The following is a 71,013-nucleotide window of genomic DNA, read 5'->3' on the forward strand; positions in this document are numbered from 1 at the left end:
ATTCACCACCACCCATAAACTCAAACTCAAGCCCTGGTGGGGGGAGGCAGGAATGTAAGGGACTGGCTGTCAGGTGCAACTGTCATCCATGGAAGACCCAAGGCAAGTAAGAATGGGGGACTCTGGCGGGGCCTGGAGACCAGGCAGACCCAAGGTCCCAGAGAGCATCAGGGAAGCCCGTCCCCCACACCACCCACCCCTGACCTGCCTCAGATTCTGTATTAAGGCTTCCCTTTGAGGTCCTTGGAGGACATCTCAGTGCTACTGGCCCTTGGTTGGAAATGGTCACAGATAGCATGATTCATCGAGGGGAAGGCCTGGAGGCAGTAGTAGCTGGAGGAGCAGGGGCCACGCACCAGTTCTCAGACAGAGCTCACGTCAGAAATACCTGGGGGGATTGCTTCCTGCCCCCCACCTCACCCCCTTGAGCTTGTTTCAGCGGCTCTAGGGCAGACCTGGGACCTTGAGTTTCTAACACATTCCCAAGTGATGGCTCCAGCTTTGGGGAACCACTGGACTAAAATCGAGCAGAGGGAAAGCCAATAGAGCCACTGTCTGGACTCCCAGGACAGCCGTGGCTGGGTCATCTCCTCTCCCATCCTTTGACTTTGCCAAAGGGAGACAGGTCTGGGATCCCTGGGTGGCACAGCGGTTTGGCGCCTGCCTTTGGCCCAGGGCGCGATCCTGGAGACCCGGGATCGAATCCCACGTCGGGCTCCCGGTACATGGAGCCTGCTTCTCCCTCTGCCTATGTCTCTGCCTCTCTCTCTCTCTCTCTCTCTCTCTCTCTCTCTCTCTCTCTCTCTGTGACTATCATAAATAAATAAAAATAAAAAAAAAAAGGGAGACAGGTCTGCATCATTGACCCACAGACCACCAGGACCTTAGAAATCCCCTGGACAGATCTCAGCAGTTTATGGTAGGGGAAAGTGGGATCCAGAAGGAATGCTAAGGAAGGCAGGAGGGAAATCATGGTGGCACCAGGTAGAATCGGCTCTCCTTGCTCCCAGGTGAGTGCACTGTGCACGGTCCCCCAACTGTCTCAGCACCTGTCACTCTGTGACTTTCCATCTCAGCCCCTCGGAGGTATGTTCCCATCTGACCGATGCCACGGGGAGCTCAGGAAGTAGACCCTAATCCCAATACCCACACGGGAGGAGCACGGGCGGGAACAATATGGGGCTTCAGGTGACCTCTCACCCAGACCTTCAGCCCTGCACCCTCCATCTCTCTGCCCCTGGGGAGCTTCCCAGCCTGATGAAGACAATTATTTCCCTCCCAGGACACAGGGAAACAAGCACAGAAGAGAGATGGGGTTGGCATGAGGAGCGGAGTTGGGAGAAGTGGGTGTGAGGTTCTCATGCCAACTTCACCTTTGACCTGACAAAACTAGTGCCTGTGGTTAAGTTTCTTCTTTTACAAAATGCATATTATAGGAATAATACCTTGATCTGCCACTTTGTGGTCTTTCAAAGCACTCTCGCGATGAGAGTGGCCAAGGTGGGTTACGGATTTGTCCAACTAACATTTAATGAGTGTCTACTCTATCCCAGCACTGTTCTGATCTGGGACACAGAGGTCAACAAAACAACAAAAAATCCTTGGCCTCTGAGTATATACATTCTAGGTAGGGTGAGGGGAGAATAGCAAATAAAATAAATGAGCAAAATGTGAAGTGTAAGGTGGTGATACGTGCTCAGGGGAAAATATGGCAGGAAGGGGTGGGGTGTGACGTCAGCTAGGGGAAGGGAGACACCAAGGGAGCAAGGTGGGGGTCTGGGGGAAGGGGGAGGAGAGGGGTAGCACCCAGGGGAAAGGACAGAGACTGCCATGTTCAAGAGGAAGTTCTGCGCTGAGCTATGTTTTGGGGTTACCGCAGTTGAGACAGGAAGTACCTGAAGAGGAATAGCTTGAGTGACCTCTGTGCTTGATTCTTTGAAGCTGACCACAAGCACCTCTGCTTGAGTCACAGAATGACATGGAGAGGAGTGGCGGCCACCCCCTCAGCTCGGAGTGCACCCCAACAGTCTACACTATCTACGAGAAGGTCCGGCTGAGCCGAGAGCCCCAGGAAGACACCTAGGTCAACGAAGATGTCAGAGCATGAGGGGCCTTGGCAAGATCTGCCCCACCCTACACTCCACCTAAGGCCCCCCAAATCCCTCCTTAGGTGGAACGAGGACAAGCCCCAAGGTCTTCCTGCTGTACCCCCCAAGACAGTAGAACAGCACCACATGTCCCTGGGCTCCTCACAAACTTCTTCTCACTTCACAGGTCTTGAACATTGACCATGCTGCCTGAGCGTCCAGCACGAGAGACTGGTCCTAGGGCGGGCAGTTGGATTTCCGACCTTGACCCACTTATTCCGGTGAGGGAATACCCATAGTCAGGCAAGACCTGCAGAGGCATTTCTGGGAACAGAGATGTTTTCCTGGAATTGGGCGGGCCTTGGATGGAGGACCGCCAGATGTCACTGCCCAGCCCACCCCCATGAACAGAGGAGGGATGGCCCTGGGAAGGTCAAGTCCAGGGTCAGCTTCAGCTCTGCCAGAGGAAGGAAACAGCTCCTGAGCTCCATCACCTGCAGGCTTACTGTAAACACCAGAAACGCACTATCCCAAGGTCTCTTCAAAGTTCAAGCAATTTCTCGACCCTTTTTTAATTACTTAATATATGTGAATTGCAAGAAAGTCAAAGGCATGTCTCCTTGAAATTATATTTCATCAGTTTTGTTGCAAATAGGATCCTGTTCCTATTGTATCTTCTAATTAGTTGTTAAAATAACATATTAAACACATATTGTCACATCGCTGTTTCTCTACTGCTTGAAACAGTTTTTCATTTGATCCCTTTGAATTTCTGGGCAAAGAACCATATTATCGACAAATAATTATAATTTTTCCTTCCTTCTTTCCAATTTTTATGCTTCATTCCTCTCCTGTTGTCTCACTCTGCTGGCAAATACCTCCCAGACCATGTTTAAGAGGAGTGATTCTGAAGCACATCCTTGTTTTGTTCCTAATTTATTGTAAGTGCTCCGAGGGCATCCTTGTTATTAGTAGATTTCCTCCTATTGAATTATTCTTGTGGTATTGGAATAAATCCCAGTTGATGTATTATTCTCTTATTGTGCTACTGTTTGATAATATTTTTATTTGGGATTTTGCATCATTCATAAAAAAAATTCTCCTGTACTTTTTAATGCTTTACTTTGTTTGGTATTTGAATTATGCTTACTAAAGATTCCTTTTATCTCCACTTCTTGTAATAATTCAATAAAAATTTGCTTTCTAATCTAAAAAAAAAGATTCCTTATTAAAAAAAAGAAAAGAAAGAAAAGAAAAGAAAAGAAAGAAAAGAAAAGAAAAGAAAAGAAAAGAAAAGAAAAGAAAAGAAAAGAAAAAAGGAATTCCCAGAGCAGCTGGCTGGCTCAGTTGGCTGGCTGAGTGTCTGCTTTCTGTTCAGGTCACAATTTCAGGGTCCTGGGATGGAGCCCTGCATCAGGCTCCCTGCTCAGTGGAGAGTCTGCTTCTCCTTCTCCCTCTGCCCCTCCCCCTGCTCATGCTCGCTCACTCTCTCGCTCTCTCTCTCTCAAATAAATAAAATCTTTTTGAAAATAAAAAAAAAAGAATTCCCATCACCCAGTGTTCATTTAAATTATTTTTATTGTAAATTCTTAAAGATATAGAAACCTGGAACCATGTAAAAATGTCTTGTGCTTATTGCTTTTATACTATAAATTAAATATATATAAAGTAGATAAAAAGAAAGCAACAAAACAACAAGCAATAGTTTTTCAAACTAGTATTCAAACCGCAACTTTAACGTAAGGCAATGGGGGGCAGCCCTGGGTGGCTCAGCGGTTTAGCGTTGCCTTCACCCCGGGGTAGGATCCTGGAGGCCCCAGCATCGAGTCCCACGTCAGGCTCCCCGCATGGAGCCTGCTTCTCCCTCTGCCTCTGTCTCTGTCTCTCTCTCTCTCTCTCTCTCTCTCTCTCTATGTCTCTCATGAATGAATAAATAAAATCTTGAAAAAAAAAAACATAAGGCAATGTGTGTTTTTGTTTCGCTAAAATGAAATCATTAATGTTGGGATTATAGGAAAACACTGTAGCTTCAACGCTCTTTCTATATTTAATTTTTAAAGCCTTAATGCAAACAATGCTAGTTCATATACAATTGCTATATATCAACTATAACACTTGATTAAAGTCTTTGTTTACCATCCTTAACCATAACTCTGCCAGGTGACAATCGGTAGATCTGTAAAATCGTTTCACTTATCTTAAAAAAAATTACCACCACAGCATTGTTAAAATCCCCACTCCATACATACCTATCTACTTACTGCTGGAATCATAGAATAAAAAAGTTCTTCACTGTGTATTTGTTGCCATTGTGGGTGTTTATTATATTCCTGCTAATGAACGATTGCAAGATGGTGCCACAAAGATAGATTCCCATCGGTCCACTGGCACATCAGATGAGCAAACCCCATCCGATGGGCTGCCCCTGATGGCCACAGAGCAGGAACTTTTGAACTTGACACACCTTTTTGAGAGGTGTGGGGGGCAAAAGTGGGTCAATTCTTCAGGTGCCTATTCAGTGAATGATCAAGTTGCCAAAATGATCAAATCTATCTTTTGACCAGAAACTTCTTTCTTTTAGCTATGTATGAAGCTTAATGCAATTTGTAGTGGATAGAACAGTTTGAACAGCTTTCGAAGATTTCTGTAGTTCTAATTGACAGGTTTGCATTATTTCTCCCTAACAACAGCCTAGGCAAAGGTGGATGTTTCCTTACCTGGCTCCCTGTGGGGTGCTCAAGACGGTCTGGATTGGTGTTCCTTGAACTGGGGGATTCCGGGGGTGACAGGAGGACACCGAGGGCCAGAGCCCTGGAGTCTGGCCCTTGAAGTTCTCACTGCCTCTGTTAATCCATCGGTTCAAATTGTCATAGACTTTATCAGTAATTGATGGAAATAGATATTTTGTAAGTTTAGCAAATTCAGCGACTAGCTTGTCAAGTGATTTGCTCATTTAAGAGATGGGTTCTTCTGTCAATTGTCTTTTAGCAAACTGGTTTGAACCAGTAAGTTAAAGATGAAGTAAGCTTTGGGCAGTTGATGTAAACCTTATAACTTAATGGGGAAGACGTGGTTTGGGGCTGAGCTGCCTGTGTGAAGCCCTCATGCACTTCCTGGCTGTCTACTCTTTAGTAGGCACTTGGCTTCGGCGTGCCTCAGTCTTCCCATGCATAAAAGTGGAGTCATCATAGGCCTTTCCGCATAGACTTGGGGCAAGAGTCACTTGTTAACACCCTCAAGGTACTCAGAGAGCACTGGCATCACAATCATTGCCCCCCCTGCCCTGCCCCCACTCACCTAAGTGAACCAGCCAGTTCCCTTCAGGACCACACTCTACATACTCTACATCCTCATCCAGTCCTCCAGAGGAACCTTCACATTAAAGCAAACCGGGCCCTGAGAGCACACCTGTGTTGTAAGGTAGCTGCCTGCAGGATCCAGAATATGCACATATTCACGTGCAGATTATTATCTGAGTGAAAGCATGAAATACAAATGTTCTAACAGCACCTTTGAGCCCCTGACACTACAAAACAAACCAGTTTGAGATATATCCTCCTAGGAACAACAGACCCAGACAGGTAAGGCAGCAGGACAACAGACCAAGGGGTAGGGGAAGGGAAAGCCCATCATGCCACGTGAGTGGCCCAGGCTGATAGGGAGGAGGGAGAAGGATCAGAAGCCCAAGGAGCCCTCCTCCTGGGACCTCAGGGGCGGGAATACCCTGCTCAGTGGAGACTGCTTCTCTGTGGCTTTCTGGACAGCTGAAGCACCAGGTTCTCTAACTGCTGCTGGCCAACACAGGCTCCCCTCCTACCCTACCAGGCAGCAGTGAGCTAAACACAAACCACAGACCATCCTATCTGGTTCTCCACAATAAGAGCTCCGTGTCTAGAAGGCAACATCACAAGGAATCCCAAACACACATGTGCGCTAAGCAAAGCGAACAGAAAGTTCCCCAAAGACAGGAAAGCAAAAAAAAAGGAAACAATCTAACAGGAGAGCAACACATATACAGGGGTCTTCCCAAATACAGACACAACCGTGTGCAAAAGATTAAATGAGTCCAGAGATGAAGGGTGAACTAGGTCATCAGAATGTGACGGGGAGGGGGGTGCTAAAAAAAGAACTGGGGAGAAAAGTGATTCTCTGGCAGACTTTAAGAATGAGAAGACCAGAATCCGCGAGACAGGGAAGCATATGGTGACGTTGAAGTCGGTTGAGAGAAAAGCACTTACGATAAAGAGCAATAGGGGTTTGAAGTGGAGATGAACAGAAACTTGGTCCCCAGAAAAGAGAGAAGGCATGACCTTGACACCGCCGTCTCCTCCTCCAGAGCCACCGTTGTCACTAACAGAGCCTTCCTGGTACAGCGGCTCAGTGGTCACGGTCAAGGAGAGACAGGCAGCTTGACTCCAAGGTGGGCATGTGACACCCCTCCTGGCCAGAAATACTAAGAGAAGCTCACTGGGGGTTTCAGAGAATGACTTCCACCCCAACAGGAGGAAGGAGGGAGGGGAGAGAGGGGAGAAGCCCCTGCTCCTGCTGCCCACCGGCTCTCACCTCCAAAGGGCTGTATGGCCATGTGAGGCTGGAAACCCACAGAGGCCTGTCCCAGGGAAGGAGAGGCCAGGAGGGCCCCAACACTAAGGCCGGGCACCGAGTGCCGATCCAAATCCAGGGCGGTTGATCTCCCGGCTTAGAAATTACCAGGGAGCAGCAAGGGCGGTGTTAGAGCCCTGGGAAGCAGCAGTGTGTCCGCAGGCTAAGCCATAGGGAGCGGTTGCAGAGTTGGTTCCCTGGCTTGTTTCTTTTTGCTGAATGATGGAGTGTGAAGCATGGTTGGAAAGTAAGTCGCACGTGTGCAATGAGATTAGGGTTGAGACTTTTTGTTCAAGATATTCATAAACCATGTAAATGCAGGCATCTCCTCCCCTTCCCCAGAACCTTAAAACTACAGTAAGTTTAAGCATCTAAATCATGACATCAAAGAGACAGAGTGGCAAGTGCCCAGCAGACCAGAGGTGCCTGGAATCTCAGAGAGAGGGGAGATGGCTGCCTAGGTGGGCAGAGCCCGAGCCCAGACCAGTTACACCAAAATCTCTGGGGTCATGCCCAGGGAACAGTTAATGGCCCATCCTGGGGAGTCCATCATGCAACCGAGTCCGAGAATACCCACCAGGAATACACACGTGGGCGCAGCAGAGGTCGGAGCTGTCTACCCACAGGAACAACAGGGACCCCTAGCTCAGAGGGGCCATAGAGGAGTAGGAGGGGCTCTTGGGGCTAACACAGAGTCAATGCTAGGAGATCTGTGCATGAAACAGCTCCCAACCCACCGCTCAGCTCTAGGCATGGAGCATCCTGGAGCTGGGCATTGGCTTCTCAGACATCAACAAAGGAGCACTCTTCTAAAAAAAAACAAAAAAAAAAAACAAAAAACAAAATAGCACTACAGAGAACTCAGGGCAGCTTGTGTGCACACTGGAACCTTGGGCAAGCTTCTTTATTCTGACACGAAGGGGTTCATGGCATAGTAGCCAGTTCCCACCCCACCCTAAGAAGGATCCTGGTTGCCCACAGGGCGGCTGGGTTCTTTTTAAAATATAAGCGGAAAATCAAGGATCACCACACACGCAAGAAAAGCCAGCAGCATGAAGATCCATTGCAACCATGGGTGGTGGCCAAGGGGGAAGCATCAAGGCGTTAAAGCCCCTTAGCCTAGCAGGGAGTCATTCGGTTATGTCTCAGCTCGAATATGCCAGAAATCACCTTAGAAGCATTACCTAGATACAAAGAAGTAACCATAAGACAACTGAGACGGGAACCAGTAAATGTGGTTGCCTCTGGAAAGAGGAATTGGGGCCCGCAGGAGACTGAGGGCTCTTAGCACATGTGTACCGGCATGTGCACCTGTGATTTGACGCGCTGTGTATCTGTGCTATCATATAACATGCATATTTGATTGTGCACATACTAAAAAGAAAAAAAATCGGGCATAAAGCAGTACTGATGCACCTTGACTGTGCACGCAACTCACTCGGTAATGCGATTCAGAAGCAGATTCTGGTTCGGGAGTTCTGGGCGTCCGGGATCAGCAGACATGGGATAGAGAGACGTGGCTACAGCAGGATCCCGGGCAGAGGATGGGATGTAAGGGCTGACAGCCAGGACTCAGGCTGTGCATTGGAGAGAGCCTGGCCTTTGGAGATCTGGGCGGGACGGGGAACCCTAGCCTGGGCCTGAGTGTGACAGCCTGTGGCTGGTAATTGCAAGAACATATTTGTATCAGTCTCTGCCTCAGCCTCTCAAGACAGAGCTCCTAAGTCTCTTGGAATTTCCTGGGTGACAGGAGTGTCTTTTGTTCTAATGAGGTGACTCCGAGTGGCCTCTTGGGTGGGGGCTGGTCAACAGAAAGGCAGAGCCCTGATGAGAAGCTCAGAATTTTCAGCCCTCCCCTCCTTATTTCTCCAGAGAGGGGAGGGGTCTGGAAATGGAGTTAATGAGCCATCACGCTTATCCAAGGAGGCCTCCATAAAATCCCAAAAGTACGGGGTTCCAGAGCTGCCAGGCTGGCGGACAGGTGGAGGCGGAGGAGAGAGGGGCACCTGCCCAGGGCACGGAAGCTCAGTGCCCCTTCCCACACACCTCCCCCTACTCATCTTTTCCAGTTGGATACTCCTCCGTACACTTTACCATTTCCTTTAATGAGCTGGTGAATAGTAACTGGTTTCTCGGTCTTGTGAGCTGTTCTAGCAAATTAACTGAACCCAAGGAAGGGGTCCTGGGAACCTCTGATTTGCAGGTGATCGGACTTCTGCACAGGAAAAGCCCTAGACTCTGGGTGGCCTGTGGAATGTGGAGGCAGTCTGGTGGGATCAAGCCCCTACCCTGCAGGATCTGCCACCGTGTCCAGGCAGATAGCATCAAAACTGGCATGAATGGGGGGACACCCAGCTGGCATCACAGAGAGTGCTTGGTGCGGGAGAGAACACCCCATACCTGGTGTCGGAGCGCCGAGGGGGGCAGCAAGGAGTTGAAGATAAGGTAGGACAGCGGGCCAGCAGGTCTGAGATGCAGAAGAAACAAGGAAGTGACTCAAAGCCGTGAACCATCCTCCCCTGACGAGCAGCACAGGATGTCCTGTGCAGGGGCCCGGCCCAGGCCTGCATCTGACCCGGTCCGCCTGCTGGAATCACAATGAAGCTACCAGGGCCACCTCTGTCCTCTGTCCCTCTGCATCCTCTGCCTCCATTCTGCGGTCCCAGCTGCACACATAAGAGCCCAGGGCCTGAGGCCGAGCATGACTCTGGCCTCTCCAGAAAGGCCCTAGGAACCCTGGACAGGCCTCATTCTCAGGAGATGTGGGCTCCATTGGAGCTCAGAGCTGCCTTCCTGCGGGGCTGGACTCTGGTGAGCCCAGCAGGGGGATGAGCACAGACCCTGGCACCTTCCATCCCCTGCTCCCCATACCTGGTTACTGAGCACACAAAAAATGCTGAATTCGAGCACAGTCCCAGGATAGTCACTGAGGGGCCGTTCATACATGCACTTTTGTGTGACTTTTTACATCTCTTCTTTATAGGGAACCTTTGAAAAAATCTGTAATATAATTTGCTGTGGGTTCACAAGGAAAATAAAACAGCTGCACGTCTCTGTGTGAGACTATTGAGAACTGTGTCCACTCCGAGATGCTGAGCAGCCTGGGAAGAAAATATTCTGGTAGCTGAGGGCTCTGGCAAGGGGAGGCCCCCACCCAAGGCAGGACACTGACTTCTAGAAATTACTGGAAGAAGGTGAGGAGTAACGGTGAACATCTGGGGAAATCACTTTCCTGGCACAGGTGACAGCCCCTGTCATGGCCCTCAGGTGAGACCCTGCCTGGCCTGTTCCAGGAGTCACAGGTCATGTAGCCAGAGCATCCGTGAGCCCAGGAAAGGCATGTAGGAGACTGAGGTCAGAGAATTAACAGAGCCAGATCAGGTCCATCCTGACCTAGATCCCAGGATGCCAGAGCCAGAAGGGCCTCAGACTCTATCCCATAACCCACCCCCTGCTGGACAGGTGAGAAAACCAGGGGACAGGTGTGAGATACGCCCTGGGGCCCCGGGATGGAACCTGGCCCCTGAACAGCCTCTCTCAGCCCTGACTGTGGCCGCAGCAGAGCTGTCCCGGGCCCGGGGCCGGGCCGTGCTGTCCTCCCTCCAAGTGTCCAGGAAACACCTGCTCCCTGAGGTGCAGGAAGGCGGGGCTGGGACCCCTGGCTGCGGGCGGCTGCCGCTGCTGCTCCGTCCACCAGGGGGCGCTGCCGGCACAGCCTCCCCCGCAGGCCCGGCCCCTGCCCGGGGCTGTGGCTCCTGGGAGCCCCGGACCCGGCGCCCTGCCTGCAGCCCCGCCCATGGGCGCGGCCCCTCCCAGCCTCGCTGCCGGCTCCCGGGGTGTCTCTGTGGCCTGGGCCCCGGCAAGAGCCCTGAGGGCGGCCAGCCTGGTTTGCAGGGTCTGCAGGGAGGCGGGAGGAAGGCCCCCGAGGGCGGCCTGGGCAGGTGCAGTGTGCAGTCACCGTGTCTGCCTCCCTCCCTGGGGCTGGCCCCTGCCTGTCCCTCTTGTGTTTGCTGCTCTGGGTCCCCGGGGGCTCATTTGGAAGCGCGAACTGGGCAGGGAGGTGGGGTGAGGGCAGAGCACAAGCAGGGAGGAGAGGGGGTGACTGGCCGCCCTCCCCCCACCAGAGCCACTGGGAAGGGAGACCGTGCCCCACCCCCACCCCAGGGTTTGTCCCTCTCCAACAGCAACGGCCCAGGGAGGGGAAACTGAGGCAGCAGAGCTCAGGCCGGCTACCAGTCACCCTCCTTTCCTGCCCCTCATTCCGGGGTGTCTCAGGATGGCACCCGATGCAGAACGCCCACCTACCCGCTCTGCTCTAGGGACACATGGGGGTTCTCAGGAGGCTGGAGGGTGGGGCTGCCACACACCCCTTATCAGCTCCCTGGGCCCTGGCCACACCCGCCTGGCACCCAGAGCCTGATGGGAGGGCAGAGGCAGCCCACAGAGCCCCCACACCCTACTGGTCAGCAGAGGGCAGGGTCAGGGGGGTGGGGTCAGCATGAGGTCTCTCCCGCCAGAGCCCCTGCACCTCATGTTAGCTCCTGCCCCACAGCAGACCTTGCTCCCTGGCCTCTGAGGCCTCACCCCCAGACCTGAGAGTAGAGGTCCGTGGGAGTCCCCTGCTGACCAGGGAAACAGGTCCTGGCCTGAACTTTGGTCTGAGTCCCTGGCCTGAGGCCAAGAATAAGGCATTTATCAGCCTCCATGTGTTCTGTATACAGACCATTCAGGTCTGGGGACTTGAGATCCCAGGGCTGGGGGCAGGTGCCCTCCAAGTCTTCCCATCCCCTGCCTGCATCCTCTGTCAGAGTCAGCCTCCCAGCCTCCCTGAAGCTGAAAAGGGAGTGCCCATGGGCCAGCCCCACAGGCAGGTCCTGGGGACACAGCATCTCCAGGCACTGGTCCAGGTTCCACCAAGACCCTGTGGCCATGCACCTGTCTCTGGGGTTCTCCACAGAGAGCCCCTCCCACGGCTGTTCTGTCCCACTGATTCCCTGAGCCCCCCTGGTCACGTCCCGCCCCTGCCAGCCCTTCCCAGCAGGTCCCACTCACCCCTGACCAGACAGATGCTCTGCAGGGGCAAGGTGGCATTCTTCTCCTCCACAGGGTTGCTGACCAAACAGGTGAGGTAGCCATTCACCTGGCTCAGGGGCAGGCTCAGGCTTACATTCCTGGAGCTGGGGGCTGGCCTCAGAGCCCCGCTCTGCTCCAGCTCCCTGGGGAGGCCCTCAGTCAGCCAGGTCACTGTCCAGTTCTCTGTAGATCCTGGGGTCTCACACTCCAGCCTGACCTGGCACCAGCCTGCTGGGTTGATTGGTGAATGAATCACAATCTGGGGGTGGGGGATGGGCTCTGGGGCAGAAGGAGACAAAAGAGAAAGTGAGGTTCAGCATTGGAGGACATGGCAGGGGACCCGCAGGTCCACCAAGTGACTCAGCGGTGGGAGGTTCCTGACTATGGCCCTGGGGAAGGGACCTACTGCCCGGGGGCTCTGACTCCCAGCCCAGGGCAGAGGGCTGAGGCCCTTCCATGCTCAGTTGTGTCAACAGAATTCAGTGATCATGAGTGTGATAATTCTTTTTTAAAAAGGTTTATTGTATTTATGTATTGGAGGGAGAAGGGGAGAGAGAGCTAGGCAAGCAGGGAGAAGGCCGAAGGAGAGGATCTCAAGCAGACTATGCGCTGAGAGCAGAGACCGACGTGGGGCTCGATCTCATCACCTGAGATCATGACCTGAGCAGAAATCAAGAGTCGGAGGCTTAACCCACTGAGCCACCCAGGTGCCCCCCAAATTCTATAATAATATATATACATGGCGATTATACAGGTGATAATAATCGTGTCTATTCTCATATGTGCAATAAACACCACATGAGAGGAGTTGGGGATACAGGGGAAAAACACGCTGAAGTTCTTGTTTTATTTAGAGAAAGAAGAAATACTGATTATCTTTAAATGTTGCAGTAAAAATTTAAGATTCGTGTCCACTAGGATTAAAGTACAAGGTGGTATAACTTCCAGCACACCAGAGACGATTAGATTGACGAGAACGCTATCCATCCGAGTAAGGGCAAGCCAAGGATGCTGACCAATGGTGAACAGAGGCCATGAAAGGTCGGGAGCAGGTCCACCGTGTAAGCCTGAACTGTGTCTGAGGGCAGGACGCCCCCCGATTGCACACAGACCCCGCCTCGATCCTGCAGCCATGTGCTCGGCGCATCACCTAATGACACAGAGAGATTGAAGAGACAGAGACGGAAATCCGTCCACAAGGACAGGTCAACAAGATGCTGGCAGGTGTGACAGTGGTCACTGTGGACAGAATACAGATTCAGGTAGCTGACACGAAGCAGGCCACACGGAGAGAGTTTCTTCCTGTGGCCCTAACAACGGTGCCTGGAGATGGAGAGATGTTAGAAAGTGAACCGGAAAATCCAACCAGACGCTGCTGGAAACCCCAGGGTAAGTGACCTAATACATGCTTCCAGCACGGGAATCGTTCTCTCTGGGGGACAAGCCCACACAGAGGAGAGGGGAGGAAGGAGCCCGGGTCACCACTGATGGGGACAGCCACTGACCAGCCTGGCAGGCGGCTCCCTGCACCCTCAGCCCCATGGCCCTCTGTCCTGGCCTTACCTGCTCAGAGAGCTGGGGGGGGGGGGCAGTCTTCCTTCCAGCTGCCTGGGGTTGACCCCGGAGCTGGGGGACATTGACCCATAAGACATGAGAGTGCCTGTCCCACCCCTGTCATGCACTCAGGACTCTCAATACAAGAGATACAAGTGCGTTAATTTGACAGGCAAATAGGGTGACCAGAATTTTCCATTTGCATATGTGTGTTTTCCTGTGAGGACAACCATCTGTCGTGCTCATGCACCTTATCTGTCTCTTCTCTGCCACCTGTGCTCACGCCCTTGCTCATGTAGCAACGATGGAGGCAGAGGGGTGGGGGGCAGAGGAGAGGGTGCCATCTGTCTCCCACCAGGACCCCCTCTGGCCCCAAAGGAAATCCTGTTCTAATTTTAAACCATTGGATCGTGGGCAAACTGTCAATGATGAAACAAGGAAACCACCCCAGTTTCCTTCTTTTCCTGTGACTACTGGCAGGTTTTTCCTCAGTGAGACATGTGTCACATCACACCCATGAGTGATCTATGTCCCCGTGTCAGGCTCTGGCTGGAGGGGCAGTCTTTCCTTCAATCTGCAAATAACGCCTTGAGTTTCAGATTATTCTATACCCATTTCACAAGTGATGGAAACAAAGCCGAGAAAGGTAAAGCCAGTTTTCCAGGACATGCACAATTTGCCCAGAATCTTCCGGCCAATATGGGACAGAACCAGAACTAGTGACCCAGTGGGTCCGACCGCAGACTCAGCTCCCTCTCCCTCCCCTCCCCCCACCATGTGCCAGTAAGGTGCTGTGGGGACAAGGGCAGGTCCAGGCCACCAAGGTGGAGCCTGGTTCACATGAGGCTGCCTGCAGGACACGCCCTCCACCCACAAGAGCCTAGAAACAGCTTGTAACCCCAGGAAAAGTCGATAAGAAGGGAACTTCCCTTTTCCTGCCCCACCCCACATTTGCAGAGGGTGACACAGCTCAGCTGTCTCTGATGCCAGGGCAACGGAAGGCTGTCCTGGTCCGTCACTCACACGCTTGCCCTCAGCCTGGGAGCCGGGATACAAGCAGGCTGGGGACGTGTAGGGGGTGCACACAGGGCCTGAGTGTGTAGACACAGCTCCGAGGACAGAACAGGACTCTGGGCAGTGAGACTGTGAGCGACTGATGACTCAGCCTGGGGCCCCAGAACACATAAATAACTGCCTTTCCTGAGGGGGGTGACGGTGGTTTCCCCAGCCTGGGGAATTTGAAGGCATCCCAGAAAGGCTCTGGCCCCCCTTCCTTTCCTCAACCCTTGAAGGGTCTGGAGAAATCAGGATGTTGACACCAGCAAGCCCCCGGCTACCCACCCTCCTCGGTCATACCTGCCTCCTGAGCACCCCCGCTCTGGTCACATCTACCCCAGAGCCACCCCTCTGATCTGCCCCCCCACGAAGGGGGAGGCTGTCCTGGGGCGTCTGGGTCTGGAAAGGAAACACTTTGCCCCACAAGGAGTCCACAGTGTGGGACCTTGAGTTTCTCTTCCCCGTTTCATCCCTGTCATGGGCCGGGACAGGTCTCTCCCTCTGCCTCCCCTCACCCTGCACCCCCCACAAGCCCTCCCTCCGCCCTGTACATCCCCTCCCTCAACAGGTGGAGGTTTTGATTTACATTTCCCTGATCATCAGTGAAACTGAGCATCTTTCATGCACCTATCGGCCATCTGCGTGTCTTTAGAAAAATGTCTATTCAGGTCTCCCGCCCATGCTTTAGGCACTCACAAGCGTTCACATATGGTTCCTCTGTGTATGTTTTTCTGTACATTTTAAAATAAAATGAAAACGTTATCTTTATCTTTATCTTTGTAGATAAAGTACTGGTCTCCAAAGTGTGTCAATGTGAGATGATCCACTGCGGTATACAAAGAAAATATGAATATACATCTATTTATATTTTTATTTTGATCAGGAAAAAAGCCCTCTTTGAACATGTAATAGAATTTGCCTGGCACCCTGGTTTGATCTGTTGGTCAGAGTCATGTGTGAGTGAACTACCCCTTGAGTGGCCCTGCTTTCACTGAGTCAATTCCAGATTCCTGCCGTCTAGGAAGTGTGGATGTTTCTTAACTGACCAGGTTGATTTGTTTCTCAACAAATAGTCCCAAACATTCATAGATTGAAGATAACACACATGAGACAAGAACCAAAAAAAAAGATGGAGCAGGCCCTTCTTTGGCGCCTGGCAGAGTTCTTTGTCTGCTAATTATGAGGCAGAACAGATGACCTAATTAAATTAGACAAGAAGCTCACCACAGATTCCCATCTGTTGAAGTCACCAGGATGAGATCTCTCTGACTAGCCCCCACATGTATTTCTAACAGACATGGATGTTTGTGTAACATGGCTTTATATAGAGGAATGATGTAAACATTCTAAATTCCCCTAGCTTTTAGATGTCCCTGCCCTGGATTTTTTTTTTTTAAGATTTTATTTATTTATTCATGAGAGACACAGAGAGAGAGACAGAGAGATACAGGCAGAGGGAGAAGCAGGCTCCATGCAGGGAGCCTGATGTGGGACTCGATCCCGGGTCTCCAGGATCAGGCCCTGGGCTGAAGGCAGGCGCTAAAACGCTAAGCCACCCAGGGATCCCCCTGCCCTGGATTTTTTTATTCAAAAATTCAAACCTGTCAACTAGTCAAGAAGACTGTATGAAATACAGCTTTGCCTCTACTGCTGAGATAGAGCTCTTACTCAAAACACATTCTGAGCCTTGGAGGATGAGCTAATGTTGTATGAAGCCATCACAAACTGCCAGATATTAAAATATTGTTTGTTTCTTGGATATGAATATCTCCTATTTTTACCAGGTTTAATTTGTGGCATCTGCTTTAAAATGTGCAATTCACAAATTAATAAATATGTTATTATGTGTGAGATTGCCCACTTAAAGTATTTTAACTTATCTTTTGCCATTTTGCCATACAATTGATGGACCACTTACACAGACTTTCTTTGCCTCTCCGCCTCCCAGTGATTCTGAAGGTAAACATCCTTTTTCGATTTTACTAGCAGTTTCCTGTAAATAATGAGTTTAGGCCTACTTTGTCCCTACTCAATGCTAGGACCAGATGGCTATTTCTGCTCCTAGTTCAGTGAAAATGGAGCATGTTTGCTCTCTCTCTGACTTCTCAGTTTTTGTTTATATAATTTTGGGTTTTATACACAGCTTATAATTCTTGATTCTGGTTGACTCTATGTCTTCTTTACCAAGAATTTAGAAATAGTTGAATTACACATCTGATTCTCTGGCACTGTGGGAGGAATGTGTGCAAACAGAGCCAAGCTCAAGTTTTGCTATGAGAAAGAGGTTGAGTGTCAGGGTGTTGCCTACTGAGACCAGAGCTGGGAAACCTCAAGAAAGGGGAAACCAGGGATATTTAGACTGCTTATATTATTCTTCTATTTTAAAGCAATGTTCCAACCAGCGTTGTTAAGAATTCAGTAAGGGTCCCTTTCCTGGGAGATACATTCTTAGACCCCCAATGATGCCTGAAAGCTCAGAGTACTGAACCCTATATATACTGTTTTTTCCTATATACACATATATCTGTGATAAATTTTAATCTACAAATTAAGCACAGCTAGGGATTAACAGTGGTAACTAATAAAAACAGAATAATCATAACAATATGCTGTAATAAAAGCAATGTGAATGTGGTCTCTCAAAATTTTGTACTGTCCTACACTCACCCTTCTTCATATGATGTTGTGAGATGATAAAATGCCCATGTGATGAGAGGAAGAGAGGGGAATGACATAGGCACTGTGACACAGCATGGGGCCACCTCCTACTGAGCTTCTGAGCATGCATCAGGAGGGTCATCTACTTCCTGACTGTGGTTGGCTGCCAACTGTGAAACCCTCAAAAAGAGGGGGCTCCTGCACACTTGGCTGCCCTTGAAAGAGATCTAATCATGCTGACCTAAACAAACCATGGGTTTGTTTTTCTCTGGTGTTCAGAAAAAATCTCTAAGCAAGCAGTTCAGGGCAGGAATGAGGTATCGAGGTCCTACACTTCTTGTATTTTTCTGTTCCTTAGTGTGTGGCTTCCTGCCTCAAGGTCACAAAATGGCTGCTATGGCTCTAGCCATCATGCACAAGGTCTAGACACCACAAAAAAGAAAAGAGGGGAAGGGTGAGAGGGCTTTTCCTCAAGTTCCACGCAATGAATTCTTCCTTGCATTTTGTTAGCCCTCTGTCTTGCAAAGGTCTGGGAAATGTCTGTTTCATAACTGACCTAATTACCACCAAATATACAGTTAGAAATGGAAAAAATAGACACTGGGTAGGCAACTAGTGGTTCCAGCAATAGCATCCTTAAACATGTTTCTTTGAGCATTGATAAGGCTTTGCTCCTGTTGCAATGTGTTCCTGTAAGTAGAATTTCAAGGTCAAAATGGTGGCGTCTGGGTGGCTCAGTTGGTGAAGCATTTGTCTTCGGCTCAGGTCATGATTTCAGGGTCCTGGGATTGAGTCCCACATCGGGCTCCCTGCTCAGTGGGGAGCCTGCTTCTCCCTCTGCTCCTTACCTTGCTCATGCTCTTTCACTTCCTCTCTCTCAAATAAATAAATAAATAAAATCTTTTTTTTTTTAATGTCAAGGTCAAAGTGCATCCTACATTTACAACATACTGTCAGCTCACTCCCAGATAGGCTGTGAGTGTTTATATTCCCACCACCATGTACACAAGTTCCCATTCTCCCAGAGCCTCGCCAATGCTGGACATTATTCTCCTGATTGTCAGTTTGATATATGAAGATGGCATCCTGTTTCATTTACTGCCCTGATGACTAGTGCATTCGAGTCCACTTGTTGGCTTTGACAAAAAGGAATTTGTCCAGGGGAAAGACTTTCCCTCTCTCCCGTCCCAATCATCCACCCTAGACTTGGCTTGTAGAGAATAGTCAGAAGCAGAGATGTGTGAAACAGGGCGCAAGCGGTTGCAGACAGCTTCTGTGACACAGCATCGAGGGAGAGACTGAGTTTTCTTCTGGACAGAGTACAAGTCAAACTAAAAAGAAAAGTCCAAGGGAAATGCTCGCTAGTCACGTGGGCTGGGCGAGGTGAGAGAGAGAGAAGTGGTTGTTCAGAATGTTCTGGGAAGTTGTTGATTCATTTCCTTTGTAGGGTTCACAGTGAAGGGCTCTGTCTGGGGTCACAGCCGTGGCGGGGGCGGGGGGGGGGTGGCCCTGGCTCAGAGGAGGAGGAACACCAGCTCAGTTCCTGCGAGAGGCATGACTGATTCGTGTTGCTGCGGGCTCCCTGAAAACCCAATGGCCAGGAGTTCATCTGCTCCTGCAGCTCTTGGAATGTCATCTTTATGTAACTCAGATGGGAACTTCATTAAACTTAGCCTGAACCTCACTTTTGCAGCCCATGATGAACAACCTGACCTCAGGCTTCGGTAATGTTTGAGATCTGCAGCCTCGTGGCCCCCTTTCTGCTTTCTCCATTAGGAACCCAGACGGGCTTCAGATCTGCCCCTTTTGCATCCCGCCTAAATGCTCCACTTGAGCGAATTGCCTGGCCAGCTTGGTGACTCCATCTGGCATCCAAGGTGACCCTAAGGGGGCTGATGCATGGCCTGACCACCTTGCCGGCACCCCTCACTGTGCACCTCCTCACCAAGACAGCCTCCCCTAACAAGTAGACTTCCTTCAAAGGGGAGTACAGTCTCTCCGCTCTGAATACTTGTCCTGTGTCCTCCTTGGACCGGTCTGCCTCCCGAACCTCTGGAATCTTGGTGAATAAAGCTTTCTGTGTCTTATCACATCTTCTTGGAGGAGTACTTGTAGCTCCCTGCACATTCTGTCCCCCAGGGTGGGAAATGAGGAGACAAACCACAATAGTTAGCTGTGACACAGGGCTGTCCTGTCCTGTGAGATCTCACACATTGTCCTTTTCCTAACAGGGTGGGGGAAATAGGTAGAACTTGGGCACTGGCTCACCAAACATGGCTTCACCTGTCCAACCCAGTCAGGCAGGGTCCCCCCTGTACCAGCAGGAGGTGCTGGGATTTCCAGTGGGACATGTGCCACCGTTATTGGATCAAAACCAGCCACATTTGGGCTTTAGAGCAGGTCTGCTCATCCAGCCTGCCCGCTGCAGGTCAGGGTCGACGCTGGAAGACTGCATCCTTTGCTAGATGCCCTTCTGCCAAGGGGAGCAGAAAAGTTTATCTACTCAGGTCTTTTACCTCTCCGTCTCAAACTTCCTATCACCCTGACACCTCTTCATTTCCTGGTTTTAATTCCTGGACTCTCAGGGTGGGATTTGCTTCTGGTGCTCGTGCTGATACTATACTTTCTTGCCTCAACTTGAAACAAGCCACTAGGACTTTCTGCCTTCCAGGATCCAGGCAGCACTTTGATTTGCCTGAATCTACACGACATGCATGAGAACTGCTAGGTACTAAGGGCAGGTGCTCATACCTGTGGCAACTCCTTGCTCCATCCCACGTGCACAGAGATTAATTAGTGGCCTTTGCATCTGACAGTGCTCCCTACATATCTGGGCTGAGGCTGCTTCTGAGGCTAGAGGTGGACACTCCTTGTCTCCCCACCAGAAGGCTGATTTGCACAAATCTAACTTTAGGGGCTTAGCATACCTGCATTTGCCTCCCAATCCCTGTTCCTGACTGATGTGTCCCACCCAACAAGTTGCTGGTGAACTGCCAGCATCTCTACTTCATCCTCAAATCTTCTGTACTGTAATTTGCAGGCTGGACTACTGAAGCCCAGGCCTCACCTGTAAGACTTGCTTAAAGATTCTCCCACAATGCTCTGCAACTTTTTGTCACTCTCTAGTAAATACATCTCTCCAATCCCCATACATCTGCAGAGGCCTCTCCTTCCCTATGGTTGATATGTACTCACAAGCCTCACGTGCAAGTCTCACTTTTCCAAACGCTCGTGGGAATCCCACCAGGCATTGACTTCACAGAGAAAGAGCACTTGTAGCTTTAAACTCATACATGGTCTCTGATAGCAGACCTTGCAGACTTTCTCTACCTGTCACTTCCTCACCTGCTAACCACACTGTGGCCTGTCTTTCATTGTTGGCACTGTGCTTCTGCAAATGTCTGCTGCTCCTGGGACCAGGTGTCCTCCAGGAGCAGAGCCAGAGCAGCCTGGTGGAAGTTCCTCTGTCAGCACCAGGCAGGCTTCAGGAGACTCTGGGCAGCAAGTGGAGCAGGGAGGAGGCCCCCATCAGCCCAGGGTTGGCCACAGGCCTCCTTCCCCAGCCAGCAAGGTTTCTGAATCTTAAGGACAGGTGGATCCATTGGGTGAACACCAATGTCTAGCTCATAGCTTCATGAGTGACTTTTTGGAATGTACTCCCTCAGTATGCTACCAGGACAAGATTTCAAGTTAGGACAATTGAATATGTTTTACTTAGGATTTAACCACGTGCAGATATAGGTTCTGTGGATCTCCATATGTCCTCTCACCCTGTCTCCACCAGCATTAGAGATGGTCTTGGCAGCAAGAGCAGATGCATCGGGATTGTAAGGGGCCCATTGGTGCAACTTCGTAGTGTCACCAGGTCCTGCTGGGCCTAGGCTTGTATGTAACTTCCATGTGATAATGGAAGGGAACAAGACATGATTGATTGTATGATTTCGTGGATCAGGAAATGTGCAGCTGAGGACAATTGGCAGGGGAACACAGTCATTTGGTGTGTCCCAAGGTGCACGGCTGAGTGTCTCCTAGAGCCCAACATCAAGCCTAAAATTATATGAGATAAAAATTACTTTCCAAAGAAGATGTGGTTCTGCTTAATATCAGAGGCTTCTACCAGGCCCCAAGGAGCAATTAAATAGCTCAATATCACTTCAAACACCTGTGGGGCTCCAGGACCATAAGAGTCAAAAGCAGAGCTACTTACCTTGTAGCCCGCACCAGGTAGCAATCTTCTCTTGCTCTTCCAAGTTGGCTGTTGTGTTGATTACTGGTAAATACAGTGACATAGCACACCCAGTTGTGATAAATGTGACTCCAGATACACAAACATGCTTAGAAAACACCATATCTCTTTCCTCATGACAGGGCATATGTGGAAGACAAATTTGCTTTTCAATTTGGAGGGATATCCTGCTCTTCCCTCAAATGCTTGGACCCCTAAAAACTTCACTATGATGTCAAGACCCTTGATTTTCATGGGATTTATAATCCATTTCTGGTACCTTTCTTGGTGCCAGGACAACTAGTGTGCAGCCTACTTCTTTCTCACTTGGTCAGATTGATGTGATGGAGTCCCTTTGGAAGAGCAGCATGAGGGCAGATGGAGTGAAACATGATCCTAGGAGCATATAGTGAGTCACACACTGCTGGGTTCCCCTGGCTGGATGCACACTGCGCAGATCCGTTCATGGGAGACCCTGGAACTTCTCCGGGCAGAAACAGGTGGGCACCTCTGAGTAGGGGGTCAGCAGGGACACTGACACTCAACTTTGTGGATCTGATATGCAGGCTTCATTGGTCTCCCCTAGCAGTCCAGAGAGGGACAATTTATGTCTGAGCAAATGTTTCACATCTTCCAAACCGCAATTGTTAACAGCTACCAGGACACAACTCTGTAGAAGTCATAGGTAATATGACAGAGAACAAGGTGAGGCTTCTACCCTCAGGCTGCCCACAGGCTCCTGAGGGAGAAACACCACTGAGACTAAGGACACCCCTGAGCACGAGCAGCATTGGTGAGCAGCACCGGCAGCAGCTGAGAAGGGGAAGCAAGCAGAGGACAGATCCATCCTCACACACGCTCCATCTGTTCACTTTTGCAAAAGAAGTCAGGAAGCAGGAACTTTAAAGGCTGGAAGAGAGTCGATCGACGAGGACCCAGCATCTGGTCCATCCCACTGATGCCCACGAACGTGGAGGTTCAGAAGGGAGCGACATGGCAGAGGGACTAGAGGTGCCCGAGGCTCCTGGGTCCCCCCACTGCACCTGGATGGGGGCGCAGTGGAAGGACTGATCCACTGAGAGATTTATGGAGCCTCAGGTCTCATCCCCTGGGTTTGTCTGCATCGTGGAGCCATTTAGCTTCCCTTCCTGCAGCCCTCTAAGGTGGATGGTCAGGGCCACAGCTCTTGGGGACCACGGGTCCCGGCCTTCCCGGGGAGTCGGCTCCTCTCGTGTCCTCAAGCCTCCCTCCCCTCCCCCCGGGTGTGGGGCAAGTGAAGAGCCAGGCTGTGGCTGGACTCCGGCTACAGGGCACAATTTTGTCCATGTTTGTCACCCTTTCTCTCCTAGCTGGTCCTTTACTGTTGTAAACAGAATTTACTCAAACTCTTAAAGAAAGAAACTCTGCCTTTAACTGGGTTTTATACTATATATTGCCAAATTGAATTTGAATAAAATATAAAAAAAGAAAGAAATTCTGCTCTGATGAGCAGCACTGATAACATGTGTTACCTTCTTCTTGTCCCAAGAACCTCAGGAGCTGGAAGGACAAGCATGTCCAGGCATCTCTGCCCAGTTCCTCCTCCTCACCTGTTCTTCCTCTGCATCCAGTTCTGGGGAGTGATGTTCATGCCCCGGCTGTGGTCTCACTGGACAGAAGGTCTCCTGGGATCCCCATCAGGCTGGCCAGTCCCCTGTGACCACAAGGGAGCAGGAAACTCACTGGGACAGTCAGTGAGAGTGGGAGAGAAGGTAGGATGAGAAGAGGGTGAGACAGAATCTCGGGAAAATCACCCGAGGGAAAACCACTGCCCTGCACGGAGAGCAGGGTGATGTGGTTTTTGTGGGGCCATTCATTGTGGGCGCTGGGATGGGGCAGGAGCAGGACCAGGAGAGGATGGCCAGGCAGCACCTCAGGTGGAGGAGCACCCAGACAACAGGATACAGAAGGGCCCATGTCACCCTGTAACCACAGCTCCCAGTGTGGCCTGATAGCACTGAGTTAGCAGAGAAACGATGGGAAAGCTGGGCTGTGGATAGGAGTCAGGATTCTCCAGGGAAACAGAGTCATAGGATCTTGATAAGCATGGAGACATTTACTGTCAGGAGGGTCTCACATGACTAGAGAGGCTGACGGGTCTAGAGCCTGCACCAGGTGAGCCAGGCTGAGACCCAGGGAAGATCCGCTGCTGGGGTTCAAGTCCAAGGTGGTCAGGCTGGAGACAGAAGGAAGAGCCTGTGCTGCAGTGCCTGTCCCATGGCCACCTGCTGTCGAATTCTTTCTTGCTGAGGGGGGTCAGTCTTTCCTCCTGCTCAGGCCTTCCACTGATTGGATGAGGCCCACCCACACTGTGGAGGGCAGTCTGCTTTACTCAACATTCATCCCTGTAAGTGTATTTCATCCAAAATCTCCTCAAATAAACATCCAGAATAATGCTTGACCGTGACTCGTAGCACTGGAATCTAGCCAAGTTGATACACATAATAAATTATCACACTACAAAATCACTAATCCAAAGAAATCTAGAAGGGCCAATTAACATTAGAGAGAGAAGACTTCAGAGCAAGGAACATTTCTGGGGATGAAGAAGAAAAGTACATAATAAGGAAAGGTCAAGTATGCAACAAGGGAGAAGAAACCGACGTGTGTGAGCGCCTAACAGCAAAGCACCGAACACATGAAGCAAAGCTGACAGATCTGAAGGAGAAGCACATGGATCCACTGTCACAGTCAGAGAGCAGAGCATCCTCCCCCGAGAGTGGCCCGAGGGAATGGAAAATCACCAAGAACACACACAATAAATACGACCATGACTCAACTCAAACTCATTGATATTTAGAGAATATTCAACCCTAACACCAGACAACACATTCCTTTTAGGTGCACCTGGAGAACTCCCCAAAGTATTGTCTTATCCTGGGTACTAACACAAACCGTGAGTATTTTTATATATTTGAAATAACATATTTCTCTGACCATAATAGAAATAGAGTAGAAATTTTTGTAAATATTTTATTCATTAGAGAAAGAGAGCATGAGCAAGGGGAAGGGAGAAGCAGACACCTGCCGAGCAGGGATTCTGACGCAAGGCTTAATTCCAGGACCCTAGGATCATGACCTTGGTCAAGGGCAGGCACTGAACCCACTAAGCTATGCAGGTGCCTCTTGAGTAGAATTTAATAACAGGAAAATTTGCAAACATGCAGAAATTAAACAAATCACTTCTTAATAACTCATGACTCAAAGAGGAAGTCTCGAGGGAAATTTTAAATATTTGAAGTGAATGGATATAAAAAGACAAGTATTCAAAATGAGTGAAAACAAGATAACCCAGTGCTTTAGGGAAATATATATGATGACAGGTGGATGTTGCAAAAGAAGAAATGCTTGAAGTTAATAATTTAAGCATTTACCTTATGAATCTACAAAAATAAGAGCAAATTAAACCCAGAGCAAGTGGAAGAAAGGAAATAAGAAAGAAAAGAGCAGAGAGAGTGAAAGTGATAAATCTAATAAAGCATATTGACAAAAATCCCTGAAGTTAATATCACTAATAAGTGGTGAAAAACTGAAAGCTTTCCCCTTAAGATTAGGAAGGAGGCAAGGCTGTTTGCTCTCCCCACTGCTTTTCAGCATTCACCTGCAAGTCTGAGCAGTGCAATAACAAGAAAAAGAAATAAAATAAAATATAGATTAAAATGGTAAAGAGAAAACTTGTGTTTATCATAGACACTATTTATATGTTTGTCTGCACAGAAAGTCCCGTGGACTCTACAGAAAAATCCCTGGACTAAAACATGAGTTCAGCAAGGCAGCAGGACAGAAGGCTCACAGGGAGGGAAGGGACCCACCCTCACACTAGTCAGGAATGGAACACAGATTTAGAAGTGTGTACTCCCAGTCGAGGGGAGTGCACCAGGGTCTTGAGTGTTCTGCAGAGATGGGGAGGCATCTAGTGGAGCTCAACAGAATGGGTGACAGGGGCAGGGCCCCGGTGCTGGGGGGGGGGGCCCTGAGGCTCTGTGGGAGGTGCTGTGGCTTCGAGCCCTCACCTCCATCCTCACACCCTTACTGTCTGGTCTAAACTGAACACAGGAACCATGCAAACATGAAGTTGGGGCACTTCTGTCACAGACTGTGTGCGGTGTGGCTACTGAGGCAGTGAGCACCCGCTGTGGTTACTACTCCCACGGACCAGAAATGGTGTTTACTGCTCCCCACCAGCACCAAGGGGGAGCCCTAGGGATCCTGCAGGGAAGGGAGCTGAGCTCAGAAATGTATGCAGATTCAGACACCGACCTGCTCTGCCACCTTCCAGATGTTGACAATGTCCTCAGATACTCAGAGTCCTGCTGACACTGTGATCTAGGTGTCTGTGGGACAGCCCTCGTCCTGAGGCACATGCAGCTGTGTGGCTGGAAGGTGGTGGTGGTGGTGGTGTGTGTGTGTGTGTGTGTGTGTGTGTGTGTGCATGCCTGCGGGCTCCTGTGTGGAAGAGGAGGTTTGGGGATGACAAGCCTCTCTGCTTTCCTCTGTTTTCAGGGGATCTACCTGCTTCCAGTGCAATCTGAGGCTCAGCTGGGAGACGGAGAGGAAGGGACATTTGAGACTCAGTTTGTCCTGCTTGAATTACTAATCCAGGTGAATAGCAGGGAGCTGTGTCACCTGGGGGAATGGTGGAAGAGCACATAAGGAGAGAAAAGTCGTCCCATACCAAGAGGTGACCTTACCATTATTTCTTGGGTTCAGGTAAACTGCTCCCACCTCTCCCATGAACAAAACAGGTACATTTACTGTGTAATTGTAATTACTTCTGCATTCCTTCCTGTGGGAGGGGAGCTCCTGCTCTTTCTCACCAGATCCCAGGTGTTACAGAAAGGGCAGCTGGGCTGTGACCCTGGGAGGAGAGGATGGGGGAGGACACAGGGGCAGGGATGAGGACAAGGGGCTGCAGTGCAAGGGCTGGGACTTAGCAGAAGGCATCGGCTGCGGAGGCAGGCCTAGGCATCTCTGCTGGGATGGGACACTGAGCCCTGGGAGCAAGGGGCCCAGAAGTAAAGGACACAGGAGATGGGAAGGAGGCTGTCTCAAATCCTGAGGAGCACCACCAGTGAGGGAAGAGGGGCCCTGGAGGGGCAGCTGAGGAGCCTGGGAGGGTGGCAGGTGGGTGTGTGGGGGGTCCAGGAGAGTGGCCAGTAAGGACCCAAGGGCACAGGGTGTGGAACATGAAAGGGTACCACCAGGGTCACCTCCTGGTGATCTAGGGGCCCTGTGAGGTGAGGCCTAGGAGCAGGCTCAGGTGTTGAGCCGGGGGGCAGGGAGATGGGGTGAGGGCTGCAGGGAAGGGGCACAGGTCAGAGAGACAACCAGGGAGAGTAATGCACACAGGACACGACCCAGAGAAGGCCCCTACAGTGGGGGGGGGAATCCTCACTGAGACCCCAGGACCTCAGCATCCTCCGCAGAGAGAGAAGGAGGGAGGCAGGTGTCAATCAACACAGCCTGTTAAAAGCTAACTGGTAGGACCCAGAAACTTCCACTTTTTCCTGAACAGTAGGAGGCTCTGGCATTTGCAGCAGGACAGGACAGAAGGGAGCTTTACCAGGACTCGGGACAGACAGCCAAGGACTGGGGGGCCGCGCCCTGGAGCCCCAATCCCCAGGCTGGGTCCCGGCCCAGCGCTCCCAGCTGCGCGGCCTCCAGAGTCAGCCTCCAAGGCCTCCTTCTACTGACCCGACCCTGCGCACAAGACCCCCACGTCACGGCGTGTGCAAGAGGCCCGGGAGGTCCCAGCCTGCACGAGGTCAGAGCAGTGCGGGCCACAGAGCAGCACTCAGCCCGCGCTGACCGCCGCGGAGGCATCGCGTCTCTGAATAGCTCTCGGCCCAGCCTGACCGTGGGCTGCTGTTCAGACTGTCCGGGTGGGAGGCTGTGAGTCACAGTGGTGCGTCCAGGGGGCGAGGGTCTGAAGGTAGTTTGCTGTCCTATAGATGAGGAGGAGAGCAGAGTCCATCCAGGGGTGTCCGGGCGGAGGCTGAGCCGACCTGGAACATGTTGGTACCAATACATTGACTCAGTTTCCCTCTTGCTCTACCACTGTGTGTGTCTCATGGTGAACGTGTGCAGAACCACTTAGCATAGACACTAACTGATGCTTGGACCATCCAGTCCCTCACCAGAGCAGTCAGAGGAGGAAGAGGTGAGACCAGAGCTGCAGGCATCATGCCCATGACACAAGTGTCCCCAGAGGGCCGGATTCTCCTGCTTCTTCCAATTAAATCCTCATCATGGCCATGCCTGGCCTGCGGACCTCACTGTAAACAGTAGTGAGAAGCGTCTCCCCTTTTAGAGGTGCTGCACCCCTACCCTGGAATGCAGACAGAGGTTCCCACAGCAGCAGATAGACAGGCCCCAGAGGGACCCCCCCAGACCCAGTGCTGCTGACATGACCTCCCCTAATCACCCAGCACTGCATGGGCCCCGAAGTGAATTTTGTAGCTAATATTGTGTGTCTGGAAAGGATTCCAGGGGCATCAGGATCAGACCCTGTGGATAATGGGGATTGACAAGCACATACCCAGGCACAGAGGTATGTGGGAGGACCCAGGGTGCCCCCTCTCCCAGCCTCACCTGGTCCCTGCTGTCTCCAGACCCCTGCTGGCTCAGCTCTGCAGAGTGGATGCCATCATTGGGTCCCTATGCTCCTCCTGCGACCCTGCACCTGGGTCATACAGAGAGGGAGCTGAAGTCTGAGCCCTGGAAACCTGTACCCTCCCCTCTATGACCCAAAGGCCATGGCTGCCCCCACCAACCTCCTGCAGGGACATCCCCTATAGGAAATGCAGGAGGAAGGGAGCCCAGGGTCCAGGGCCCGGGGAGGAGAAGTGCAACCTGCCTCTCCCAGGCTCCAGGCTCTTCTTCACTCCTCTCCTCCAGAGGAACAGTCCAGCTCCCAGGATCAGCAGCAGGACCACAACAGTCACCAGGATGCCGGGTAGATGGTCAGCATCACTCTGTCCCTGTGGATCTGCTTCCCTCGCACAGAGAGATGGAGAAGGTTAAGGGCCAAGAGAAGAACAGATGCCCATTGCCCAGCACGTGACCACATCTGGAGACACCTGCTCAGAAGCTGAGGAGGGAGCAGCAAGGCAGGTGCTTTCACTCAACACTTCCCGAGCTCCTGCTTGAAGCCAGGGTGCTGAGAGGAACAGGACACGGTGCCCACCCCTAAGGACACCTCTGTGGGAGGAGGGTGAGAACGTGCCAGAGGGAGCCAGCCAGAGCCATCCCAGGGCACAGGAGCTCCCAGCCTGTACACACGTGGTCAGGGAGGGCCTCCTGGGGGAGGTGATGGGAAAACCTCATCCTGAGGGAGGAGTGCAGGGAGCAGACAGGCAGGGTGGGTGCCGCCTTCCAGGAAGGAGGACCATGAACAGGGAGGGGGCACCTCGCCAGCCCTGGAGCTCCAGCACCCACTGGGGCAGGTGGGAGGGGGACCAAGCAGGGAGGAGCCAGGTAGGAGGGTGAGAGGGAGGCAGGGGCATCGTTCCAGAAGGTCCACTGGGTCCCTGAGCGATGAGCTCCCCTGGGATTGGGGATACTGAGGCAGCAGGGCCACAGCAGCTGGTGGAGGAGGCGGGAGGGCCGAGGGGGCACACGGAGCACCGGGTCACTCATTCACTCAGGGAAACACAGACTGTGAGCAAGCAGCCCGGGGCTGAGCAGGGACAGGAATTCACAGGAGAAGCAGACGTGGCCGCTGCCGTCCACGGCTTGGGGCTGCAGAGGAGGCTCATCCTGGCCCAGAGCCTCACTCTCAGTGTGGGGGCCCCTGGTGGCTCCTGAGAGGAGGCAGGTATGAGGGCAGGATGGCAGCGGGTCCTGCCAGACCTGAGCCCCTGAGGCCCAGACCCCTGGGTCAAACTCTCTTCATGCTCGACCTGCCCCCAGCGGCGGCCCCGGGGACTGCTCAGGTGTCAGGGCCCAGAGCCAGCTGGAGCCAAGGGGTCCCTGGACGGGGGTTGGGGGATTGAGGGTCCTGACCTGGAAGGGCTGAGGGCAGAGTGAGGAGCCTGACCAGAGGCTGGGGGCTGAGGACAGCAGGACACATCTGGGACCCAGGCCAGCAGGTGGGGTGATGTTGTCCGTGAGCCCAGAATTGGGCAGAGGAGCCCCCGGCCCTGGATCCTGAAGGAGTCGCTGGCTCATACCCCTTCTGGTGGCACAGACTCCTGACATCCCCCAACTCCCCTCCTGAAAACCACCCTGGACACAGGGAATGATGGATGAGGGTGGGCAGAGGTCCCTGCTGAGTGCTGCCTGGACCAGCAGGGGTGAGGGGGGGGGAGAGGAGCCCAGGAGCAACACCCAAGGGCAGAAGCAGGTGGATGTGCCTGCCAGACTCTGGATGGGATGACCACGTGGCAGGTGGTGCCATAAACAAAGAGACAGACCTGAAAACCCTCACCCAGGGCTGCCTGAGCATCAGCAGCCCCTCCCCTCTGCAGGATGCACTTACTGTGGCCACATATGTTCCCAAGATCCAAGGTGGCAGTTTTCTGTTCCACCTGGTTCCTGAGCACACAGGTGAGGCTGGCGTTGGGCTGGCTCAGGGGCAGGCTCAGAGCCAGGGTCCAGGGGTTGGGGGCTGGTCGTGCGGCCTCTCGTTGTTCCAGCTCCCTGGGGAGTCCCCTGCTCACCCAGGACATGGTCAGGTCCTCCCTGGTTCCTGGGGTGTCACACTGCACGGTGACATTGCACCAGCCTGGGGTGATGGACAGATTCGTGGTCCTGATCTGGAGAAGGGGCAGGGGCTCTGCGGCAGGAAGGACAAGAGGACAGAGGGTCATGTGAGTGGAAAATGTCACACCTCAGGCTTTGTCCTGTGGAATCTCCCTGAAGCTCTCGCCTCCTCCCCCTCAGGATGGTGAAAGCATTTTATAGATGACACAGAAGTGACCAATTATACATCAGGTGCATAAGGATGGAGCCAGTGAGTTCAGCTCTATGTGACTTCTGTAGATTGAGAAAGACTAAAACTATCACGTGAAAAAATAAATGCTGGAGCCCACTGACCCACAGCTAATTAGTTAAAGAAAGCGAGGTGTCCCCTAGAAGAAAGAGAAGTCTAGGGCCTGATTATCAGGATCTAGAGCCTGCCTGTGCTTATGTTCAGATGACGCCCAAGCCCTGAAATTGGCCCTATGTTCCCACCATGAAAGACTGTTATGGGGGACTCCTTGGTGCCCCCTAGGAAAGACCACCCTCTGTGTGGTTGGAATACGCACTGAACTTTGGTTCCACCCATGAAGACAGGGGACAGGCTAACAGGCTAACACAGATCCTTAGAATCTGTCGGACCTGAGGCTGCCAAGGCCACTCTCTCTGGAGCAGACAGCTCCCTGGGCAGAGCGGGGTGCAGGGAGAGAGCAGGATGCTCCCTGAGATCCTGAGAAAGGACTGCCATGTGAACTCCTATATCCGTGGAGGTTTAGAGCTGGACCAGTGGAGTCTGTGAGTGAGCTGCTCGGGCTGAGGCTGAAAGGGGATCGGGGGAAAGGGTGGAGAACCACACGTGGGAGTCTGGATCCCACTTCATGACGAGTGACCCCAGCTATGCTGAAGTGCTGACCCTCAGAACCTGAAGGTGTCTTAGATTCCAAGTCAATGGTGGTCTGAGGCTGCTAACCAGCTGAGCCTACACCAGAGATGGTCTGGGTGTCTTGATGGGCCCCATGTGATCACAGGGTCCTCCCAAGTAGAAGGAGGCAGGAGAGGAGGTCCGAGGGACCCAGTGCCAGAGGCACTCATCCCAGCAGTGCTGGCTGTGAAGGTGGAGGAAAGGGCCACGACCCAGGGAATGCAGGTGCCACCAGGAGGGGGGACAGGAAAAGAAATGGATTCTCCCCAGAGCCTCCAGAGACCAGCACAGCCCTGCCCACACCCGGACCTCAGGGCACAGGCTCTGGGGTCTGACTCCTGCCCAACAGCACAGTAGGACCCTCAGGTGGGGTTGTGTGAGCCCCTGAGGTGTCCTCTCCTGTCCCAGCAGCACAGACAGCTAAGGGACAGCCTGAGAACCCTGAGTCCTGTAGCAATAGTAGTGTTAAGGCAAAATCCCCACTCCCACCCCCACAGGGGTTCCCCTCCCGAAGCACCAAAGTGATTCCATCCCTGGGGTGACTCTCAGCTCTGCCTGCATTTGTGGTGAACACCCTGCATCTGATTCCAGGGGAGAAGAGAGAATCTGAAGGCTGGTGTCTGGGGGGAACCCTGTGAGCGGGCGCGGGGACCCTCCATGGACAGAGGAAGGAGGTGAGCTCTGGGGCTGGGGGAGGGGCCTCCACGCACCATACACAGTCAGGTGGAAATCCTGGTCGTATTGTCTTCCTCTCGTGTAGGAGTCTCGAGCCCGGTACAGCCCAGTGTCCTCCAGGGTCAGGTTGTCAATCCTCAGGGTGGTTATGTTGAACACATGGACCCTCTTCTGGAACTTGTCTTGCCAGTTGATCCATTCTGGAACATCTGCCCCAGGAAAGACCTGCAGCATGACTATGTAGTTCGATCTGAATACAATGCCCCATGATATCTTCTCCAGCTCATCTACTGGAGGCAAGTCTGGATTTCTGATCACATGAAACGACACAGAAGCTCCTTGCATCCCCTTCAGGGAAACAGCGTTTCCAGAACTCTGGGTCCCAGCGCTGCCAACACCTAGGGCATAGGACACAGAAAATGTGAATGGTTTTCCAGTAGGAATAAAGGAGAAAACCATAGAATACATCTTTTTTAAAAATATATATATTTATTTATTCATGAGAGACACAAGGAAGGAGACAGATACATAGGCAGAGGGAGAAGCAGGATCCCCGCAAGGAGACTGATGTGGGACCCAATCCTAACCCCTGGGATCACAACCTAAGCCAAAGGCAGATGCTCAACTGCTGAGCCACCCAGGTGTCCCCCCTAGAACCCATCTTGTCATGAAATCCCTCCCATGTGCTCCCTGACTCCTGGAAGGCAGGGAATGCATGAATGTGAAGCGATGCTGGAATCACTCCTGTCCCAGTGGAGTGTCCCCTTGATCAGGTCACATGAACTCTCTCACCTGCAGGGTCTTGACCCCTAAAAGCAAGAGGATGAAGTGCATGGGACTTGGACCAACAACAGCTCTAGCACATTTTCGGTCCCTACCGAGAGCATTTCTGCTGGAGGTAGCTGCTCACTGGGCTGCAGAGACCCCTCTTGCTCACAGGCCCTGGCGCCCTCCCCTGGGGTGGAGGCTGCAGCCAGGGAGTCCCCTCTGGGGAGCAGGGAGCAGCTAAGGTGGGAGACGGCCCTCAGGGACAGCACGTCACACAGAGGGGGACTCTGTCTTGCATTCACCCTGTGTCCTGTTCTCTGGGATAAAGCCCGCTGCCATGTTGGGGGCTGACCCAGGGAGAGGCCTACATGGGGAGGGGTGAGGGCCACCTCTGTCCAGCAGTCTGTGTGGTCAGCACATGTGGAAGTCTCTTACTTAACACATGTACATGGCCCCTTTTGCAGCTCTGCTTCCCTCTCATGTCCCTGAAGTTTCTCCCCGTCCCCCTCCCCCCCGGAAACACTGTCACACTGAGCTGCTTTGGATGGACTCTCTGCTCAGGGACATAGATCATCCAATGGGGGAGCATCTGACCCTCCATGGGTGCATACAAAGCACATGGGGCACACATGTCACATATGAGTGCATGTTTGCTAGATGTGTGGGTAAATACATCACACACGGTTGTGTACATGTCACACATAGGTGTGTAGGTGCAGGGATAACTGACTGGGGGGTCTAATCGATCAAAGCAGGTCATGTCCCCTCCTGCCGGCCTCCGCTCATTGCCCTCCTGAGAGACCCCAGCGAACTCTTCTTGATAAATCTTTGGTTTGCCATCAACACACGTGACCACATCTCTTCTTAAAGATTTATTGATATTAGAGAAAGAGAGTCAGAGAGCAAGTGGTGGAGAGGCAGGGGAGAGAGACTCTCAAGCATACATCCTGCTGACCAAGGAGCCTGACCCGGGGCACAATTAACAACCCTGAGATCCTGAACCGAGGCCAAATCAAGAGTCCGCCGCTTACCCGCTGGCCACTCGGGCCCTCCAATACCATATTAATTTTAATGAGAATTTCTCCTGTAAATGAACCTGGTGGCTACCCCATGAATTCACTGACAGAACAATGTCCTGTAGACCTGCGTCCCCACCCCAGTCAACACCTGGGCCTCATTTAATGGTGAAATATGCACAATGTGGCACACACAGGACACTAAGCATAAATCAGAGACACAGCCCTTGTTCCCCAAGGGGGACCGTGTCCTTGGGGGTCCCCAAGGAGCAGCAGGTCAGTCTCCGGGACGGCACCTGCCCCAGGGCGGCTCCCCGAGTCTCCTGAGCACACAGTGTCCCTCTCTGAGCCCCAGCCAGAGGGGTCAGCCCAGGGGGGCAGGGAGAAAGAAGCTGGGGTACTCTGGCCAGGCTTTTAATTGAGAGCTTCTCATTGGCTCCCCTGCAGTTCCTGTCCTGAGGGTGCCCTGCACCTCCATGTCCCCACACCAGGGAGCAGCTGGGCTCCTTCAGACAGTATTGGCACCCCCTGCTCAGGAGCAGAGGCAGGGAGGGCAGAGGGCCAGGGGATCGCCAGGGGGCCTGGAGAGAGCAACCCTCCCTTCTTGGAAGGATGAGGACATGAGACGAAAGGCCTGGCTCCTGGCTCTGAAGGTCCCCAAACAGGCTCCCTGGCTATCGGCACTTGTCAGGATCAGGACTAGGACAGGACAGGAGGTTCCACATAGAGCAGAGGCTCGGAGAAGCCCCAAGAGAGTCCAGACCAGGGGGACACACCCTGTCCCAGGATGTCACAGCTGGGGGGACTTCCAGGGGACCTTTCCCAGAGGAGGGGCTCCATCGGGTGAACCTGTGCAGGTCACACAGGGCAGAGCAGACCTGGAGCTGGATTCCCTGTCCCCAGTCCCTTGCTTCCCCCACAGGGAATCCTAAACTCTCCCTCTGGCCCCTCCCCTCCCTGCCCTGCACCCCCCTCCCCTGCTCTGTCCAGGGGCTCCTCCCTCCCAGCACTGCTGTCTGGTCAGCAGGGTCTGAGGTGTTCTGTGGTTTCTTTCTTTTTCTTTCTTTCTTTTCTTTCTTCTTTCTTTCTTTCTCTTCCTACCCAGATGCTTATGGAGGAAATTATAATTTACTCTATGTGTCTGATTAAAAAAATTGAAAAGTCAAAGTCCACATACTGTTGACATGTAGTTACTCCTTAAAAGGGTCTCAATGTTCTGCAAAGCTCAGTTCTTAATGTGTAAACACCCTTTTTACTGAAGCCCAGTGATGCCAGAAATTTCGTAGAATGGGAGTAGACCTCAGAGAGTATGCTCAAATCAAACACCACAGACAATAAAAAGCTATCTCAAGTTCTTATTTACTTGTAACACAAAAGCAGATGGTCTGATGAGGTAAGACACAGAAAATAGCGCTGTTAGCACAGACCTTCTTTCAGTTCCCTTTCCGGGAACCCCTCTGCTTCCCTCCTGACCCCCCAGGGCACCCCCACCAGGAGCCCCTGTCCTCAGTCTCCTGTTCCAGGCACAGTCTCACATACAGCAGGAGGTGCAGACCCCTTGAATTCTGGAGGCCGCCTTTCCTTCCTTTTCCAACAGAATGTCACCATAGTCAGGCCTCATGTTGCCCCAGGAGCCAGAGGACACCTGCTTTCTTCTCCAGCTCAGCCCTGGGCTCTGGGTCAGCCCCACCCAGGCACAGCAGCTGCAAGGGCTGCCCGGTCCCCTGAGCATCGCAGGCCAGGGGGTGCCCGTCCCCACCCTGGGTCCCCGCAGCCCCTGCTTGGTCTCCTCCATCCCTCTCCCCAGGGAACTGCAGGCTCCCCTGGCCTCACCCCTGCTGGGGGTTCCGTCCTGCAGCCAAGCAGCCAGGGTCAGGGCTCCCAGCCTGGCCTCCGCCAGAAGCTCGTGTGTTCATTCCGCTCCCCCCGGGGCTGGAAACCAGACACACCGCGTGTGCTCCATATCACAGGGCTGCTTCCTCTGCTCCTCCCCAAGGACACCAGACAGCCCCGCAGCTCCTGCCTCCCTGCCCGCCCGGTGGTCCTCCCTCCCCAGGAGCCTGGGCCACTCACGGAGGAGGAGGCTGGTGAGTCCCAGGAGCCAGGAGGCCCCACCCAGGTGGGGGTCCTCTGAGCAGGGGCCCATGGCAGGCTGCCTCCCTGCTGGGCCTCCACTGCTGTGGGAGCGGGGGAAGGGGAAGCATCTAGAACACAGAGGAAGAGAGGAAGGCGTCACTCAAAGAGCCCTTAGCTCTAGTCCCACCCTCTAAGGGCAGGACCTACTCCCGGGGACCTCTCTGTCCATTGGAGATTAGCACATTCGGGTCTCTCCTGTTATCTCAGCTCCTGCAGTGGGATCAGGAGATCATTGCAGAGCAAATGTAGGAACAGCCCCCTCTAGGAGCCCCAGTGCAGGGGAGGCCCCAACCCTGTGCTCACAAGCAGCCTGGTAGTCTCACCTCCCCAGTCTGTACCCCTAGGGCCCCTGACCTGTGTCCCTGGGCTCCCCAACAGCCCCGGGCCCTGCTCGCCAGCACCAGCCGATGGCCAGGCACAGAGGCACATCCTAGAGCCAAGGACAGGGCGCCTCTCCTGCTTTGGGCCTGTCCTGTCTTTACACCATTTAAACAGTCAGATTTCCTTTCTGAGTTTCTATGAGCATCACTGCCGGGTGTCTAAGGAAGAAGCTGTGAGAACGAGAACCAAGCTCTCCTGAGAAGTGTCCACCACCCTCCACCCGCAGCCCCTATGGGCGTGTCCCTCCTGTCTGTACCCTAGGGCCCGCCCTGTACCCAAGCACAGGGCACAGCCCCCCCAGGAGCAGAACCCCAGCCAGCACTTCCCTGGGAGGCTCTGCTCACTATGGACCTGCGCTCCGACACAGGCAGGGGTGCAGAGGGACAGGCTTCTCTGGCAACAGGAGGACAGCCTGTCCTGTCCCACCATGTGGCCTCCTGCAAGTCCCCACATCCAGTCTGGGCTCCCCCAACCCACTCTGAGCCCCGTCAGACCAGAGAGCCCTCAGCCCTGTCCTGTCCCGACTCCCACCCACTAATGGGAGATCCCTTCCCAGGGCGTGCCTGAGCCTTGTGGGTACAAACCCCTGGGATGGAGTCCAGACCTGGGCAGTTCAATCCCTGGTCACTTCAGGCGGAGGGGCAGCAAGTGGCTCTGCCCCCGTCCCCATCCCCATTCCCACAGCCCTGGGTGAGCCCTCCTGGGTGAGGACTATTTGCTTGTGGAAACCACAGCTTGGAGTGGGGAGGGGGGTCCCTGAGGGAGCCCCGAGGACCTGCTGGGCAAGGACCCTGGAAGGTCAGCCAGCACGCCCTCCATGCTGGCCCAGCACCAGGGACTTTTTACAGCTCTAGCCACTGGTCTTTCCTGACCCAAGTCCCTGGCACACTGAGGGGGAGGGAGGGCAGGCCTGACCCAGGGCAGACTCTCTCATTCTCACACCCACAAGTAGAGGATACAAGCCTGTGGTTGCAATCTCGAAGCTTCTGACATCCAGCCCTTTGCAGATCACAGCTACCCGCCACACTGGCTGAATCACCCACAGCCCAGTGTCTCCAGCCCCAGGCAGGCAGTCAGACCTGCAAGGCTGCTGACTGGAGCAGCTCATGTGGGCGCTCCCTGCTCCCCCAATGTCTCCCTTGACAAGACACCTGGGCTCAGGTTCAGGGGGGCTCCCTTCTCCCTCCCACTGGCCCCAGGCGTGTGATGGGCACAGGATAGACCAGTGTGCTGGCGGCAGAGCTCCAGGAAGACAGGTGGGAGATGCCACTCCCACTTCCACCAGGAAGCTGAGCTACTGTGGGCAAAGCCTACCCACCTCGTGTGTCAACAGATTGGGCCCGCCTGGCAGCTGTGCTGGGAGGATGGGATAAATGTAGTACAACAACCCCCACCACCACCACCACCCAGTAGCACCAGCAGCCACAGCGCTGGTTCCCCTTCTGCGTCCTCGGGGAGCAGGGCTGAGTCCGAGGCAGAGGAGGTGGCCGTGGGACCCCCAGGCTTCAGGGGTGCTGGGTGTGAGAAGAGGGAGACTCCAGGAGGAGAGCAGCGGCCTGTGTGTGTGAGATCCCGACCCCGGGGACTGTGAGGCCTCCTGTTGTTCTGAATGGACACTGGGCTCAGGCCTCAGGCCCTGGGAATCAAGATGAGCTGTGGGACCTTGGGCGAGTCACTCATCCTTCGGAAACCAGCGCCCTCATCCATCACCTGGCGACCGTGATGCCTGGGCCCTCAGATTGACCTCAGTACCTGCGGGTTCCCTCCTCCTGTGTCTTCTCCCCTCTACCTTGCCCATTCCCACACCCCAAACCCCCTCCTACCTGCCTTAACCCATGGGTCCTCCGTGGCCTCACCCTCTCCTCTTCAGTTCAGGGACGTCGCCCAGGTCCTCGAAAGGCCCTGTGGCCCTGGGGGAGACTCTCAAAGTCCTGTCTTGGTCCTCTGGACACCATATCCCCATGAGGGAAATTCTACAATAGTCACTAACCTGCAGCCACTTGGGGACCTCCTGCTGACAAAATGATGTCAGAAAAAAAAATAAAAAATAAATTTAAAAAAATGATGTCAGGATTGACACACAAAGTAAAATGCTGGTTATTTGACTACAATAAAGAGGCCCCCCTGGGACATCTGGGTGGCTCAGCGGTTTAGCTCCTGCCTTTAGCCCAGAACATGCTCCTGGAGTCCCGGGATCCAGTCCCACATCAGGATCCCTGTATGGAGGCTGCTTCTCCCTCTGCCTATGTCTCTGCCTCTCTCTCTCTCTCTCTCTCTCTCTCTTTCTTTCTCCGGGGATTAAATAAATAAAATCTTAAAAAAAAAAAAAAAAAAGGCCCCGTCTGGGGTCTAGTGTCAAATCAAGAGCCAAGGATGCCCCCTTGTCTATTCACAGTCTCCCCCCCACCACAGTGAGCTGCTGGGCAGATCCTGAGAGCTCAGGATGGGGGTTTTCTCTTGACATTCGGCCTCTTCCAGAAACTTCTTAACCCACCCAGAAACAGCTCCCTGGTGGGCAGAGAGCTCAGGACCCTGAACCCAAGGACAAAGACAGGGCAGCATGATTTCTGTGCTGACAGTGGCTTCAGACTAGAAACCCTCCTGGAGGAGCAGGTGCCACAGTCCGCCCCCAGGGGAGCCCGGGCTCTAGGACCAGACACAGTGAGGCTGCGTCTAACCCCTCCCACCCTTTCCCTGAGTGTCCCCTGGACACATGGCTGCATGGCCCTCATCCGGCCTCACGCCCCGCCCCTGCGCCCCTCAGATGCTCTGCTCACCCCCATCCCACCTAGATAGGACCCAGCACCCTCGGGGCTTGGGCCCTCCCCCACCCCTCTACCTGCTCCCCCATCACCCCCTCCAGCCCAGCCTGTGGCCGCTCATCCAGCAGCCAGGCTCCCAGCTCCACACCGTGGCTCCCGTCACCTCTGCCTGCAGCGTCCTTCCTGGACCTACACGGTTCCCGCTCACACCTGCTAAGCCTCTGCCACCAACCCCCTGCCCAGGGAGGCCCATCTAGAACAGCAGCTCCCCTGCCTGACGCTGCTTCTCTTGGGTCACCCACTGGCCACCACCTGACCTTATACATCTACTTAGTCCCTAGTTTATTTCCAGTGTCTCCCCCTAAATACAAGTACCTGGGGCTGGGAATTAATTTTGTTCACCTGTGGGCCCAGCACTGAGTACCATAGTGAGCACTCCACAAACAGGCTGTGGAGGTGGTATCGCCAGAGGGGAAAGCTGGGATTCCAGAGGGAGACCACCTATCTGGCCTCAAGTCCCAGCTCTGCCCCTTACAGGCTTCGGGATCTTGCAGATCTCAGAACAGTGTCGAGCCTGTAATAAATGCTATAGCTCTTTTAAAATTATAGATTAAGGGATCCCTGGGTGGCGCAGCGGTTTGGTGCCTGCCTTTGGCCCAGGGCGCGATCCTGGAGACCCGGGATCGAGTCCCACGTCGGGCTCCCGGTGCATGGAGCCTGCTTCTCCCTCTGCCTGTGTCTCTGCACCTCTCTCTCTCTCTCTCTCTCTGTGACTATCATAAATAAATAAAAATTAAAAAAAAAACCTTTAAAAAAATAAATAAAATAAAATTATAGATTAAGATGCTATCCTTGATCAACAAACAGGCTGTATATCTGTTAGTTGGCCGGAGGAGGGTGAGAGAGAGGCATGGAAGAGAGGAAAATCCTCATCTCTCTGATGGAAAGTACATGGTGAAAATACTGAATGTGAAATTCAGTATTTGAAAATACTAACCTGAAAATACTAATGTGAGAACGTTATTTTTTAAAATCAATGTTTTTAGAAACATAGAGGTAAATGCCCTAAGAAATAGTTAATATTGCAAGTGATTGTCCTCGGGGAGGCGTGCAGGCTCCCGCTCCACGGGAACCCTCGGGCACAGGTCCCACCCCCCCCATCTCTGAGATCAGGACCCTCGTTTGCATTGATGTTACCTAGTGGTACAGACAGTCCTGAGGCAGCAGGTCATCCACGCGGTGTAGCTGTGATAAAACACAGCGGCCCCTGGGAACTGGGAGCACATAGGACGGGCTCCCCTGGAGCAGGGGGCTGCGGACACGGGGGGAAGGAGGCTCTGTGCTGGAAACACTTGCCCCCACTTTCAATCATGTAACATGAGCTTCATCGTCAGGAGCTCCTGCCAGGGGGAACAGGGCACGTTGTTTTCTCAGTGACAATGATTTTTTAAATTTCAGTTTGCCAAATTCAGACTCCTTTTTTTGAAGTAGGCCCTACATCCAGTGTGGGCTCGAACCCACCACCCAGATCTAGAATCACCCCCTCTTCTGATGGAGCCAGCCAGGCCCCTGGACCCCCTCTATAAATTAGGTATGACTTGTGAGGACATAAAGCAGGCACCGATTCCTGTGGATTTGCATTTAACCCTGTGAGCAGCTTGATGAGGTCAGTCCCGTCAGCGACCACACTGGGCTCCGCAGAAGGAGGCACAGAGAGGCTGGGTGACTTGCCCAGGGTCACAGAGCCCTCAGGGGAGGTCAGGAGGGGTCACAGCTGTGAGCGCTCATGTGGGGACCAGGCAGGGGGGGATTCTTCAGGGTCCCCAGGTTGTGGTCCCTCCTCCCAGAGTGTCTCCACCTGCCTGACCTGGTGACCACCCACTCCTCAGAACAGAAAGCCAGCCCAGAGAGCTGAATCCACAGGGAGGGACAGGGTGACAGGCAGCTCACTGGGGACTGTGCCGTGCTGCTGACTTGGGCAGTGTTCTCAGTACCTCAAGGACTGCTCAAGGCCCAGGGTCCAGAATTCGCTCAGGGCCACATGTGTCCCCGAATGCTGCCACCCCAGGAAAGTCTGTCCCACCCCTCTCCCCAGGTGCTCTGTCCACTGGTCTCTAGGTCAGTGGTCAGGGGGCTCCTCTGTCCTCCTGAGGCTGTTTCAACCCAGACACCGGCATCCAGAGCTTGGTCTCAGACTTAGGAATCTCAAGGGGTCCCCCATTCCCAATGGTACCCCAGCCCACTCCCAGCCCCAAACATCCCAGACCCAGCCCATTACAGGCAGGCCCCCAGACCCTGCCCTAACTGTGAGCCAGCACCCCTCCTACATCAGAACCTCCACCTGGATGGCTCCCTTGGGCTCCTACCCTCCAGGTGGGCTCCTCATCCTGAGCTCTTGACTGCACCTTTATGTCTGTACTGCCGCCCCTTTGTCCACCTGTGACCCCTCCCAGTTTCCCTTGCACTCGCCATCCCGACCCACTCTTTGGTGATGGTTTTAGCCAGCTGGTGTCTGCAGCCAGAGCCGACTTGGACCACGAGGAACAATCTATAGGACAAGCCCCTGTGCCCAGGATGGTGGAGCAGAAATGTGGGGAGCCTGGGATCCCCGGGACCGTGCTGAGCCCTCTTCCAGAATCCAGCCACCACCATCACCTGACTTCCTTTTAGAGGATAAACCCACTTGATTCAGCCTCTAGAAATAAGCTTTATTTTTGCTGCTCTCAGACTTCCTAACTTCTATGCATGTACAACAAGAAAGAAGATTAAATCATAAAATCAAACTTTGATTTAAAGAAGACCCCTATCCAAAGCAAAAGTGTGACGTCTGGCCAAAGTTGACCTTCTACATAATTGTCATTAGGAATGAGGATCAAGGAATAAATACAGATAAGAAAGAACATTAAAAATTATGGGGAAAGGGCAACCCCTGGTGGCTCAGTGCTTTAGCGCCACCTTCAGCCCAGGGCATGATCCTGGAGACCGGGGATCGAGTCCCATGTCAGGCTCCCTGCATGGAGCCTGCTTCTCCCTCTGCCTCTCTCTCTCTCTGTAATAAATAAATAAAAAATCTTTTAAAAAAATTATGGGAAGTCCAAGATATTGGAGGAATAGGACACCTTAGTTTCCTCTGGTCCCAGGAATCCAGCGAGATCGCCATGAAATCATTCTGTACACTTGCAAAGTCAAATGGAGATCCAAGAAGAGAATAGCTGAAACTCTACAAATAGAAAAGTGACCGCGTTCTGCAAGGTAGGAGGCTCAGGGAAGGGAACCCGAGGTGCTACATGGGAAGCTAAACGTGAGGGGAGGGAGCCTCTTGCAGGAACCCCAGGAATGATGGAGCAGCAGAGGGAACATTGGAACATTTAGAATTCTGCTCAGGTGAGGGACGTCCCTGCCTGAAAGGTGTTCAGGTGGCAAAGTGGGGGCAGGATCCTGGGTGGGACATGTGCTCTCAGGATCCCCGGGGTCACAGGAAGATAGGGGTACCTGAGTGCAGCAGAGTTCCCAGGCATTGGAGCAAGGAAGCCGGCTGCAATTACTGAGCCCAGGACTGGGCTTTCAGCTTGGAGTGGTCATGAACCCTGAACTGGGGCACAGTCAGCATGACCTTGCTCTGAGCAGGGGTCCAGTATGCAGCAAACCTGCAAGAGCCTCCTTCCTTCCCTAGAAGAATAGCACAGGCCGCCCGCCTCAGGGTTCTGCAGGGTTTGGGGCTCCAAATGGTGTCATATTCATGACATAGAAATGCTAGGGGAGCATGTGGTGCTGAGGGGAACCAGGTAGACAGGAGTGATGGACTGCTTTTCCCTGAGGATGCACACAGGGGGTAAGATGGCGGAAGAGTAGGGTCCCCAAGTCACCTGTCCCCACCAAATTACCTAGATAACTTTCAAATCATCCTGAAAACCTACGAATTCTGCCTGAGATTTAAAAAGAGAGGGATCCCTGGGTGGCGCAGCGGTTTGGCGCCTGCCTTTGGCCCAGGGCGCGATCCTGGAGACCCGGGATCGAATCCCAGGTCGGGCTCCCGGTGCATGGAGCCTGCTTCTCCCTCTGCCTGTGTCTCTGCCTCTCTCTCTCTCTCTCTCTGTGACTATCATAAATAAATAAATAAATAAATAAATAAATAAATAAATAAATAATTTAAAAAATAAAATAAATAAAAAGGGAACAGCTGGAATGCTACAGTGAGAAGAGTTGTGCATCAAGGTAGGAAAACGGCGGGGGGGGGGGGGGGATAAATAAAAAGGCATCCAAGTGGGAGGGGCCCCACGAGGACCCGGGCTAAGGCCCTGCAGCAAGTGCCCCCAGGACAGGAAAGCCCTGTCCCGGAGAAGCAGGAGCTTCACCAATCTTCCTGGACGGAAAGGCGCTTGCAGGGACTTGGAGCAGGATCCCAGGAGGGGCGGGGATCTCTCAGGCTCCCTGGGATACTAACAGAGGACCAGTGCCCCGGGGAGAGCACGCCACACCCCGCGGCCGAGCTCCCTAAAGGGCTGCAGCGCGCTGGCGGGGGCCGGGAGCAGCTCGGAGGGGCTCAGGCGGCGGCTCCACGCAGAGGGGGCTGCGCAACCGGGAGCGCGATTCCAGTGGCGCAGGCCCGGGAGCCCAGGGCACCCGGGGACACAGCCCAAGATCCTGCGCTCCCCCCAGACAGGCAGAGGCCGGGAGGGCCCAGGACAGCGAGGACGCTCCTGCTGCCGGGTGGCCCCGAGCTGTGCAGATTGGCAGCCCCGCCCCCGGAGCATCCAGGCCCCTGCGGACTGAGAGCTGCAGTAGTTACTGCGGGAGCTGACTCCAGGGCTGGGGAGCTGGCCGCCACTGCGGTTGTTCCTCCTGGGGCTTCACAGGATAAACAACCCCCACTGAGCCTCACAGTGGGCTCACCGGATAAACAACTCCCACTGAGCCCGGCACCAGGCAGGGGGCTGAGCAGCTCCCCCAGGTGCTCATACCTGAGAATCAGCACAGCAGGCTCCTCCCCCAGAAGACTAGCTAGAAGGACAGGGGAAAAGCAAGTTATTGACCAAGCAGCACTGGAAAGTTCCAGCAGAAGTCGAGGGATTTACGGTTATATAGAATCAGAGAATACACCCCCTTGTTTTTTGTTTTCCATTTGCTTCCCGCCCCACCCCCCGCTTTTTTTTTCTTTTTCTTTCTTTTCTTTTTTTTTCTTTTTTCTCTTCTCTCTTTTTCTCCTTTTTCCAGTACAACTTGTTTCTGGCCACTCTGCACTGAGCAAAATGACTAGAAGGAAAAACTCACCTCAACGTCCCCAGAGAATAGTCACTAAACAAATTAGAAGAGAATGGAAAATGAAAAGAAAAAAAATTGAAAAAAAAGAGAGAGAGAATATAATTAGAGAAGTGAACAGAATAGAGTGATACACTGGATTTCTGCATGTATTTTTGTCTGTTTTAAAACTAGATACCAAAATTGTAACAAAGGAAAAACTAATGTATGGACAAAAGATTTTTAAAAATACAATGAAAGGATAGAAGTTAATTATAAAATGAAAATTAGATAAAAAAAAGAATGTGAACAGACAGGTGAACAGAATAGAGCAATACACAATATCCTGAACATTTTTGGTTGGCAAGTTAGAAAAGACTACATCATGAAATTATAAAGAAAGAAAAACATATATAAAGAAAAATAAGATTAAATACATTGAAAAGATAGAATATAAGTGTAAAGATAAAATTTTAAAGGACTTTAACAAAACAGAAAAAGAAGAAGAATAAGCATATATAATCATACAGGTGAAAGGAAAGTACCATAAGCTATATTTTGGGTGTGTTTTGGTCTGTTAGAAAGAACTGCATCCCAAAATTGTAAAGAAAAAAACCCTTATATATATATCCAAAAATGAAATTAAATAGAATGAAAGGATAGAATGTAACTGTAAAAAGGAAAATGTAAAAATTGTAGTATATATGCTGCTGAAGTGAGCATGAAAATGTAAACATTTTTAAAAAGAGAGTTGATAAAATAAGAAATTGATTGAAAATGGAAAAAAACATTAAAATTGAAAGACATTGAGATTAATCTAATAGTTCTCTCCATAGAAATTAGAGATTTCTTGTCTCTTGCTGCTCTAAGGATCTTCTCTTTATCTTTGGAATTTGCAAGTTTCACTATTAAACGTTGAGGTGTAAAAAAAAAAAATGTCAAGGTGTTGAGTGGTTTTTATTGATTTTAGGGGAGGATCTTTCTATTTCCTGGATCTGAATGCCTGTTTCCCTCCCCAGGTTAGGAAAGTTCTCAGCTATGATTTGTTCAAATACAAATTCTGGACCTCTGTTCCTCTCGGAGCCCTCGGAAACTCCAATTAAATGTAATTTTTCCTTCTGAGGCTGTTATTTATTTCCCTTAACCTTTCCTCATGATCTTTTAATTGTTTTTCTCTTTTTTCCTCAGTTTCCCTCCTTGCCATCAACTTGTCTTCTATGTCACTCACTTGTTCTTCTACCTTGTTAACCCTCATCGTTAGGACCTCTAGTTTGGATTGCATCTCATTTAATTAATTTTTAATTTCTGCCTGATTAGATCTAAATTCTGCTGTCATGAAGTCTCTTGAATCCTTTATGATTTTTTCTAGAGCCACCAGTAGCTTTATAATTGTGCTTCGGAATTGGCTTTCTGGCATTGAACAAAATACTAAAATGGCAACAACGTCTGGACATTCAGATCCAGGAGATCCAGGAGATAGGTTCCCCCCCAAAAAATCAATAAAAACTGTTCAACACCTCAACATTTAATACTGAAAATTACAAATTCCAAAGATAAGGAGAAGATCCTTAAAGCAGTGAAAGACAAGAGATTCTTAATTTATATGGGGAGAAATATCAGATTAACAGCAGACCTCTCCACAGAGACCTGGCAGGCCAGAAAGGGCTGGCAGGATATATTCAGGGTCCTAAATGAGAAGAACATGCAGCCAAGAATACTCTATCCAGCAAGAATAGAGTAGAATAGAAGGAGAGATAAAGAGCTTCCAAGATAGGCAGAAACTGAAAGAATATGTGACCACCAAACCAGCTCTGCAAGAAATACTAAGCGGGATTCTGTAATAGAAAGAGGAAGTCCAAGGGAACAATCTCTGAGGACGCACTGAGGAACGGGGATCTGAACTTTCGGCTCTGGGGCTGAAGACAGGGAGGCCACCATTTTCACTTTCCTCCTCGAAAGTGACCTGGAAAGCCTTCAGAGAACAAAAGCCACCCAGAGCATTCCAGATCAGATTAGTTAGCTTGGCCCCCTGACAAAGGTGGTGGGAGTCCACCCGGGCAAAGACACGTGAGGATCAGTTCAACAGGCCCTTCCCCCATAAGATCACCAAGAGCATCCAGCCAAGACCAAGTTCACCTCTCCTTGAAACTGCAAAACTCCAGAACTAGGGGAATATAGCTTAGAGAATTCATGGGTTTCCCTCACAATTCTTTAGTCTTTCAATTTTAATGTTTTTTTCCATTTTCAATCAATTTCTTATTTTATCAACTCTCTTTTTAAAAATGTTTACATTTTCATGCTCACTTCAGCAGCATATATACTACAATTTTTACATTTTCCTTTTTACAGTTACATTCTATCCTTTCATTCTATTTAATTTCATTTTTGGATATATATATAAGGGTTTTTTTCTTTACAATTTTGGGATGCAGTTCTTTCTAACAGACCAAAACACACCCAAAATATAGCTTATGGTACTTTCCTTTCACCTGTATGATTATATATGCTTATTCTTCTTCTTTTTCTGTTTTGTTAAAGTCCTTTAAAATTTTATCTTTACACTTATATTCTATCTTTTCAATGTATTTAATCTTATTTTTCTTTATATATGTTTTTCTTTCTTTATAATTTCATGATGTAGTCTTTTCTAACTTGCCAACCAAAAATGTTCAGGATATTGTGTATTGCTCTATTCTGTTCACCTGTCTGTTCACATTCTTTTTTTTATCTAATTTTCATTTTTATAATTAACTTCTATCCTTTCATTGTATTTTTAAAAATCTTTTGTCCATACATTAGTTTTTCCTTTGTTACAATTTTGGTATCTAGTTTTAAAACAGACAAAAATACATGCAGAAATCCAGTGTATCACTCTATTCTGTTCACTTCTCTAATTATATTCTCTCTCTCTTTTTTTTCAATTTTTTTTCTTTTCATTTTCCATTCTCTTCTAATTTGTTTAGTGACTATTCTCTGGGGACGTTGTTGCCATTTTAGTATTTTGTTCTTTCATTCGCTTATTCTTCTCTGGACAGAAAGACAAGATGGAAAAACTCACCGCACACAGGAGAACAAGAGGCAGTACTGACTGCTAGGGACCTAATCAGTATGGACATAAATGAGATGCCAGAACCAGAGATCAGAATAAAGATTATAAAGTTACTAGCTGAGCTTGAGATAAGCGTAGAAGACACTAGAGAATCTCTTTTAGGGGAAATAAGAGAACTAATATCTAATCAAGTTGAAGTCAAAAAGGCTATTACTGAGATGCAATTAAAAAATGGAGTCTCTAACTGCTGGATAAATGTGATAGAAGAGAGAAATAGTGATCTAGAAGACAAAATTATGGAGAATAAAGAAGCTGAGAAAAAGAGATAAACAAGCAATTGCTCATGAGGGGAGATTCAAGAGATTAGGGACACCATAAAGAAAATAATATTAGGATAATTGGGATCCCAGAAGAAGAAGAATCAAGACAGAAAGGTAGAAGGTACATTGGAGCATATTATAGTGAAGAATTTCCCTAATCTGAAGTCCATGAGGCACAGAGGATGCTCCTCAAAATCAGTAATAATAGGTCAACACCTCGACATATTTTAGTGAAACTTACAAATCTCAGAGAAAAAGAAAAAAGTCCTGAAAGCAGTTTGGGTAGGAGGTCCATTACCTACAAGGGTAGAAACATTTGACTGGCAGCACATCTATCCACAGAAGGACTGGCCTAATATATTCAGGGTGCTAAATGAGAAAAGCATGCAGCCAAGAATACTTTATCCAGCTAGTATGTCATTCAAAATAGGAGAGATAAAGAGTTTCCAGGACAAACAGAAACCAAAAAGAATTTGTGATCACCAAACCAGTCCTACAAGAAATATGGAAATGGATCCTTTAAGCAAAGAGACAATGCAAAAGTAACATAGACCAGAAAGGAACAGAGATGATATACAGAAACAGTGACTTTACAGGTAATACAATGGCACTAAATTCCTGTCTATCAATAGTTCCTCTGAATGTAAATGGAATAAATGCCCTAATGAAAAGACACAGGGGGGAAGCCTAGGTAGCTCAGCAGTTGAGCAACTGCCTTCAGCTCAGGGCATGATCCCAGGGTCAAGTCCCACTTCGGGCTCCCTGCATGGAGTCTGCTTCTCTCTCTGCCTGTGTCTCTGCCTCTTTCTCTGTGTCTCTCATGAATAAATAAAGGAAAAAAATCTTTTAAAAAAGAAAAATAAAAGACACATGGTATCAGATTGGATAAAAAAGCAAGATCCACCCATATGCTGTCCACAAGAGGCTCATTTTAGACCCAAAGACACCTACAGATTGATAGTGAGGGGGTGGAAAACCATTTATCATGTAACGGATATCAGAAGAAAGCTGGGGTGGTGATCCTTATGTCAGATAAATTATATTTTAAATCAAAGACTTTAAAAAGAGATGAGGAAGGACTATATCATAATTAAAGGATCTATCCTACAAGAGGATCTAAACCTTGTAAATATTTATACCCCTTACATGACAGCAGCCAATTATATAAGCCAATTAAAAATAAAATTAAAGAAACACATCCATAATAATTCAATAATAGTATGATACTGTAACACTCCACTCATTACAATGGATAGAGTATCTAAGCAGAAGATCAACAAGGAAATAGGGCTTTGAATGAAACACTGGGCCAGATGGACTTCACAAATATATTAAGAACATTTCAACCTAACGCAACAAAATACACATTCTTCTCTGATGCACATGGAACATTCTTCAGAATAGATCAAAATCAAGTCTCAATCAGTACCAAAAGTGTGGGATCATTCCCAGCATATTTTTAGAACACAGTGCTTTGAAACTGGAATTCAATCACAAGAGGAAATTTGGAAAGAACGCGAATATGTAGAGGCTAAAGAGCATTCTTCTAAAGAGTGAATGGGACAACCACGGAATTAAGGAAGAATTACAAAATTCAAAGAAACAAATGAAAATGAAAACACAACTGTTCAAAACCTGTGAGATGTAGCAAAGGAGGTCTGAAGAGGGCAGTGTGTAGCACCGAAGAAATAGAAACAATTTTAAGAACATATTGTGAGCAACTATATGCCAACACATCAGGCAATCTGGAAGAAACGGGTGCATTCCTAGAGATGTATAAACTACTGAACTGAAACAGGAAGAGAAAACCTGGAAAGACCCATCACCAGCAAGGAAATTGAAGCAGTCATCAAAAATCTCCCAACAAAAAGAGTCCAGGGCTGGATGACTTCCCAGGGGAATTCTACCAAACATTGGAATTGGAAGAAGTATTAATACCTATTATCCTGAAGCTGTCTCAAAAAATAGAAATGGAAGGAAAGCTTCCAAACTCTTTCTATGAGGCCAGCATCACCTTGATCCCAAATCCAGACAAAGACCTCACCAAAAAGGAGCATTGAAGACCAATATCCCTGATGAACACAGATACAAAAATTCGCACCAAAATACTAGTCCATAGGATCCAACAGTACATTAAAAGGATTATTCACCACAAGTTAGTGGGATTTATTCCTGGGCAGGAAGGGTGGTTCAACATCTGCAAGACAAACAATATGATACACTACATTAATAAAAGAAAGGACAAAAACCATATGATCCTCTTGATAGGTGTGGAAAAAACATTTGACAAAGTACAGTATCCTATTGTTTAACTCTCCACAGTGCAGGGATAGAAGGAACATACCTCAAATCATAAAATCCACATATGAATGTACACACTGAATATCATTCTCAACTGAAAAAACAGAAAGCTTTCCTCCTACAGCCACCTACGCTGCAGGTATTTCCACTGTCAACACTGCTGTTCAACATACAGGACTAGAAGTCCTAGCCTCAGCAATCAGACAACGCAAAGAAATAAAAGGCAGGGCAGCCCGGGTGGCTCGGCGGTTTAGCGCCACCTTCAGCCCAGAGCATGATCCTGGAGACCCGGGACCGAGTCTCACGGCCGGTTCACTGCGTGGAGCCTGCTTCTCCCTCTGCCTGTGACTCTGCCTCTCTTTCTCTCTCTCTCTCTCTCTCTCTCTCTCTCTCTCTCTCTCTCATGAATAAATAAATTTAAAAATCTTTTTTTAAAAAGGCATTTGAATTGGCAAAGAAATTGTATTCTCTGGCTTCGCAGATGATAGGATATTCTATATGGAAAACCCAAAAGACTCCACCACAAAATTGCTAAAACTCATACAAGAATTCAGCAAAGTGGCAGGATATAAAAGCAACGCAAGACATCCATTGCCTTGCTCTACACTAACCAGTAGACAGAAGAAAGGGAAATTAAGGAGTCCTTTCCATTTACAATTGTGCCCAAAACCATAAGATACCTAGGAATAAACCTAACCAAAGAGGCAAAGAATCTGTACTCAGGACACTAGAACATTCATGAAAGAAATTAAGGAAGACACAAAGAAATGGAAAAGCATTTCATGCTCATGAATTAGAAGAACAAATATTGTTCAAATGTCTATGCTACCCAAAGCAATCTACACCTTCAATACAATCCCTATCAAAATACCATCAACTTATTATTCTGAGTTGGAACAAATAATTGTAAAATATGTATGGAACCAGAAAAGACCCACAATAGTCAAAGGAATGCTGAAAAAGTAAACCAAATCTGTTGTCATCAAATTCCAGACTTCAAGCTCTATTAAAAAATTGTAATCACCAAGAGAGTGTGACACTGGTACAAAATAGACATGTAGATCAATGGAACAGAATAGAGAACCCAGAAATGGACTCCTAATTCTATAGTCAACTAAATCCTCAACAAAGCAAGAAGGACTACACAATGGATAAAAGACAGTCTCTTCAACAACAGTGCTGAAAAGTGGACGGCCACATGCAGAAGAATGGCACTGGACCATTTCTCCTACCATACACAAAAATAGATCAGGATGGATGAAAGACCTAAATGTCAGAACAGAATCCATCAAAACCCTAGGGAAGAATACAGGCAGCAACCTCTGTAATCTGGCCGCAGCAACTTCTTGCTAGACACATCTCGAGTGACAAAGAAACTAAGGCAAAAATGAAGTATTGGGACTTCATCAAGATAAACTGCTCTTGAACAGCAGAGGAAAGAGTCTGCAGAACCAAAAGACAACCGATAGAAAGTAGAAGATATTTGCAAATGATATATGATATAAAGACAAGTATCCGGGACACCTGGGTGGCTCAGTGGTTGAGGGTCTGCCTTTGGCTCAGGGTGTGATCCCGGAAACCTGGGATCGAATCCCACATTGGGCTTCCTGCATGGAGTCTGCTTCTCCCTCTGCTTGTATCTCTGTTTTCTCTCTCTGTGTGTCTCTCATGAATAAATAAATAAAATCTTTTTTTAAAAAAAGACAAGTATCCAAAATCTATTAAACTCAACCCCTAAAAAACAAAAAATCCCATCAAGAAATGGGCAGAACATGTGAATAGACATTTCTACAAAGAAGACAATTGCCAACACACATGAAAAAAATGCTCAACATCACCCTATGACCCAGCAATTGCACAGCTAGGTATTTATTCAAAGGAAACAAAGATAGTGACTTGAAGGGGCACCTGTACCCCAATGTTTATAGCAGCAATGTTCACAGTAGTCAAGTGAATGAAAGAGCCCAGATGTCCATGGAAGATGAATGGATAAAGAAGAAGTGGTGTATATATTCATTGGAATATGACTCTGCTATAAAAAAAAATGAAATCTTGCCATTTGCAATGATGTGGATGGAACTAGAGGATATTATGCTAAGCAAAATAAGTCAATCAGAAAAAGAATTATCACAGGATCTCACTTATACGCAGAATTTAAGGAACAAAACAGATTATAGAGAAAGGGAGGAAAAAATAAAACAAGTTGAAAACAGAGAGACAAACCATAAGACACTCTTAATCAGAGGAACAATCTAAGGCTCTCTGAAGGGGAGGGGTATGGGGGGGTGGGATAACTGGATGATGACCATTAGGGAGGACATAAGAACTAATGATCACCAGGTGTTCTATAAGACTGATGCATCACTGACCTCTACCTCTGAAACCAATAATACATTATATGTTAATTAATTGAATTTTATTTAAAAATTATGTGAAAACAAATTATAGGGAATACTTTACACAACTACATATTAATAAATTTTAAAAATATAGGTGAAATAATGCCTTTCTAAGAATGTGGTCAACATTCAATTAAGAAGAGGCAGAAAACCTGGATATACTTAGAAGACATTAGGAAGGTGGCCAAAGATCTGTCCTCATCAAAGCTGTGAGAGGCACACAGTTGTGGTGGTGAGCACGGCCAAATGGCCAAGGAAAATAACATTCCTGTGTTACAGACAGTGTTCCAGCTTATAAAAAGGCAGAAAATTTCTCAGGTCATGAAAATATTGTTCAGCTTTAACACTTACGTCAGACAAGGAGATCCCAAAAACAAAACAGGACAAACACACCTGCTAATCGATGGGTTACAGTCAGTCATAAACAGGAAACTTAAAATTCTTAAATACTAGCAAATGAAATCATGCAACATATATGATTGCTTTGCACTTATCATAGGAATACTAGGACAGGATAATGAGGACATTTATTAGTGGACTTTACCCAATTTGCAAAATAAAGGAAAAAATAGCATTTACGGAGCAGGTGCATATTCCCAGGTATGGCTCCAAGGGCTTTCCATTAACTTCCTTAATCTCCAGGATGACCTACAGAGTTACAGGCATCTGCTGTGCCAGCAGCACCATCCAGGGATGGGGAGGCAAGCTTTACTATGAAGGATCAGACAATACAGACAGACAGTTACTGGCCACAAGGTCTTGGTCACAAGTATATAACTTGGCCCATATAAGGACCAGTAGTAAAATACAGCACACAAATGTAAAGATGTGTCTGTGCTCCAGTAAAATGTTATTTCTAAAACCAAACATGTGCTAGATTTGACCAATGGCTACAGTCTGCCAACCCCTGATCAGGGGATTATTAAAAATATAAATTAATGACCCTTCCCAAAACTCACTGCACATGTGACTAGGGAAATAATCCTTTTAAATAGCTTCTTTAGAGGTGGGGCAAGGTGGTGAAAGAGTAGGGTCCTCAACTCACCTGGTCCTACCAAAGTACCTAGATAAATTTCAAAACATCCTGAACACCTACAAATTTGACCTCAGATTTAATGAGAGAATGCCCAGAATGCTACAAAGAGAAAAGTTTTCACTTCTAGCCAGGTAGGAATGCAGACAATAATAAATAAAAAATAATAAAATGAGGGAGGGCCCCCATGAGGAGCCGGGCTAAAGCAAAGCAGCAAAAGCCTCAGGGACAGGAAAGCCTAGCCCAGGAGAAATGGGAACTTTAAAACTCCACGCCAGGTTTTTCCTGGACAGAAAAGTACCTAGGGGGATTCCTGAGTGGCTCAGCAGTTTGTCGCCTGCCTTCAGCCCAGGGCGTAATCCTGGAGTCTTGGGTTCAAGTCCTGCAACGGGCTCCCTGCATTGAGCCTGCTTCCCCTCTGCCTGTGTCTCTGCCTCTCTCTCTCTCTCTCTCTCTCTCTCTCTCTCTCTCTCTCTCTCATGAATAAATAAAATCTTAAAAAGAAAAGTACTTGGCAAGGAAATTGGGCAGAATCACAGGAAGGGCCGTGAAGCCTCCAGTTTCCCAGAGTCACTAATAGAGGAAGTGCACCCAGGGGAGAGCGCCCCGCAAACCGAGGACCTATCTCGGTAAAGGGCTGGAGCGCGCACCTGGCGGGGCATCTGGGAGAAGCCAGTCAGTCAGCTGGGCCAGCCCCAGACGGAGGTGTCTGTGCCCCATGCCTTTGGGAGCCACGGCCCGGGAGCGCAGTTCCAGCAGCACAGGGCCCCAGATCCCAGGGCACCTAGCGGACACAGCCCACGATCCTGCACTCACCCCAGGACAGGCAGAGGCAGGGAGGGCACAGGATAACGAGAACTCTCCTGCCTCTGGGCGCCCCAAGCTGTGTGGATCAGCGCACCCACACTGGCCCCGGAGCACCTAGGCCAGTGCGGACTGGGAGACTGCAGTAGTTACTGCAGGGAGCTGACTCCAGAGCTGGAGACCGGGATGCCGCCAGTGTTGTTGTTCCTCCTTGTTTCACCCTGTGCCTGGGAGAGGCGGGGCCACCAGGGAACAGGGGCCTAACGGGGTCTACAGCTCCCACTGAGCCCGGCACCTAGTGGGAGCGGGGTAGCAACCCCAGGTACACACACCTGAGAGTCAACATAACAGGCCCTTCCCCAGAAGACCAGCTGGAAGAACAGGGGAAGAGAAAATTCTGGACCAAGCAGCACTGGAAAGCTCCAGGACCAAGGGGAAATCAAGGGAATATAGTATATAGAACTAGAGGGTCCCCTGCTTTTTTCCCCTTTTTTAAAAATTTTTTTCCTTTTTCCATTACAACTCATTTTTATATCAGACTAAAAATTTCCAATATTTTTTCTCTTTTCCCACCTTCACTACAATATTTTACCAGCTCTTTATTTTTAAGTATCTTCCTTTTTGACTTTCAAATTTCTACAATTATGTCTCTTAGGTATATTTTTCACTTCTGGATTCCCTTCAACATACTCAGTTTTGGAGTATATACGAGATATGGGTTTTTGTTTTGTGTTTTTGGTTTTCTCTGCCTCATTTTGTTCTACAACAGTGGAAGTTAATACCTTCTAAAACATGGGCAGTATGCACCCAAAACCAAGTGGAATACTGTGCTGGTTCATTCTGTGGGATTATATTCTCTCTTCATTCCCATTCTACCCCCCTCTTTGATCTTGTTTATGTTTTGGTGGTCAGCATTGGGGCTCTCTACAAGAATTACTGGTTTATATAAGTTGAGGATTGAGCATCTTCTAACATACAGAACTTAATGCATTCAGAACCAAGAGGATCACCTCCTAGGACCCCTCAAGTAGACTACATTCTCCCTCCATTACAACATCTTCACCACCACCATCCCCCAGTTCCCCCCCCCCTTTTTTTCTTGTTTTTTCTCTTTTTCTTCTTTACCTTTTTTTTTCTTTTTGGGGATTTTTTTTTTATTTTTTACTACTTTGTTTTAAAATTTGTTTTTCACCTTAATGGTCATTTTGTTTTATTTTGTTCTGATCTTCGTTTTCATTTTCTGGTCTCTGACCTCATTAGAATCATCTAGGCTGAAATTTACTTAGGTCATGGTTGATATTCTTGACTCAGCCTGCTCATACTACCACTCTGCACTGAACAAAATGACTGGAAGGAAGAATTCACCACAAAAGAAAGAATCAGAAACAGTACTCTCTGCCACAGAGTTATAGAATATGGATTACAATTCGATGTCAGAAAGCCAATTCAGAAGCACAATTATAAAGCTACTGGTGGCTCTGGAAAAAAGTATAAAGGACTCTACAGACTACATTACTGCAGAATTTAGATCTAATCAGGCCAAAAGTAAAAATAAATCAAATGAGATGCAATCCAAACTGGATGTCCTAATGGCTAGGGTTAATGAGGTGAAAGAAAGAGTGAGCGACATAGAAGACAAGTTGATGGTAAGGAAGGACGCTGAGGAAAAAGAGAAAAACAATTAAGAGACCATGAGGAAAGGCTAAGGGAAATAAATGATAGCCTGAGAAGGAAGAATCTATGTATAATTGGGATTCCAGAAGAGGCAGAGAAAGAGTAAAGACCAGAAAGTATATTTGAACAAATCTAGCTGAGAACTTCCCTAATTTGGGGAGGGAAACAGGCATTCAGATCCAGGAGATAGGTTCCCCCCCAAAAAATCAATAAAAACTGTTCAACACCTCAACATTTAATACTGAAAATTACAAATTCCAAAGATAAGGAGAAGATCCTTAAAGCAGTGAAAGACAAGAGATTCTTAACTTATATGGGGAGAAATATCAGATTAACAGCAGAACTCTCCACAGAGACCTGGCAGGCCAGAAAGGGCTGGCAAGATATATTCAGGGTCCTAAATGAGAAGAACATGCAGCCAAGAATACTTTATCCAGCATGGCTCTCACTCAGAATAGAAGGAGAGATAAAGAGCTTCCAAGATAGGCAGAAACTGAAAGAATATGTGACCACCAAACCAGCTCTGCAAGAAACATTAAGGGGGACCCTGTAAAAGAAAGAGGAAGCCCAAGGAAGTAATCCACAGAAACAGGGACTGAATAGGTATTATGATGACACTAAATTCATATCTTTCAATAGTAACTCTGAACGTGAATGGGCTAAATGATCCCATCAAAAGACGCAGGGTTTCAGACTGGATAAAAAAGCAAGACCCATCTATGTGCTGTCTACAAGAGACTCATTTTAGACCTAAGGACATCTCCAGCCTGAAAATGAAGGGGTGGAGAACCATTTACCATTCAAATGGTCCTCAAAAGAAAGCAGGGATAGCCATCCTCATATCAGATAAATTAAAGTTTATCCCAAAGACTGTAGTAAGAGATAAAGAGGGACACTATATCATACTAAAAGGGTCTATCCAACAAGAAGACCTAACAATCGTGAATATTCATGTCCCTAACGTGGGTGCTGCCAAGCACATCAATCAATTAATAACCAAATTAAAGAGATACTTAGATAATAATACACTAATAGTAGAAGACTTCAACACAGCTCGTTCTGCAAATGACAGATCTTCTAAGCACAACATCACCAAAGAAACAAGGACCTTAAATGATACACTGGACCAGATGGATTTCACAGATATATACAGAACTTTCCATCTGAACGCAACAAAATACACATTCTTCTCAAGGGCACATGGAACTTTCTCCAGAACAGACCACATACTGGGTCACAAATCGCGTCTCAACCGATACCGAAAGATCAGGATTAGCAGTAATTATGCCTCGAATAAACCTCATTGGCTATGATACTGCCACTGTGGAAAGCTAAAAAGATCGGGATTATCTGCGACATATTTTCAGACCACAATGCTTTGAAACTAGAACTCAATCACAAGAAGAAATTTGGAAGAAACTCAAACACATGGAGGTTAAAGAGCATCCTACTAAAAGATGAATGAATGAGTCAACCAATAAATGGGAGAAGAATTAAAAAGATTCGTGGAAACTAACGAAAATGAAGATACAACCATTCAAACTCTTTGGGATCCAGCAAAAGCGGTCCTAAGAGGGAAATACATCACAATACAAGCGCCTCTCAAAAAATTGGAAAAAATTCAAATACACAAGCTAACTTCGCACCTAAAGGAACTGGAGAAAGAACAAGTAAAACAAATGCCAAGCAGAAGAGAGATAATAAAGATTTTAGCAGAAATCAATGAAATAGAGATCAGAAGAACTGTAGAACAGACCAACGAAACCAGGAGTTGGTTCTTTGAAAGAATTAGTAAGATAGATAAACCATTAGCCAGCCTTATTAAAAAAAAGAAAAAAGAAAAAGGACTCAAATTAATAAAATCATGAATGAAAGAGATCACAACCAATACCAAGGAAACAAAACAATTTTAAAAACGTATTATGAGCAGCTAATGCCAACAAATTAGGCAATCTAGAAGAAATGGATGCATTTCTGGAAAACCACAAATCACCAAAATTGGAACAGGAAGAAATAGAAAACCTGAATAAGTCAATAACCAGTGAGGAAATTGAAGCAGTCATCAAAAACCTCCCAAGACACAAAAGTCCAGGGCCAGATGGCTTCTCGGGAGAATTTTATCAAACATTTAAAGAAGAAATAATACCTATTCTACTAAAGCTGTTCCAAAAGATAGAAAGGGACAGAATACTTCCAAACTCGTTTTGTGAGGCCAGCATCACCTTGATTCCAAAACCAAACAAAGACCCCACCAAAAAGGAGAATTATAGACCAATATCCCTGATTAACATGGATGCCAAAATTCTCAACAAGATGCTAGCTAATAGAATTCAGTAGTACATTTAGAAGATTATTCACCATGACCAAGTGGGATTTATTCCCATGATGCAAGGTTGGTTCAACACTCGTAAAACAATCAATGTGATAAATCACATCAACAAGAGAAAAAACAAGAACCATATGATCCTCTCAATAGATGCAGAGAAACCATTTGACAAAACACAGCATCCATTCCTGATCAAAACTCTCCAGACTGTAGGGATAAAGGGAACATTCCTCAGCATCTTAAAAGCCATCTGTGAAAAGCCCACAGCAAATATAATTCTCAATGGGGAAACACTAGGAGCCTTTCTCCTAAGATCAGGAACAAGGCAGGGATGTCCACTCTCACCACTGCTATTCAACATAGTACTGGAAGTCCTAGCCTCAGCAATCAGACAACAAAAAGAAATAAAGAGCATTCAAATTGGCAAAGGAGAAGTCAAACTCTCCCTCTCCACAGATGACATGATACCGTACAGAGAAAACCCGAAAGACTCCACCCCAAGATTGCTAGAACTCATACAGCAATTCAGCAATGTGGCAGGATACAAAATCAATTCCCAGAAATCAGTGTCATTTCTATACACTAAGAATGAGACTGAAGAAAGAGAAGATAAAGGAGTCAATCCCATTTCCAATTGCACCCAAAAGCATATGAATAAACCTAACCAAAGAGGCAAGGGATTTATACCCTAAAAACTTCAGAACACTTCTGAAATTGAGGAAGACACAAGAGATGGAAAAATATTCCATGCTCATGGATTGGAAGAATTAATACTGTGAAAATGTCTATGCTACCCAGGGCAATTTACACATTCAATGCAATCCCTATCAAAATACCATGGACTTTCTTTACAGAGTTGGAACAAATAATCTTAAGATTTGTGTGGAATCAGAAAACACCCCAAATAGATAGGGGAATATTGAAAAAGAAAACCAGAGCCGGGGGCATCACAATGCCAGATTTCAAGTTGTACTACAAAGCTGTGATCATCAAGACAGTGTGGTACTGGCAGACACATAAATCAATGGAACAGAATAGAAAACCCAGAAATGGATCCTCAACTCCTCGGCCAACTCACCTTTGACAAAGCAGGAAAGACTATCCATTGGAAAAACAAGTCTCTTCAATAAATGGTGCTGGGAAAATTGGACAGCCATGCACAGAAGAATGAAACTAGACCATTCTCTTACACCATACACAAAGATAAACTCAAAATGGTTGGAAGATCTAAATGTGAGACAAGATTCCATCAAAATCCTAGAGGAGAACACAGGCAACACCTTTTTTGAACTTGGCCACAGCAACTTCTTGCAAGATACATCTATGAAGGCAAAGGAAGTAAACGCAGAAATGAACTATTGGGACATTATCAAGATAAAAAGCTTCTGCACAGCAAAAGAATCTGCACAGCAAAAGAAACAGTCAAAAAAGCCAAAAGACAACCTACAGAATGGGAGAAGATATTTGCAAATTACATATCAGATAAAGGGCTAATATTCAAGATATCCCAAGAACTTATTAAACTCAACACCCAAGAAACAAACAATCCAAGCATGAAATGGGCAAAAGACATGGACAGAAATTTCTCCAAAGAAGACATACACATGGCCAACAAGCACATGAGAAAATGCTCCACATCACTTGCCATCAGGGAAATACAAATCAAAACCACAATGAGAGGGCAGCCCTGGTGGCACAGTGGTTTAGCGCCGCCTTCCGCCCAGGGCATGATCCTGGGGACCCGGGATCGAGTCCCACGTTGGGCTCCCTGCATGGAGCCTGCTTCTCCCTCTGCCTGTGTCTCTGCCCCTCTCTTTCTCTCTGAATAAATAAATAAATCTTAAAAAAAAACACACACACACAATGAGATACCACCTCACACCAGTGAGAATGGTGAAAATTAACAAGACAAGAAATAACAAATGCTGGAGAGGATGTGGAGAAAGGGGAACCCTCTTGTACTGTTGGTGGGAATGTGAACTGATGCAGCCACTCTGGAAAACTGTGTGGAGGTTCCTCAAAGAGTTAAAAATAGACCTGCCCTACGACCTTGCAATTGCACTGCTGGGGATTTACCCTAAAGATACAGATGCAGTGAAATGGCAGGACACCTGCACCCCGATGTTTGTAGTAGCAATGTCCACAATAGCCAAACTGTGGAAGGAGCCTCGGTGTCCATCGAAAGATGAATGGATAAGGAAGATGTGGTTTATGTATACAATGGAATATTCCTCAGCCATTACAAACGACAAATACCCACCATTTGCTTCAACGTGGATGGAACTGGAGGGTATTATGCTGAGTGAAGTAAGTCAGTCGGAGAAGGTCAAACATTATATGTTCTCATTCATTTGGGGAATATAAATAATAGTGAAAGGGAATAAAGGGGAAAGGAGAGAAAATTAGTGGGAAATATCAGTGAGGGTGACAGGATATGAGAGACTCCTAACTCTGGGAAATGAACAAGAACAAGGGGTGGTGGAAGGGGAGGTGGGCAGGGGGTTGGGGTTGGGGTGACTGAGTGACGGGCACTGAGGAGGGCACTGGACGAGATGAGCCCTGGGTGCTATACTATGCATACTATGTTATACTATGTGTTAGCAAATCGAACTTTTATATATATATATATATATATATATATATATATATATATATATATATATATATATATCTTCTTTAAAATAGCTGAATTAACAGATAAATATTTAAATATAAAATCAAACAGAATGTCTGTTACCAAGTGCTGGGGGCACACATGGACATATAGAAGCTTATGCTTTTAGGTATGAATTTTCTCAGCAGTTGGATTATGTGAATGTTACACGCTCTTTTCAACAGATGAGGGAATGTGAATCAGGCTTGAAGAATCAAAACTCTGAGAAACTTGAGGAGCATTTCTGTAGGTCTCCTTTACACATTGCTGACATCTCCCTAGAGCAGAGACACCTGCTGAGTGCCTGCTGGGAGCTGTGGAAAGCCTCAGGCAGGTGCCACAGAGGGCAGGGCAGGCCACAGGGCTGCCAGGTGGAGAGGCCACCACATCCAAGTAACTCCAGTGAGAGGGGGAGAAAGATGGTCCAGGAAAGGACCGGAGACAAGAACATCTATCCACATGCAGGGAGGGGTGAGGGATGGGCAGCCCCCAAGAGCCCCCAGCATCTGTAAAGGAGGAAGAAAGAGCCAGCCAGGTGTGGTGAAGGGAAGCACGGGTGGAGGGGGGCACAGGGAGGGCAGTGATGGAAAGGAGGCTGATGGGCAGCCGTGGACCAGATCCTGGGTGGGTTAGACTTCCTGTCCTGAGTGCTGTTTACCTTGGGGAGTAGGGGCGGGAGCAGGGTGGATATCAGCAGGGAAAGGACAGAAGGAGTTCTGTGCTTCTGAAGGATCAACAGAGCAGTAAGTGGAGGGGTTTGGAGGAGAAGACTGGGGCCAGGGAAGCCAGAGAGGAGACTGCTGTGGTGCCTAAACAGGGGACCCATGGGAGAGACTGGGTGGGTGGGATGGGCCACCCTAGACTCTGCTCCTATCCTGCTCTGCCCTGTGTGTCCAGATCTCTGCTATTCGTGGTGGGGTTCTCACTGGTCCTGGGGCTCCAGGAGCCAGGCCCGGGTCCCCTTGTGTCCTCCACTTGCTCTAGGACAGGCTTCATCCCACAGTCCTCCTGGGTGGTGGGTGCAAGGCAAATGGTAGAAAAATGTTTTACCCAATGTCAAGTTCTAACACTCCTTCTCCCTCCTAGGATTGTTCCTCATTGTTCTGATGTCCAGTTTGCCTATTTTCCTTCTGTCAACTTTTTGGGTCACTTAAGATTCTCTAAATTAGTTTTTATTTATTGAGTTTTATTAGTTTCAGGGGTAGAATTTAGTAGCTCATCAGGTGCATACAACACCCAGTGCTCATCACCTCAAGGACCTACCTATTAATGCCCATCACACAGTTATCCCTTACCCCATCCACCTCTCCTCCTGCAACCCTCAGTTGTTCCATAGAGTCTTATACTTTGCCTCCCTCTCAATTTTAATCTTCTTTTAGCTTTCCTTGCCTTTCCCTATGTTCATCTATTTCATTCCTTAAGTTCCATATATGAGTGAAATCACATGATATTTGTCTTTCTCTGCCTGACTTATTTTGCTTAGTATAATACCCTCTGATCCCATCCATGTCCTTGCAAATGGCAGGATTTCATTCTTTTTGATGGCTTATAATCCATTGTATCCTTTGTTATATCACACCTTCTCTATTCATTCACCCTTCGATGGACATCTGGGCTCTTTCCATAGTTTGACTATTGTGGGTGATGCTGCTATAAATATTGGGGTGCATGTGACCCTTCAAATCACTATTTGTTTATGTTTGCATACATTCCTAGTACTGCAATTGCTGGGTCATAGGGTAATTCTGTTTTTGACTTTTTGAAGAAACCTATACTGTCTTCCAGAGTGGCTATACCAACTTGCTTTCCCACCAGCAGTGTAAGAAGGTTCCCCTTACTCCACTCCTCTCCAACATCAGTGTTTCCTGATTTGTTAATTTTTACCCATTCTGATCTGTGTGAGGTGGTATCTCATTGTGGTTTTGATTTGTATTTCCCTGATGCCGAGTGATGTTGAGTAATTTTTCATGTGTCTTTGGCCATTTGTCTTCTTTGGAGAAATGTCTGTTCATGCCTTCTGCTCATTTCTTGGCTGGATTATTTGTCTTTGAATGTGGAGTTTGAGAAGTTCTTTATAGATTTTGGATTCTAGCCCTTTTCTGGTAAGACAGTTGCAAATATCTTCTCCCATTCCATAGCTTGCCTTCTAGTTTTGTTGGCTGTTTCCTTTGCTGTGCAGAAGCTTTTTATCTTGATAAAGTCCCAATAGTTAATTTGCCTCTGTTTCCCTTGCCTTTGGAGATGTGTCTAGCAAGAAGTTGTGATGGCCAAGGTTAAAGAGGTTGCTGCCTCCATTCTCCTCCAGGATTTTGATGGATTCTTGTCTCACATATAGGTCTTTCATCCATTTTTTAGTTTATTTTTTATATGGTGTATGAAAGTGGTCCCGTTTCATTTTTCTGCATGTTTCTGTTCAGTTTTCCCAACATCAGTTGTTGATGAGACTGTCATTTTTCCATTGAATATTCATTCCTGCTTAGTTGAATATTAGTTGACCTTACTTTCATCGATCCATTTCAGGGATCTCTATTCTGTTCCATTGATCTACATGTCTGTTTTGGTGCCAGGACCAAACTATCTTGATGAGCACAGCTTTGTAATAGAGCTCGAAGTTCAGAATTGTGATGTCTCCACTTTGGTTTTATTTCTCAGCATTCCTATGGACTTTAGGGTCTTTTCTGGTTTTATACAAATTTGAGGAATATCTGTTCCAGCTCTATGAAAAATACCGTTGGTATTTTGATAAGGATTGCATTGAATGTGAAGATTGCTTGGGGTAGCATAGAGATTTGAACAATATTTATTCTTCTGATCCATGACCATGGAACATTTTTCATTTCTTTGTATCTTCCTCAATTTCTTTCATATGTATGTTCTATAGTTTTCAGAGTACAGATCCTTTACTTCTGTAGTTAGGTTTATTCCCAGAGATCTTATGGTTTTTGATACAATTGTAAATGGGATCAAGTCATTGATTTCTCCTTCTACTTCATTGCTAGTGTATAGAAATGGAAGTGACGGGACACCTGGGTGGCTCAGCAGTTGAGCATCTGCCTTGGGCTCAGGGCGTGATCCTGGAGACTCAGGATCAAGTCCCACATCGGGCTCCCCACAGGGAGCCTGCTTCTCCATCTGCCTGTGTCTCTGTCTCTGTCTCTCTCTCTCTCTCTCTCTCTCTGTGTCTCAGGAATGAATAAATTTTTTAAAAATGGAAGTGACTTCTGTGCATTGACTTGATACCAGATTTTGCCAAATTTCTATATCAGTTCTAGGAATTTTTGTATGGAATCCTTTGTGTTTTCTACAGAGAGTTGCATGTCATCTTTGAACAGTGAGAGTTTGACTTCTTTGCCACTTGAATGCCCTTTATTTCTTTTTATCATCTGATGCTGAGGCTAGGACTTTCAGTGCTATATTGAACAGCAGTGATGAGAGTGGACATCCCAGTCATGTTCCTGATCTTAGGGGAAAAGTTATCAGTTTTCCCCATTGAGAAAGATAAGAGTTTTTAAATTAGTTTTTGAAACAACTGGCTAAGAACATTTCTGATACATTTTTGCATTTCTAATAATTAATTTTGCAAAAATTTGCAAAGAAAGATGGTTTTGTTTAAACCCTTTTGGATGGCTTTCATTTGATTTTTATACTTTTTAAGACATCTTATCTAGTTTTTTCTAAGAGGAAATCTTTAAAATTTAATTTTAATGATTAAGGCATCTAAAGTGATGCAAATACTCTGATAGAAGACTTGATTTTTTTAAGCCTGTTTAGGCCAACATACTTCAAATCAAATGATTGTTGGAATTCCTGACTGGGCCTCACCTTACCATATATGCAGAGTCTAAAGACTTCCTTCTGGGATTTTACTGTGAGAATTTGACATTTGCTGTATACCATCCACTAATTTCTGTAGTGAGATTCCTGATGCTCAAACTGCCATCTCTGTCGAGAAGTAGCTCTTGTATTTTCCCTCAAGCTCATACAAGTCAGCACCAGAGTCATCAGGCTTCCAGGACACCAGCAAATGTTCTTTCTGTTGCTCAGAATGCCAACTCCACTCAAGCTCTCAGACATTAGGGGACAAGGAGAAGATCAGGTGCAGCTGGACAGAGTCCCCCATGATCCTTTCAGGGTGTAGAAGGAGCTGGGGTCAGCCACAGTTTCAAAGCCTGATGAGGTAAAAGCTAAGATGCAGAAGAAAGAAGTGGACAGTGTGACGCTGCTGTAGCAGCAGCTGTCCCATCACATCACTGGCACGTTTATAAGAGGAGAAGCCTCTTCTGTTTCAGAGCCGAGGAAGCAAAGCTACAGAGGTGCTTGCTCAACACAGGCCTTGCCTAGGGCACACAGTGTTGGGTCAGGCACATGTGTGTCACCCTCCCAGCTCGGGCACTCTCTTTCCCCTCAGCTGATTCCCAATGTGGTTTTTGCTCTAATCTAAGGAAACACTGGACAATATGGAAGTTGATAAATTATGACCCAACTTTCCCTTTGGTTGTCTATGACACAAGAAAACTATTTCAACATGTCTACTACCACCCTTTCCTCAGCATGTGGCAGCAGGGCCTCAGGCCCACCAATCCTGTGACACTGTTCCTGCTTAGGTCACTCATAACCCTCTACCATTAGGCAACCCAGTGGTCACTGTCAGTGCTGATCTCACAGACCTTCTCATGCTGGGTGACATGGGACCATCGTCTCTTTCCTGAATACTCCTTGTCTGGTATAGATCTGTACTCCGTTGGGTCCTCAGCCCACCTCATGCAAACAATGCCGGTTGCGCTAGGCAAAGTTGAGGGTGCTGGGGACACAGTGGTGACCGAGGACACAGTCGAGACCAGGTGCCTGCTCTCACAGAGGTCTAAGTGTGCTAAGGTCCCAATGTAGCAATGATCTTGGTCGTCATGGGTACAGATGAAGAACCGAGGTGAGATCAGAATGAGCCAAGGTGAGTTGTGAAGACAAGAGGATGGAGGCAAGAAGGCTCTACAGGTTGGGTAGGAAGCTGGGAGTAATCTACCCAAACAGGAACCACTGGGGGGTTTTCAGGACAGTGAGTTCATGTGATTCTCACTTTAATGATCACTTCAGGGCAGACACTGTATGGAGGATGAATTAGAGGACAGGAGAAAGACGAGGGAGCTCAGGGACTAAGGCCTGGAACAGGTACAGTGTGAGAGGGTTGGTGCCTGGACAGAAGGGTGGACAGGGGAACCAGGGCTTGCTGGAGGTTCAGACCCAGGATGGAGGAAAAGATGAATCCAGGGTGATGTTCAGGTGTTTTGCTGAGGCAGCTGGGAGGATGCTGTGAGTGGACTGAGCTGTAAATACAAGTAAAGCCTGGGAAGGAGCAGGTTGGGGTGAGGAGACAGAGAACAGGAACCCAGTGTTCTACGGGGTGACTCTTGCTTTGAAGAGCAGAAGTACATGAGGTGGAGGTATGTGGGGGTCACCTCAGGACTGGAGATGCGGCCTCAGCACAGCCAGGATCCCTAGAGCCCTGGGATTCACTCAGGTCACCCGGGAGGGAGTGTAGGAAGGGGGGAACTGAGGACCTGGCGCTAACCAGCAGAGGATGGGGTCCAGGAAGGGACAGATAGGGGGCGGCCAAGGGATCACTTGCTGAGTGCAGAGTCACAGAAGCCATGGGGAAAAATTCATACAATTAAAATTATAATAAAAAGTAAAGAGTAGGCTACACAAAGACATCAATCTCTAAAATAATGCTCTCTTGTAATTCGTAGTAAGCTGTAGATATTTGCCTTCATACACGATCACTGGCACTCAGCTCCTGGAATCTAGTAATTTCTATAGAAGAGCCCAAGGGAGGTCTCTTGTTGTATTTAGGATTGGTCCCAGTTCCCACAATCAGGCCAGAGCAGCGAGGGTGCAATGGGTGCTCTATGGTTCATGACAAGCCCCTCCGACCACACCTGAACATGTGTGACAGACTTTAGGGAACCTGCCAAAGACGGGGGTGGCTGCCAGGGGATCAACCGTGTTAGCAGGTGCGAACCCAGGGACCCACTCACTGACGACCTGGGAGGGAGGAGGCCTGGAGCGTGAGATCCCCCATCCCCAGTGGTCATGGGTTTATCAGAGTGTTCATGTAATGAGGACTCTAAAACCCCAGAAGGACAGGGTTAGGAGGGCTTCGGAGTGGGAGCACCCACAGGTGCTGGAGGGGGCTCACCTAGAGGGATGGAAGCTCTGCACCCCTCCCCACATGCCTTGTCCCCAGCTCCTCTGCCCCTGGCTGCTCCTGACTTATACCCTGTATAACCGACCCGTAAGCTAGGAAGGACTCAGGGTCCCCATTGCCAGGTGAGCTTCCCCAGGAAATCAGCAGCCTGACAGGCCGCTCATAGGAACCTGCGAGGCACAGCCAGGTGCTCAGAAGCACAGACCAGAGCTGCCTGGCATCCGAGTGGAGGCACAGGTGCGGTGGCCTGAACCCTCCCCCATGGGTCTGACCTGAGCTGCAGGTAGACAGTGTCAGGACTGCCTCAGATCCTAGGACGCCCAGCTGGGGACCCGAAAATCACCAAGGGGCTCAGTGTGGGGGAAGAACTCCCTCCAGGGTCAGCCGAGGTGTGGTGGGGGGTCTGCGGGCGACAGGGAAACGCGGCAGCGCTTGTTCACCCAGCAGGCACCGTACCTGCCCTGAGGCTTTCTCCTTTCTCCTATCACTACATCATACTTTCTTGAAAATTAACCATTTCATCTACGTTTTCATTGTATTTATATAAAGTGAAGCAAAAATTTTTGTTTCACTTACTTTGAATTTGTGGTTATTTCCAGATTTTTCATTTCATCTTTTGGGCACTTAGGATTTTGGGGCAGAGGGATGAAAGATTGCAGAGACCAGAACCTGCGTGAGCCCAGGTGTCACCAAGGCAGGATTTCATCCTCCAGACAAAACCCCCTGATGCAGGAGACAGTAGGGTCCCCACAGCGATGTTGGGTGCTGAGCAGGGAACTGCATGATCAAAGAAGAGGCAGGTGGCCGGGGGTCAGGACAAGGTGGGACTGAGGGAATTCCCAGAGACCAACAAGGTAGTGAAGGCGCAGGCAGGAGCTCCCCCAGCAGGCAGGTGACAGGTGCACCTGCGGGTCTGTCTGTGTCTGTCTGTCTCTCTCATATGAAGTAATTTATGAGGCGAGGACACACAGACTACAGAAGAGACTCTTTACTCTGAACAGGGATGAGTTCCAGCTCTCAGGAAAACTGAGAACAGCCACTAGAGGGAAGGTGGGGCCACAGTCCTTGTGGGATCCAGGCTCCTGGTGTTCATGCTCCACGTGCACTTTCTGGGCTTCTGTCTTTCTGTCCTCACTCTGAGGATCGTGACAATAGAATAAAGTCCTTGCACACAAGGTGCTCGGCACAGGGAGTGCTGGATCACTGGTCCTGAGCTGGAGGAAGACACCACGGGGGGGGGGGCATTTCTCAACAGGGAGAAGCCCCACAGGGCAGACTGAGTAGGTGCAAAGTGCAGGTCAGGGGCTGGGCAGGACCCCCTAGTGGGGGGGTGGGGACGGGGGTGTGGGCTGAGCAAAGGGCGTGGGGCAGGGGGACGGAGATCTGGGCGTCACCGCTGGGACGGGACAGTGAGCCCCGGGACAGGGGCCCGAGAGAGAGAAGGGCACCGGAGATAGGAAGAGGCCCTGCCCAAACCCTCAGGAGCATAGCAGGTGAGGGAGGAGGGGCGCTAGAGGGGCCCCAGATGAGTCTGGGAAGTCGGCAGGGGGTGAGGGGTCCAAGGAGTGGCCAGCAGGGACCCTATTGGCCCAGGAGTGGGAGCAGGAAACATTGTCACCAGGGTCACATTCGGGTCACCTGCTGGTGCTCTAGGGGTCCCTGTGAGGTGAGGCCCACGGTGGGCTCAAGTGTTGGGAAGGGGGCAGAGAGACGGGGTGAGGGCTGCAGGGAAGGGGCAACAGGTCAGGGGGACGAACCACGGAGAGGAATGCGCAGATGGCACGTCCCCAGAGAAGGGCTGACCATTACGGATTCATGGCGCATGGCGTCTCTGAATAGCTCTCCGCACATAACTGAGTGCGGACGGAGTTCAAGACTCAGCTGGAGGTGGGATGTTGCGAGTCACAAAGGTTTGTCCCAGGGGTGAGGGTCTGAAAGGCAGTGTGATGTATAAAGGGTGAGGAGGAGAGTTCTCTCAAGGGGTGCCAGGAGGCTGGGCCTGAGCAGTCATGACACATGTTTCTGTCAATTTATTTACTCAGTTTCCCCTCTTGAAAGACCTACAGATGTCTCATCGCAAAAGTGTGCAGAACCATTTAGCATAGACACTCACTGATGCTTGGACCAGCCAGTCCCTCACCAGAGGAGTCAGAGGAGGAAGAGGTGACACCAGAGCTGCAGGCATCATGCTCCCAAGACAGGTGTCCTCGGAGGTCAGGATTCTCCGGCTTCTTCCAATTAAATCCTCATCAGGGCCACGCCTGCCCTGCGGACCTCACTGTAGACAGTAGTGAGAGGCTTGTCCCCTTCCAGACGTGCTGCACCTCTACCCTGGAATGCAGACAGAGGGTCCTACAACAGCAGAGAGACAGAAAGCCCCAACAGGACCACCACAGACCAGTGCTGCTGACATGTCCTCCCCTAATCACGCAGCACTGCATGGGCCCCGAATTGAATTTTGTAGCTAATACTATGTTGTCCTGAAAGGGTTCCAGGGGTACAGTGGTCAGACCCTGTGGATGACAGGGATTGAAAGCACATACCCAGGCACAGAGGGATGTGGGAGGACCCAGGCTGCCCCCTCTCCCAGCCTTACCTTGTTCCTGCTGTCTCCAGACCCCTGCCGGTTCAGCTCTGCATAGTGAATGCCACCATCGGGGTCCCTGTGCTCCTCCTGCGACCCTGCACCTGGGTCATACACAGAGGGAGCTGAAGTCTGAGCCCTGGAAACCTGTACCCTCCTTTCCATGACCCCAAGGCCATGGCCGCCCCCACCAGCCTCCTGCAGGGACATCCCCTGAGCAGTAAAGGCAGGAGGAAGGGAGCCCAGGGTCCAGGGGAGGGAGGTGTGTGGGCCCGGGGAGGAGAAGTGCAACCTGCCTCTCCCAGGCTCCAGGCTCTTCTTCACTCGTGTCCTCCAGAGGAACAGTCCAGCTCCCAGGATCAGCAGCAGGACCACAACAGTCCCCAGGATGCTGGGTAGTTGGGGGGCATCAGCCTGTCCCTGTGGATCTGCTTCCCTCCACAGAGAGATGGAGAAGGTTAAGGGGCCCAGGTGCTGAGAGGAACAGGACATGGTGCCCACCCCTAAGCACACCTCTGTGGGAGGAGGGTGAGAACGTGTCAGAGGGAGCCAGCCAGAGCCATCCCAGGGCACAGGAGCTCCCAGCCTGTACACATGTGGTCAGGGAGGGCCTCCTGGAGGAGGTGATGGGAAACCTCGTCCTGAGGGAGGAGTGCAGGGAGCAGACAGGCAGGGTGGGTGCGGCCTTCCAGGAAGGAGGTCCATGACAGGGAGGGGGCACCTCGCCAGCCCTGGAGCTCCAGCACCCACTGGGGCAGGTGGGAGAGGGACCAAGCAGGGAGGAGCCAGGTAGTAGGGTGAGAGGGAGGCAGGGGCCTCTTTCCAGAGGGCACAGTGAGTGTCTGAGTGATAAGCTCCCCTGGGATCGGGGATACTGAGGCACCAGGGCCCTAGTAGCTGGTGGAGGAGGGGGGAGGCCGAGGGCGCACAGGGGGGACCGGGTCACTCATTCACTCAGGGAAACACGGACTGTGAGCAAGCAACCCGGGGCCGAGCAGGGACAGGAATTCACAGGAGAAGCAGACGTGGCCGCTGCCATCCAGGGCTTGGGGCTGCAGAGGAGGCTCATCCTGGCCCAGAGCCTCACTCTCAGTGTGGGGGCCCCTGGCGGCTCCTGAGAGGACGCAGGTGTGAGGGCAGGACGGCAGCGAGTCCGGCCAGGCCTGAACCCCTGAGGCCCAGACCCCTGGGTCAAACTCTCTTCATGCTCGACCTGCCCCCAGCGGCGGCCCCAGGGACTGCTCGGGTGTCAGGGCCCAGAGCCAGCTGGAGCCAAGGGGTCCCTGGATGGGAGTAGGGGGAGTGAGGATCCTGACCTGGAAGGGCTGAGGGCAGAGGGAGGAGCTGACCAGAGGCTGGAGGCTGAGGAGAGCAGGGCACATCTGGGACCCAGGCCAGCAGGTGGGGTGACCTGTATCCACGAGCCCACAATTGGGCAGAGGAGCCCCCAGCCCTCAATCCTGAAGGAGTCGCTGGCTCATACCCCGTCTGGTGGCACAGACCCCTGACACCCCCCGACTCCCCTCCTGAAAACTACCCTGGACACAAGGAATGATGGATGAGGGTGGGCAGAGGTTCTGCTGGGTGCTTCCTGGACCAGCAGGGGTGAGGGTTGGGGGGAGAGGAGCCCGGGAGCAACACCCAAGGGCACAAGCAGGTGGATGTGCCTGCCAGACTCTGGATGGGGTGACCAGGTGGAGGGTGGTGCCATAAACAAGGGGACAGACCCCAGAACCCTCACCCCGGGTTGCCTGAGCCCCAGGAGCCTCTCCTCTCTGCAGGATGCACTCACCGTGG

General features: G+C 49.5%; 2 protein-coding genes across 11 annotated transcripts in view; one reads left to right on the forward strand and one right to left on the reverse strand.

Moving 5' to 3' along the window:
- The window catches only part of LOC129508586 (CD48 antigen-like), a 13,178-nt gene extending 9,926 nt beyond the window's left edge, over positions 1-3,252 (forward strand). The window contains exon 6 of one of the 3 annotated variants that reach the window (XR_008664201.1): positions 2,275-3,252. Coding sequence is in view for 2 of the 3 variants with exons in the window: in XM_055323469.1 (XP_055179444.1) it covers positions 1,973-2,083 (111 nt within the window). In the remaining variant the exon portion in view is untranslated. Of the gene's footprint in view, positions 1-1,941 lie in introns of all 3 variants that reach the window. The other 2 variants (XM_055323470.1, XM_055323469.1) reach the window with 2 other exon arrangements.
- Positions 3,253-18,030: 14,778 nt separating this feature from the next.
- Positions 18,031-35,549, reverse strand: LOC129509103 (SLAM family member 9-like). 8 transcript variants are annotated; one of them, XR_008664270.1, is made up of 8 exons: positions 35,428-35,549; positions 31,606-31,968; positions 29,774-30,070; positions 28,151-28,285; positions 27,886-27,976; positions 21,238-22,948; positions 20,801-21,077; positions 18,031-19,158 (listed from the first exon to the last, which is right to left on the reverse strand). XR_008664270.1 is itself a non-coding variant. In XM_055324521.1 (6 exons), exons 1-5 carry the CDS (start codon positions 35,498-35,500, stop codon positions 27,918-27,920), a joined length of 927 nt encoding a protein of 308 aa, XP_055180496.1. In that variant the 5' UTR covers positions 35,501-35,549; the 3' UTR covers positions 20,052-22,948; positions 27,886-27,917. The 8 variants fall into 8 exon arrangements, 6 of the variants coding, with proteins under 6 accessions (XP_055180496.1, XP_055180498.1, XP_055180493.1 ...); XR_008664269.1 differs by lacking the exon at positions 18,031-19,158 and having other exon boundaries at positions 20,052-21,077; XM_055324521.1 differs by lacking the exon at positions 18,031-19,158 and having other exon boundaries at positions 20,052-22,948.
- Positions 35,550-71,013: the final 35,464 nt, after the last annotated feature.

The sequence above is a fragment of the Nyctereutes procyonoides genome, unplaced genomic scaffold (assembly GCF_905146905.1).
Source record: "Nyctereutes procyonoides isolate TBG_1078 unplaced genomic scaffold, NYPRO_anot_genome, whole genome shotgun sequence".
Taxonomy (NCBI): Eukaryota; Metazoa; Chordata; class Mammalia; order Carnivora; family Canidae; genus Nyctereutes; species Nyctereutes procyonoides.

What these genes read in the sequence shown, in the direction of transcription:
- LOC129509103 (XM_055324517.1), bottom strand. Translation starts at nt 35,500, where the DNA reads ATGGGCCCCTGCTCAGAGGACCCCCACCTGGGTGGGGCCTCCTGGCTC. An exon ending in ACTCACCAGCCTCCTCCTCC is followed by an intron (nt 31,969 to 35,427) that starts GTGAGTGGCCCA and finishes CCTATGCCCTAG; the next exon opens with GTGTTGGCAGCGCTGGGACC. An exon ending in TTTCCACCTGACTGTGTATG is followed by an intron (nt 30,071 to 31,605) that starts GTGCGTGGAGGC and finishes TTCCTGCCGCAG; the next exon opens with AGCCCCTGCCCCTTCTCCAG.